General features: G+C 42.9%; 2 protein-coding genes across 2 annotated transcripts; one reads left to right on the plus strand and one right to left on the minus strand.

Moving 5' to 3' along the window:
• Nucleotides 1-4,075: 4,075 nt before the first annotated feature.
• Nucleotides 4,076-53,135, minus strand: CUNH4orf45 (chromosome unknown C4orf45 homolog). The gene is made up of 5 exons (XM_035451336.1): nucleotides 52,880-53,135; nucleotides 49,420-49,652; nucleotides 32,187-32,245; nucleotides 4,973-5,159; nucleotides 4,076-4,102 (listed from the first exon to the last, which is right to left on the minus strand). Exons 1-5 carry the CDS (start codon nucleotides 53,133-53,135, stop codon nucleotides 4,076-4,078), a joined length of 762 nt encoding a protein of 253 aa, XP_035307227.1.
• On the plus strand, nucleotides 17,862-21,117 carry LOC113833098 (60S ribosomal protein L31-like). The gene has a single exon (XM_035451842.1). It carries the CDS (start codon nucleotides 19,632-19,634, stop codon nucleotides 20,118-20,120), a length of 489 nt encoding a protein of 162 aa, XP_035307733.1. The 5' UTR covers nucleotides 17,862-19,631; the 3' UTR covers nucleotides 20,121-21,117.
• Nucleotides 53,136-72,089: the final 18,954 nt, after the last annotated feature.

The following is a 72,089-nucleotide window of genomic DNA, read 5'->3' on the forward strand; positions in this document are numbered from 1 at the left end:
CTGAGGGTGCAGCCTACCCCCCCCCCCCTCATTCCTGCAACAGCCTGAGAATTCCCCATGAAGGGGCCAGCTCCCCTTTTGGCAGCCATAACAGCTGAACACGTGCTTGCCATAAACTTGCCTTGGTCATTTAGAGGTCAGATGCCTGCCTTGTGACAAGGAACCAATCAGAAGTTAGCTGGTGGCGCTATGCTTTACGACCCTGGGTGTGCTTTACCGACAAGTGCATAGCAATGACGCACAAAGCATAGCAACCACCCTGGGAGGGCATATGGGCCATAACAACCAGTTGACCAATCAACACAGGACAAGCCCTCCAAGCCTGGAGGCACACCAATTGTGAGCCTGTGCATACCCCTAGACACTCCCCTTACGCTGTCCTATATATGGGAGGCCCTAGGAGCTGTCTTTTGCTAGCCATCAGCCATGGCGGGTGGGTGAAAGACCCGAGCTAACATGGGGTTAGCTCGTTAAATTACAATAAAGCTTCATGAAGTTTGCATCAAGCCCTCGAATCTGCCTGGTGATTGGGGTGACCGAAGTCGTGGCCTGGGATCCCGGATACCTGAGTTTTCCGGGGGTTTAACACCCACACCTGGAGTGTGCTGCTCTGATTGTGTCGCATCATCATTGTACCTCCTTTCTGCCTTACTTCAACCTTTCCCGGTTTTAGTTGTGTGCTCTAATGCTGTCCAAGCTCACCTCCATTTCATACCTAGGAGTTCTAATCATCCTCTTCTGTGCTGATTTCCAAACCTTTCTAAAATGCTTTTAGTCCTGTCTCTCCCCTCTGTTTAAACAGTAAACCCCAAGGGCTTTTAGCATTGTGGACTCAAATTGAGTTACACCCAGCATCACCAACAGGTAGTCTTTGTACATATAAATACCCCTTTTTACTGAGCTATATCCCCAGCCTCGGTTTTTATTTTGAAACTGTTAGACCCCCGAAAACTCAAGTTTCCGGGGTCCCAGGCCACGTTCTCGGTCACCCTAATCACCAGGTGGATTCGAGAGCTTGCTGCAAACTGCACGAGGCTTTATTGTAATTTAACGAGCTAACCCCATGTTAGCTCGGGTCTTTCACCCACCCGCCATGGCGGACGGCTAGCAAAGACGGTTTGAAGCCGCTATGTACAGATCTTTATAGGGCAGCGTAAAGGGGGGGTGTCTAGGGGTACGCACAGGCTCACGATTGGTGTGCCTCCAGGCTTGGAGGGCTTGCCCTGTGTTGATTGGTCAACTGGTTGTTATGGCCCATAGGCCCTCCCAGGGTGGTTGCTATGCTCTCTACGTCATTGCTGTGCGCTTGTCAGTAAAGCACACCCAGGGTCGTAAAGCATAGCGCCACCAGCTAACTTCTGATTAGTTCCCTGTCACGAGACAGGAATCTGACTTTCTAGTGTCTAGGGCAAGGTCATAGAAACACGTGTTCGGCCGTTATGGCTGCCAAAAGGGAAGTCGGTTCCTTCAAAACAGGGTTTTACTAAGTTTGCCAGGCTGGCCTTGAACTTCCTATAATCCAGGCAGGCTCCTGCCTCAGACTCCTGAGTAGCTGAGATTATTACCAAACCTCTAACACTGGGTTACTTTCTTAATTTAGGAAATAGGATCTCAATGTATCTCCAGCGCTGACCCCAGTTTCTTGAGTTTGAGTGATTTTCCCTGCTCAACTTCCTGAGCAGTTGAGACCACAGCACATGCTACAGTGCCCAGCTTCTTTTCACTCCAGTGTGCAGCCATAGTGAAGCGCTTACATTCTCCAGAAGACAGGCTTTGCCCTCCCAGTCTCCTCCTTCCCCTGGTCCAACCAATTCCCTTCTGTTCTGTCTCCAAATTCAATTCACGGTCAAATCCTCTGGCACCCTGGTACTCAAGGTCCCCAGACCATCAGCAACCAGTGTTGCCCAGGAACTGTGCAGAAATGCGGAATGGCAGACCTCTGCAGACCTACTGACCCATAATCTGCATCTGAATTCAGTCACCACAGGGTTTGCGGAGTTTGGGAGTTTGCGTTCCCATTAACATCCGAGAATCTATTCTTGAGCTCAAAGGCAGTGGGGGAGTGACAGAAAGAATGCATCAAGCAAAAGAAATAAATTCTGGGGAAAAAAAAAAAGAATACATTAGCCACTGAAGTTACACTGGTATATTGGAATTTAGAGGGCCTCAATACTGGCAAGCTAAGAATGAAGCAGAAATGAATGGCATTAAAAGTGGTCTATGCCCATGAGTTTTACAACATTTAGGTCACTACTACTTATTGGGAAGAAAAAAAAAATCACGATGGGAGAGTGACAAATGGGACAGAAGACAGAATGTGAGAGATGTTTGTAATGTTTAAAAAGAAAGGAACATGAAAATCACATTTGCCCAATTGAATTCCAGAAATATTTGTTATTGCATTCTAGGTAAATGTGTATAAGAATGGGATCCCGGATACCTGAGTTTTCCAGGGGTTTAACACCACACCTGGAGTGCTGCTCTGCTTGTGTCACATCACCATTTTTCCTCCTTTCTGCCTTACTTCAACCCTTCCCCGGTTTTAGTTGTGTGCTCTAATGCTGTCCAAGCTCACCTCCATTTCATACCAAGGAGTTCTAACATCTTCTGTGCTGATTTCCAAACCTTTCTAAAATGCTTTTAGTCCTGTCTCTCCCCTCTGTTTAAACAGTAATATTAAATATCATACTATTAAATATCATACTATTATATACTATTAAATATCCTAAATTTTACTTTTGAAAAATAATGTAATTAAGCTCTCAAGTTTCTAAGTACAGAAATACATCCAGTAGCACAAATAAATATCCCATTTCCAACTCTCTCCAGATGAGTTGTGTATAATACTGTGACAAGGACAGGTTTTGTTGTTGTTTTACTTCATAGTAGTTCTTGGTACAATTATGATTCTTATAGTGTAAGAATGGAAAATATGCCTTATGGAGGCACATGCTGTAATCCCATCACTCTGCAGATGAAGGCAGGGGAATTGGGAGTTCAAGGCCAGCCTGGGAGACATGGCAGACTCTCAGCCTCTCTAAAGCAATGATGACTGCCAGCATTCACCATTGCACAAGTGGGAGGAGCCATGTGGATGCTTTTCACATGTTGTATTCATTATTGGCTTTTGAATATGTAAGAACAATTGCTTGGAGTTATGTCCATGAAGAGGGGTTACACAAAAGAAGGCAGGAGCTTTCTCAACCATCCACAACTCTAAGATCCTCCAAAAACACAGATAAGGAGTTTCTAATATATTCTGGAATTTTGAGAGAAAAATTGCCTGAAGAAAAGTTTATGTTGAACGATAAAGTATTTTTTTAATCTTTTTTTTTTTTTTTTTTTAAGAAGGGATGTGACTGTACTCACTGGGGATGAGTTAACCTCACATCTGGTGGCACACCATTTGTCAGGGTTCCCTATGCACACCATGAGATCTGAGTCAGCCTGCACAGAGACAGCAGGCAAACCCACCTGGAGAAAACATCCTGACTTCCTACAGCCTTCGAAGAGACGGGTGCCTCGAAAGATGAAGACTGAGACACAAATGGAGAGAAACTTAGCAGATAACTAATTGGTGACTCTAGCATAAGTCTTGGCTCGGTAAAATTTGTTTATGAATTGTAGACCTAAATCTTAAAACTGTAACCATGGTAATACGAGAGAACATCTTTGTTCTTAGAAAATACACCCTGAAATGTCTAGAAGTAAAAAGGGCATTGTGTCTGCAATTGCCTTCAAATGGTACATAGGGCAGGGTATACATGCACATATTATACATACATTCAGAGTGAGGGAGAAAAATACATTAAAGCAAGAAACATTAATTGATGGGTCTGGGTGAAGAGAATATAAGGAGGTCTTTGTTCTGTTCTTGGAGAACTTCCTCTGTAAATTTTAAGTCATTTAAAAGTTAAAAAAACTTTTAAGCAAAAATTTTAATGCAAAACATAAAAGCTTCGTTTAGATTTAGTGGGTGATTGGAGGCATTTGGAACTAATGGGTGATCATACTCAGAATGAGTTCAATAACACAACTAACCCAGGGCTCCTTTGCACAGATGCCAGTCATTACCTCAATCATTGCCTTCCCGGGAGTCAGCCTACAACAGGAAGGTAGCACCTGAACTGTTCCCATTTTCAACACAGTGTCCCTGGGACTGGTGCCTTTCCAGAGGACAAATCCAGCCCTTCACTGAAAGATTCCAAATGTGATGGCTGATGAGCGGGATCTCTGGACACAGGGTGAGTTTTGTGCTAGTGAGTTCCAAAGGACTCTTTAAGGAAGCAAGATGACACTTGGTGCACGAAACAGGCATCTGAATGGACGGGAGCTATTCTGTTTTCCTTTTTATCATAGGAACTTTATGTCAAACTGTTTTCGACACTGGACAATGACAAAGTGCACCGTGCTGTAGGGTTGTGCAGAAGGCCAAGACAGGAGACAGATTTGTACTCAGACCTCTGAAAATGACTGTGGGATATATGCTTATGCACCCTTGATTCTCTCTGTTCGCTCTTCAGATTTTTCAGGAAAGTGCCTGCTGTCCCCCTCTTATTTATTCTTAAAAGCATATAGGGAAATTACACAACTTGCTAAAGATGCTTAGGGGAGAGGCAGGAGAGTGAGCTGGTTTAGTCTTAATGTTCTGAGCACGTTCAGAGTTTCCAGGTCTGCCTCCATCGTGCAGGCTGCTTTCTCCGCTTGTGGGGATTAGCGGCCTGACTGTCCTCTCTAGGTCAAGCCATGTGGTGGATAAACATTTCCAGGGATGGGACCACACACCCTCTTGTTTTCTTACACTATGAGACTCAACCCAGCTCCCCAACTCAGTAGACACTGACCCAGGGAAACTAATCTAGATTCCAATCTGGTTTGATAGGTTAAAGGGAACTATGAAACTGTTAGAATCAAATGATACTCTGGTCCATAGCCTGACTTCTCTATGGATAGTTGAAAAATGGCAGCTTACCTTCTCTTCCTTCCATGACAGCTTTGGCAGCCTGGGGGTCAAAGTAGTCCCTGGTGATTTACTCTGTTTAACAAGAATAGCCCTCTTGGAGTTTCTCTGTTGGGCGTCTTCAAAATCACTCATATTCCAGGCAAGAAAACCACGACTGTATCCTCCTAGCTTGTCCAGGACTGAAGGCTTTGGTTGCCTGCAATAGGAACAAGTTAGTTGGGTCATATGTAAAAAGATATAGAAACAACTGCTGGTCTTCAGTGAGTGACATTAGTTTGTTTCTCACTGAGGCAATTTCTAGTCACGGGGCCAAGGAGATCTGAAAACCTGGCCTGTGTATCCCCCATCGAGTAGGTTCTGGGGGTTTCCCCACTCTGCATCTCTAGATGTCCAGCTGTTGGACATACTAGGAACTTCCCACTCCACAGACACCTGATAGAAGTCATGAACATCAATTGATAAGTCATCTCCCCATTTCCCCTAGAGCCCAGTCAGAGCAATGTGTGGAAAATACTGGGAAGCAGAAGGGAGGGAGACCTAGGGAGACTGTTGGATGCATGACTGCTGATTTTAAGGCTTCCTGGACATCTAGAAAGATCTGGAAAGTGCAGCTCTGTAAAGTCCAGTTTTCAATGTTTCAGGAAGAAAATCTCCCAACCATGGGCCTGTGGAGCAAGCTTCAGTCCAACCAGAAGACAGTTGATCATCTTCATAAGTCATACTTTAGTGCCAGTGGCACGTCTTGCCTGACAGGCTGGTAGTGTAGCTTGTAGGTTCCACAGCTGGATAGATGATTGATGGCTCCTCTCCCCCAAGCACTTCTACATAGTACCTTCCAGCACTTGAAACCTAGCCAGCAGGGAGGAAGGCCTGGGCCAGTTACAGCTTGATTTCTCTGTGTGCCAGAACCAAACAGCATGGTATCTTCAGAAACAGGGTCTGATCATCTCATTCTGATAGACAACCAAGAGCATTGGCCTGTGACCTGTGCAGTTTTGGGTGCCTCTGGGACCTCCTAATGAATAACACAGGAGGTGTCCCACACTTTTCCATGGCCTTGGTGGCCATAGTTTCTGCTGAGAAGTCACTTTTTGAGTCTCTATACCTTATGTCTCTGTCCTTTAGCTGCTTTCCATATTCTAGCTTTGCTTTTGCCTTTCAAGTTTGACCCAATGTATATAGCTATGGATCTGTTGAGCTTCCTGAACATTTACTGTTTTGGGCAGTGGCAATGCTGTGGTCCACTGATGATTCTGACTGTATAAAAGTGCAATATGTGCCAGGAGGTGGTGGCACACACTTTTAATCCCAGCACTCAGGAGGCAGAGGCAGTTGGATCTCTGTGAGTTCCAGGACAGCCTGGTCTACAGAGTGAGTTCCAGGCCAGCCTGGACTACAGAGCAAGTTCCAGGACAACCCCAAAGCCACACAGAGAAACCCTTCCTGTCTTGAAAAACTGAAAAAGAAAAGTGCCATATGTATATGTCCCCAGAAGTTTCTGCTCTATTAATGTAATGGTCAGCCAATGATGACCATAGAGTTTCTGAAATGCCTTGAATTATTGGGGCTTCGGGTCTTCTGATATGTTAAGGTCTATGTCCATGTCCAGCAGGCAGGTTACAATGAAAGCTACTCTTTGCATACTGCTTTCCCAGGGTGATCTCAGGCCTTGCTGACCTATACACTGTCCATCACAGATATACAACCTTCTAGATTCCTAGAGATGTGTTGAGACTTCTCACACATCCTCTATGCGTATCCCATTCTTTGTTTTTCCTTTTAATATTTTTAGTCAACTGCTATTTGCCCCAACTTGTTACCCCACCATGATAGCCATGATATTGGGTGACTGCTGCTGATTGACTTTTGACAGATGCCCATGAGACAGAGCCGTTTATATGCAATATCAGCTCAAATAATTAAAAATGCTGAGAAAAGAGCTTTTCCTGCAATGTCAAAACAGGTTACATATGACATTTCTCTGTGTGTGGTTGTCCTAAGGTCTTCAAACCTGTGTTCCACCTCCAGGGATTGGTAGGCAGCTGTTCTCATGGCTATTGTCTTTTCAGGCAGTTGTTTTTCAAGCCTGACTGGAGGTATGAAGAAAAAGGGCTGACAGCTCAGCCTCACATATCTCGAGAATCCTGGCACCCCCATTTTTCTTAAGTGTGCTGAGAATTGCTGTGATGGTTTATTTTATATGTTGTTTTAAATGGTTATTTCTATGGGTTGATTTTGTTTGGTTGGGTGGTTGTTTTGTTGTTGTTTGTTTTGGGTTTTTGCCGGTGTTCTTTTCATTTGTTTGTTTTATTTGTTTTGCACAAGCATGTTTTGAAGGTCCTTCCTCCACCATTTCCAAAGTGCCCCAGTAGCTGAATTGCTATGAAACGAAATGGAGACTCATTTAAAGAAAATCAGCTGTGTCTTCAGTAGCCTTCCTCCACACACTGCACTTGGCCTTAAATTCCCATTAATGGTACATTTACACAATGGAGTACTACTCAGTGTATTAGACCCCCGGAAAACTCAGGTATCCGGGGTCCCAGGCCAATCACCAGGCAGATTCGAGAGCTTGCTGCAAACTGCACGAGGCTTTATTGTAATTTAACGAGCTAACCCCATGTTAGCTCAGGTCTTTCACCCACCCGCCATGGCGGATGGCTCGAAAAAGACAGCTCCTAGGGCCTCCCAAGAGATCTTATAGGACAGCGTAAGGGGAGTGTCTAGGGGTATGCACAGGCTCACGATTGGTATGCCTCCAGGCTTGGAGGGCTTGCCCTGTGTTGATTGGTCAACTGGTTGTTATGGCCCATAGGCCCTCCCAGGGTGGTTGTTATGCTTTGTGCGTCATTGCTATGCACTTGTCGGTAAAGCACACCCAGGGTCGTAAAGCATAGTGCCACCAGCTAACTTCTGATTGGTTCCTTGTCACAAGGCAGGCATCTGACCTCCTAGTGACCAAGGCAAGGTCAGGCAAGTACGTGTTCGGCTGTTATGGCTGCCAAAATGGGGAGCTGGTCCCTTCAAGTGGAAAAAAACAAAAACAATGGAATCTTGAAATTTGCAGACAAATGGATGGAACTAGAAGAAACCATTCTGAGCGAGGTAGCCCAGTCGCAAAGACAAACATGGTATGTACTCACTCATATGTGGATTTTAGACTAGAGTAATGGATTACCAGCCTACAATCCACACTGCCAGAGAAGCTAGTAAACAAGGAGGACCCTAAGAGAGACATACATGGTCCCCCAGAGAAGGGGAAAGGGACAAGATCTCCTAAGCAAATTAGGAGCATGGGGGAGGGGAGAGGGAACTAGGAGAATGAGAAGGGGAGAAGAGGAGTGGTGAGGAGGACATGATGGGACAGGGAGGTTGAGTTGGGGGAAGAACAGAAGAGAGCAAGATAAGAGATACTATAATAGAGGGAGACATTATAGGTTTAAAGAGAAATCAGGCGCTAGGGAAATGTCTGGAGAGCTACAAAGATGACACCAACTAACAATCTAAGCAACAAAGGAGAGGCTATGTTAAATGCCCTGCCCTGATAATGAGATTGATGACTAGCTTATATGCCATCCTATAGCCTTCATCCAGCAGCTGGTGGAAGTAGAAGCAGACACCCACAGTTAAACCTTGAACTGAACTGGAATCCAGTTGCAGAGAAGGAGGACTGATGAGCAAAGGGGTCCATACCAGGCTGGTGAAACCCACAGAAACAGCTGACCTGAATAAGGGAGAGATCTTGGTTCCCAGACTGATAGCTGGGAAACCAGCATGGGGCTGATCCAGACCCCCTGAATGTGGGTGTCAGTGAGGAGACCTCAGAAATCTATGGGGCCCCTTGTAGTGGATCAGTACTTAACCCTAGCATAGGAATGGACTTTGGGAGCCCATCCTACATGGAGGGATATCCCTAGCCTAGACACAAGGGGGTTGGCCTAGGCCCTATCCCAAAGAATATGACAGACTCTGAAGACCCCCTATAGAAGGCCTCACCCTGCCTTGGGAGCAGAAAGGGTATGTGATAGGTAGGGTGTTAGTTGGGGGGGGGGAGGAGCAGGGGAGGAGGGAAGGGAGAGGGACCTGGGATTGACTTGTAAAATAATCTTCTTTCTAATTAAAATTCAAGAAAAAGTTTTAAGTTCCCATTAATGCACTGTGGTGGCTCTTAGCATCACCTTCCTGTGTGCTGGACTGATTCCTCTAGTCTAATATCCCAGCTGGACTATGATGGTGAGCCTGGTCTCCCTCTGGGAGTCCTTACAGTTTGTGTTTCCAAATCTCTTCTCTCCAGCAGTTCTAACTTCTCAGATTATTTCATTTACACTCTTTTCAAGCACATGTATTTCTTTATATGCACATGTGTGCCATGGTGCATGTGTGGAGGCTGAAACACAGCTTGAAGAAGTCCGTTCCCTTCTTCTGCTATGTGGGCCCCAGAGATCAACCTCAGGCAGCCAGGCTTCACAGCAAATTCGTTACCTGCTGAGTCATCTCTTCAGCCTCATTTACATTCTTTTGGAATTGCTATTTTATTTTTAATTCTTTCTGCCCTGTTAACATTGGCACTACCTTGCATTTTACCTGTTTATTATTTTTCTTTTAAATATGAAAAACTCAGTGTGCATGAGTGTTTTACCTATGCATGTATGCAGGACCTGCAGATGCCAGAAGAGAGCATCAGATTTTTTTTTTGGAACTGGAGTTTCAGATGGTTGTGAGCTATCCTGTTGGTTCTGAGACCCAAACCCAGGTTCTCTGCAAAAGCACCAAGTGTTCTTAACTGCTGAGCCATATTTCTAGCCCGAGATTGAGTGCGTGCAAATGCATGTACGTGTTTGTGTGTGTTAGTGCCAGTATGAGTGTGCCATGTCACTGGTTTGTCAGTCAGAGGACAAGCTTGCATGTTGGTTCCTACCTTGTACCTTCCCAGTTTCTTGCTATTTGCTTCTATAGGTGCCAGGCTAGCTGTCCTGAGCTCCAGGAGTTCTCCTGTCTCCCCCTCCCACCTCACAGTATGAGCACTGATTACAGAAACACACCACACCTAGTTTAACATGTGTTCTAGAGACTGGAGTTATGGTACTCACACCTGCATAGTGGGTGCTTTACCCACTGGGCAATCTTGCCAACTCAGGTCTCATGTTTTCATTATACTTATCACCTACCTCCTAACCAGGAAGTAGTGTACATGACTATAATATCTTATGAAAGTCAACATCCTAATATGAAAAAGGTGCACTTCACAGTCTGTAATGCAGACACAAATGCCCGCTTCTCAATGCTAGCATATTTCAAAGATGATTATCACAATACTTTCTAGTGTTTATTGAGATGTGTCCAGACACTATGGAAGTTTATACCTGTCATCACTAATTTCACAGTAATCCTATATCATATACAGAAAAGCTGGAACTTAGAGCTGTCACTCCAAACTATGCTGTCATTCATAAAGCAGAAGTAGTAGTATACGGTACTTATTCTTTTTTTTTTTTAAAAAGATTTATTTATTATGTATACAATGTTCTGCCTGCAGCATGTATTCCTGCAGGTCAAAAGAAGGCACCAGATCTCATTACAGATGGTTTTGAGCCACCATGTGGTTGCTGGGAATCGAACTCAGGACCTCTGGAAGAGCAGCAAGTGCTCTTATCCTCAGAGCCATCTCTCCAACCCCTATGGCACTTATTCTTGATAAGCACTAAGTGAGTTAATACTTAACACTTAAACAGTTTCTAGCCTGTAGTAAAAATCCTTTGTCATTAGCTTAAGAACTCATACAATTATAGTAGAACCCCGTTTCACAACTCATCCTACTGTCATCCTCATTTTTCTCCCTACCACCCACCCTAAATTTTCCTCTTTCCTGTGATTACTATTTTGATGGGTGACACAACCCCATGCCCCAAATCATCAGAGTTACATTCTGCTCTCATTTCTCCTCCATCCTTCTACATATAGCTGCTGCTGTGTTTCGTTGAGTCCTCTTCAGCCTCCACTGCTCCAGATCAAGCTCCCATCACAGTCCTGTTGTGACATCTTCTGGATTTGACATCACTGCCTTACTCCCTATCGTGTGTGTCCAAGCATGTGTGTCACTGCACATGTGCAGGTAGGTCAGGGGATGACTTTTAGGAGTTGGTTCTTCTGCCATGTGGGTTCAGTGGATCCACCTCGAGTTGCCAGTCTTAGGGACAGGTACCTAGACCTGCTGGGCCACCTCACTAGCCCTCAACTTTAGCAGTGCTAATCTAGCCATACTAATAGCCAGTCATTCCTCAGCAGGTCACAAGGCCTGCTTTTCCTATGTGATCCCTATGGCTAGAATTCCCTTCTCTTCACTTATAGGATCCTGTTTTGGTCTCCCATGGGGCTTTGCAAAGGTAGCACAGTACCGTTTCTCCTAGAAAGCATCTCTCTATGTCTTCCCACAGTTATCTCCTCTTCCTTCCCCAACAGAATGCTGTGACCACCTATATGCCCGTTTTACCTGGTTTTGTCATGAGGATGCTTCTGCCTCATGACACTGTGAGTAAAGAAGGCAACTGTGTCTTAATGTGTCTTTGTGTATCTCCCTGTCCCCTAACTCTCCCTCCTCCCCGTGTGTGTGTGTGTGTGTGTGTGTGTGTGTGTGTGTGTTTTCAGAGATTCATCCCTGTTATTCAGGTTCTCTACTACTAAGCCACAGCCCTAGTCCTCTTCTTATGTTTCTGTGTCTTCAGTGTCCTCATAGTTATGTGCATCTTCAACGGTTTCTGACATGGAACTCATTTACAGTCTATTTTGCTTTCATCAACAAAAATACAAAAAAATTATTTTATTTTTCTGTCTCCAGTGAGGGCCTGTGATGCTGTATACAGTGAAGGGTTTGGCAAAAATGGTGGAACTGATTTTCAATGAACTGTTTCTTCTACTATTTAAATTAATTTTATTACACAATGTTTAAAATGTCCTCTATAACTGCCGGTTCAGAGATGGCCAATTTTTTTCCGAGCAGCCTTGAACATCAAGAAATGGGCTGAGGAGAGAAAATAGGCTTCGGTGCCCAGGAAAGACTGACTGGCCCTTGCTTATGTAAGTTTCTAAAACTGACAGGACAGACTGTCAAAGAAAACACTCCAGGTGTTGAAGAGGGGGCCTTGAGGATGGGCTGTGCTTGCTCTAGGTGTCTAACCTTCTGTGATGAGCTGGGACCACTGTGGACTCTGTGGCTGCTTTGATTCATGACCAAATAACCCAGCGACTTCTCGGTATGTTAGAGAAATAGCTGTCTTGAGTGAATGTTTTCCTAAGCTGATTAAAATAGCTAGTTATTCGGGAGCACTGAGTGCCCAGCACCAACGGTGCCTGAAGCCACCCTTTCTCTTCTGTCTGGTGCACTGCCCCACATCTTGCGAGTTCTGTCTGGGAAAGTAAAAATACTTCTAATAAGTGGTTAAATGGCTGAGTCTTGGATTCTGAGGTTCAATTTAAACAGTGACTATTTTAAGTCCCAGTGAGTCAGGCTCCTGCCTAATCATAGCACAGTAAGTTACTCACTTGAGTTTCAAATAGAGGCGCTCCCCTTTGGGGCTCTGTGTTTTCCGCATGTACCGTGAAGTGATGTACTTGTGTATCCGTGAATTTCTGGCTTTTGCTGAGGACCCTAAGGACCTGTTTTCTTGGGTTGCTGGCTCCTTCAGTGGTTGCTTCCTTGAGGAGTCATCAATGCTTACACTTTGTACTTCTGGAAGCAATAAAAGCCCTGCTGGCAAATAGGAAGTTTTGCTATCGGCATACAGAAGCATTTGGCAGGCCTGGTGCTGCCTAAGGGACAGGGCTTCCCTCTGTTCTCTGCTTGGAACACTTAGAAGGAGACCTTCATTTCCAAGGTTCTTTTTGCATCTATGGTGCAGCCCACAGTTTAACCATCAGATCCCCTCAGGGAGAGCTTTAAGATGAGTTTCTTCACCTCTTCCTTTTCCAGCTTAGCCTTCTGCATAGGTGGATGGGGCAAAGGTTGCTGTGATGAACAGCAACAAATGGAGTAAGATTTCAGAGACGCTGGCTGCTTGAGAAGGTCCTCCCTATCCTTAGTGCTATTTGTCCCACTACCAGAGACCAGGCTGGGGCTGAATACAGCCAGGCACCACCACTCAGCCCTTCCCAGGAGCAGGGGCTTTGAAGGGTGAAACAGGATTTCAGGATGTTCCACATTAGTGCTACACATATCGTAAGAGAGTTGAGTCTGACTTTTTTATTTTAGTTGACTCTCCATCTTGACTCACAACCCAGAAATCATTTATGATTATGCTGTACATGCTCCCTAAACATTTCATCTTTTCTCCCTGGGGTAACACTTGTCTGCCTTGATCAACAGCCTGTCATAGACACCATTTAAAAACATGAAGGAGATACACACACACACACACACACACACACACACACACACACACACACACACACAGCACACACAGAGAGAGAGAGCGAGAGAGAGAGAGAGAGAGAGAGAGAGAGAGAGAGAGAGAGAGAGCGCAAAAGTACACATATTCAAGTTACTGGTAGGGAAACTTTTAAATGCAAAGGGGTCATCCTAGGATAAATATTACCTATCAGAAAGAGAGGAGGGTTTATAGAAAGAAGCTATCCTCTTTTTTTAAAGGTAATTTATTTTATTTTCATTTAGGTGTCTATGTATGTCTGTATATATATGTGTGTGTGTGTGTGTGTGTGTGTGTGTGTGTGTGTGTGTGTGCATGTGGGTAATGTTGCCTTTGGAAGACAGAAGAGGGCACTGGAGCTAGAGTCACAGGTAATTGTGGGCTTCCTAACATGATGACTGGAATTGAACTCTGGTCCTTTTCAAGAATAGCAAGTGCTCTTAACCACCAAGCCATCTCTCCAAAGCCCCAAGAAGTGCCCCCTCATCCTCCCTATTCCTCCTCCAAGTGTGTGCATGTTTTACCTAAATATATGTGTATGTACCATGCACATGCCATGTACACAAGGAGCTAGAAGAGGATATCAGATTCCCTGGAACTGGAGTTAAAGATGACTGTGAGGCATTCATATGGGTGCTGGGAATTGGACCCAGGTCCTTTGTAGGTGCAGCAAATGTTTTTAACTGTTGAGCAATATTTCCAGTTCTGCTAGTCACGCCCCCCATGCCAAGTAGTTGCTTATAGTCAAAACCCTGAGTGGCTTACAGAGTTTTCTAGAAGGCATGTGCCATACTTGTTTTATGATTTGGCTTCAGGATGCTGGAAAAGCTAAGGGTCTATCTTTATCTAATATAAGCCCAAAAAGTAATATTGAATAAAAAATTAAGACATGATGAGACAATTGATAGCACCAAGGCCCCAGAAGACAAAATGAGACAACTGATGGCCCCAAGGTCCCAAGGTCCACTCATGCATTTGTAGCTTATGCAAAGGGTGACATGCATTTATACTGTGACCCTTGGGTGTGATAACCCTGCTTTCTCAGCAAGCTGTTTCCTCAGTTTTGTTTTGTTGTTGTTGGTTTCCTCAGTTCAGCAATGTTTTGTTGCTCCTGTCATTAAATAATAGATGCCTTAGCCAGATTTTACAGTATGAGCATACATCCACTATGTGCTCAGGGACTTACCAGATGTCTGTGTCATGTAGAAAAGACATACACAGGGATATGAATAGACATTTTTTTACTGCTGTAGAAGCAGGTGAAACGGGCACTAAGTATGTGAATGCTAAACTTATAATCATTTATGATGAAGCATGGAAGATCTGTGTTTATGTTACTAGGCATGTACATATTCATGAGTGTGCATGTGTTGTGTGGAGACCAGAGATGAGTGCGGAGTGTTTTCCTCAGTTGCTCTACACCTTAGTTTTTTAGACTGGGTCTCTGACTGAACTTAGAGACTAGCTGACAAGTGAGTCCCGGGGATTCTCCCATGTCTGACCTTCTGATCACCTCTATGCCCTCCCCTCCCCTGTGCTATGGTTTCAGATGTGCACTGCCACATCTGGCTTGTATGTGGGTGCTGGGGAGTGGCACTCAGTTCAGCTCTCATGTTTGCACAGCAAGCGTGTTATTTACTGAGCCATCTTCTCAGCCTGGGACTCTTTTGTTAGAAGTTTTCTCCATCCCACATAAAGAAAGTGTCTAAAGTTTTCATAGCATCAATAGTTCAAAAAATAGATTTATGAAATGGCTCATTATGACAGAAATCATTTTGAAAAAACAGGTTAGGGTAGAGATTATTTAAATGTAAACAAAATCGTGTCATCCCATATAGCGTGAAATCTATCCTGCTGAAAAGATAAAAAATGGAATTGTTCCCCCAAAGAACACATTTGGGAAAGTGCAAGAGGGTTCCCCGAGTTACCCGTCTGACTACAGCTGACATCCAAATGACTTGAATGCTGCTTGTCTAAAGGGGCAGAAAGGGCGGTGGATGTACAGATTTCATTTTCCCTCTTGAAACAAAGCACCCACTCTCTTGGACTCTGCTTGTTTGAAGAGATTGTTCAATCCTGAGCAGGTAAGTGTCAAATCTAGTGTTGTGATCATGTGAGTTTGATTTATTGCCTTTATTTCCCAGGAAGCATGACCACTTTATTTTAAAGGCTTGTTAAACGTTCTACCACTAGACTGGAGTAAAGAGTTGAAACAAGAATAGTCTCTGTGCCCTGAGTGAACACGTCTTCATTAATTTACCAGATTGGCTTCCTTCCCTGAGCTCCAGAATGTGAATAATGATGTCACCAGCACATTGCTGGGTGCCCTTCTGGACTCCAGCTGGGCTTCCCCTACGCAGGCTCTGCAATCTACTCCAACCAGTCCTCTAGCACAGAACAACATACTGCAAAAACGCCCACTGCCAAGAACTTGCTTGCAATGTAGAAATACACAGAGGTGTTGATTGCTTTTCATTCAGTATTTTAAAATGACATCTATGTGGTGACCGTTGCATCAAGAATTCTCATGCACATGGCCTCAGAACAGGTAGCCAAATACCTAATAAAATTAAACATATTAGATTGTCTTGGGTCCCCTATTAGGAATGCAGTGTCGCTCCTGACATTGGCACATAAGACATCCGGTAACTTCTGCCAGCTTCAGCAGCCTGGGCTTCCTTTATTTATGCTGTGGCTTCCTGGCCATCCCTTGCTTCTTTGTGAGCAGCAAGGGAAGAAAGGAAAGGCATGTTTTCTGGAGCTGCTTGCTGTCAGTTTGGAGCATGTTCCTCTCTCCAGATAGGAAATCTGCACCTTCATTCACTGCAGTGAAAGGTGGTGCAATCTGTTTTACTTACACAATGGACAAAATGACGGTACACTAGTGCTCATCATTCAACTCAGCAAGCATCAATTGACAGCCAATATTATTTTATCTCTCTCTTCATTACTAATACGTCTTGTATTTTATACACAACCCCCTCCTTAACAATTAATAATTTCACCAAATAGTCACCATCCAAAAGTCTAGTTGTCTTATAACTTTTAAACTGTCACAAAGTCCAAATTTGTTTCACACCTCTTTGACCTCTTGGAAGCTTTTTTTTTATTATTAATTATCAGCTTCTCTTTCATTAAAGAAACCGGGTGGTTCAGTGGTCAAGAGCAATGGCTGCTCTTCCAGAGGACCTGGGTTCAAGTCCCAGCACCCACATGGCAACTCACAACTGTCTGTAGCTCCAGTTCCAGATGATCTGACCCCTTCACATAGACATGCACACAGGCAAAACACCAATGCACATTAAATAAGTCTTAAAAAAAAAAGAAAGAAAGAAACTGGGTTGTTTGTCCTTCCATAACACATCTTCTGGTATTCTTTTCTGAGGCTGTTTGACATTTTCCAGTGCCATCTTATTTCTACACATTGTCAGTGGGAGTTGGAGTCTGATCTGAGTCATGCTGAATTCTGTGGCAAGGTTGCTCTGTGGCTCTGCTAGGGCTGCTGTAACAAAGCACCAAAAGCTGGTGACCTAAACAACAGCAAAGTGGATGTATCTTTCCATGTGTCTCATGTGGTTCTTCTGGACCTGTGTCCCAACGGCCTCTTCCCAACAGAAAGCAGGCACTCCCCTTTTGGTTGTTGTTACTTTTGTCTTGTGATGTTAGAAGCTTCATGCATGCTAGGCAAGGGCTCCAACCCAATTTCTTCCTAAAATCCCATCATTAGAAGTTGGGTAGATGGCTCCATGGGTAAAGTGCTTGGTATGCAAGCATGGGGGAGGACCAGAGTTTAGATGCCCACATGCACATAAAAGCTGGACATGGTGGCACATGCCTGCAACCCCAGTGCTAAGAGGGGAGGCTAGCTCACTAGCTCTACAGTGGTTTCGACAACTGTCTTGCTCTCAGGTCTTGCTGCATGGCCTGTTGAGATGCTGCAGGCTCATCTTTTTTATTTCCTTTTCCAGAACCATAGTCAGCTGTTTCTCCATGGTGCTCTGGTTCTTTTTGGTGAGAAGGTATTTAAAGAATCAAAGCACTAAGCTTGGTCGAGGGTTTCTGCTTCTTACCTCAGCACTCAGAAGACTAAGGCAAGAGCATACCAAGTTTGAGGTACATAGAGAGTTCAAGGCTAGCCTGAGCTACATAGTGTGTTCAGTCCCCCCCCCCAATACACTAAAAAAGTCTGAGCACTCATGGAGCTACAGCTACTGAATTGGCCCCTTATGTCTAGGTCTTTACAGAGAAGAGAGTGTGAGGGAATATAAACATATACAATCCATATAGTAGTAGTAATAGTAGTGTGTGTGTGTGTGTGTGTGTGTGTGTGTGTGTGTGTGTGTGTATGCATGCAGTCATATGCCTATGCAATGTTTTAATAAAATTCAGGAATTTTCATCTCTTTTCCCATCTGTAATGCCCCCCCCCCCCCCGCGCACTGGAATCCTGGTACTCATTCATAACATGAATGACTTAGAATGACTTAATGAGAATCTCGCATTGTTGTTTGTTTGTCCTAACCCATAATAATCCACAACAGGGTCAGAGTAAAAATACCATGATTCCCACCAAGCTTTGGAATGCTCTTTTTGCTCTAATAGTACAACCCACTCAAGATTTTAAAACCATCTGTATGTCCAGTCCACATGTCCCAATGCCCTGGCAGTGCTTTAAGTCCCTTGGAGGGACAGGGAACATTTCCCTAGAACACAGGAGGCCTTGGGTTCTTGCCCTTGGGTTAAACCATAAACTGGAAATACCCTTGGGTTTCATTTTTTCATATTTAAAATGACTCATTTTGGAATAAGGAATGATATAACCATGGATGCACGCCATGAGGACTTCCTGTTTTTGTTCTTGATGTTGTCATGACCATATGTGTTGAGGTGGATGGAGGGGGAGGTACCACCTCGGCAGTGTCTTACTGAACAGCTGCAAAGAGCAACTTAGCTTCTGGGAGAAATGTCTCCAAGGCCTCAGCTCTGCTGGGTGAAGAAGACATTTGTTCTGCCACCCACCATGTAATCCATCCTTGAATTTTAATGAGTTAGCCTTTGGGCTGCTAGACAGAAACAAGCCACGGCATCCTGCATCAATCCTGCTGACTTCGCACGCTGCCTCTGAGACTTAAAAAATGAACTGTTTTTATTGTCAAATACATGATAATTGTGCTCAAAGGGAATTTGCTTGCACATGAAAATTGCCTCTGTAAGTAGCAGCACTTTGGACTCTAAATCCAGCGGCTCTCAAGGCTGACCCTACCTGACTGAGTATCTAGACTATGATTCCTGCCCGAGGTTAAACTTTCACATGTGGGCTTCCACTGTCTTTAAAAGTCCTGTGTAACTGATACTGAACTGTTAGGTTGTTACTATCTGAACCAGCACCAAGTATACTATCTGTCCACAAACACTGGTTGTTTCAATATTCCTATCACTGCATGCTGTTGTCAACTGTAGTGTCATTTCATCTGTGTCTGCTCTCCTGCCCCTAACCAGTCCTCTGAGAGGTAATAAGTTCTTCGAAGGCATAAATGCACCATACTCCCTTGTTTCTCTGTGTATTCATAAAAAAGCATGAGAGATGCTGGACAAAATTGCATCTGGATTATAGTGGATGAACACAAGGTGCTGTTGACGCTCATACATGCACAAAAGCCACCATTTAAAGACAAGATGCCGATGGCATGCAAACCCTCACACTAACACCCAGTCTCACGTTGACCTCCTCAGACTCTATAAACATTTGTGTATATATTTTATTCATCTTTCTTTGAAAGCTGTTTTAGCTGGAGTTTGTTGGACTATGTGCTGTAAGGAGTATCTATAATATTAATTTTGCTAAAAGATTATACCCCATGGCTCCCAGTTCAGTTTTTCAATTCTCCATCAAGGCAGCTTATCTTTTCTTAGAGCAAGTGGAAAACCTTGTTATATGAGCACAGGGCCTGTGGCCTCCAGCCTCCCTCTAGCCTCCAGCCTCCAGCGGTCCTTTGGGAGAAGACACAACAGTGGGCCTCTGGCTGGTCACACTCTCTTTAGTAGCTATCTCAGCCTTGCCTTGAATCCTCAAGACCTCTCCTCCCTTAGGCTGCCAGGCCTCTCATCAGTCCTTGATAGGACAGTCTTGAGACTTCACTTACTGTTGCATTGGACTCTTAAGATTATCATTAAAAGCCTGAGTTTTCTGTTATACCTATTTTACCACCACTTAAAAAAAAAAAAAAAAAGGCAACTTGGCCCAGCAAAATGGCTCCTTCAAAGAAGGGAGGCAAGAAGAAGGGCCGTTCTGCCGTCAACGAGGTGGTGACCCGAGAATACACCATCTACACTCACAAGCACATCCATGGCGTGGGCTTCAAGAAGCATGCTCCTCAGGCACTCAAAAAAATCCGGAAATTTTCCATGAAGGAGATGGGGACTCCAGATGTGTGCATTGATACCAGGCCCAATAAAGCCGTCTGGGCCAAAGGAATAAGGAATGTTCCATACCATATCCGTGTACGTTTGTCCAGAAAACGTAACAAGGATGAGGAATCACCAAACAAGCTGTACACATTGGTAATCTACTTGCCTGTTACCACATTCAAAAATCTACAGACAGTCAATGTGGATGAGAACTACCCTGCTGAGTGTCAAATAAAGTTGGAGAACTGCCAAAAAAAAAAAAAAAAAAAAAAAGCACAAATACACACATATACAAAACTTCATGGAGAACTCCAAGGCCATCAAACCTAAGGGCTATCAGTCCCTACCTCACACATGTACCAGCACACTGGCTCCTTCCAGTCTGAGAATGAGGCACTTTCTTCTATCCAAGGCCACTTCTACCTGTGTTTTTTAATCTGCAAATCCCTCCCTCCCTCCTTCCTTCCCTCCCACAAAGCATCATTCTACAGCCTTCATCTCTGATGAAAGGCCTCACACCCCAAGCAGCTGTGGTCCTTCATCTGTTTACATCTTCTTCCCTCATTCAGAATTTTCAAAACAGTGGGGTGTGTGTGTGTGTGTGTGTGTGTGTGTGTGTGTGTTCCACTTTGCCACCTCCCTGAACTCCTCTTTGTGTTTCTGTCCCTCCAGATTCCCCCCCCCCCAAATTGTTCTATTCTTGTTTAGACCATTTTCAACTTCCTTTCTACTTTCTTCAGTGGACACTGTTCAATTCATAGCTCATGTTAATTTTGAATAATAGTCTTCCAGATTTCTCTGGTTTTCTTTTTCTTTTTTTCATTTCATTTCTTTCTCTTTCTTTTTTTTTGTAAACCAGAATTTTGATTCCCTGCAAACATGCTTTCTTTTCCTCTGATCTTATCACATATTTTCAAATGTGATTCAGTCTGACAAGCACAGAGCTTCACACCACCTGGACACACCTGAACTCATCATCCCATGCCTCTTCCTCCAGTAAAGGAGATGCTCCTGTACCCAGCCTGAGTTGATACAACTGTCCGGTCATTCAATTACAGGCAGGGTTTTCATCGCCCAACCTGTGCCTTTGTCATCTATATTTAATACTGAACTCTTGCTAATTTTATTTGTTATTTTCTCTTGTTGCCTTTAATTTTAATGTTTTTATTTTTGTTTTTGTGTATGTGTGTATAGACCTACTTCTCTGTAATATACCACATGTATGTAGTGCCCATGCAGGCCAGAAGGTGTTGGATTCCCTGGAACTATAGTCACTGGCAATTGTAAACCACCTGATGCTGCTGAATATAAGAATATCTAAAGCAACCATGACTGTGCCATTTTCATGTCTTTAAAAAACTGAATGGATGATAATGAAATGAAAACCTGAACATGCTGTCCTAGATCACTTTAACTGTCAACTCAACCTGAAAAAGGGGTCTCAACTGAGAGATTGAACAGATCAAATGAAGATGTCTGTGGAAGACTGTCTTGGTTGTTAATTGATATAGGAGGGTCAAGTTCACCATGGATGCCACCATTCCCTAGGTGGGCGGTCCTGGGCTGTCTAAGAAGCATGAACCTGAATGAATGAGCCAGCAAGGAACATTCCTCCATGGTTTCTGCTTCAGGTTCTTTCAGTGATTTCTGCCTTGACTTTCCTGGCGATACCTAGGAGTGTAAGCCAAATAAATCCTTTCCTCTGCAAGTTGCTTTTGGTCAGTGCTTAAAACAGCAACAAAAACTAGAATCCAGCCATACCATATTGTCTCCTTTTTTCTTTTTCTTTTTCTTTCTCTGAGCTCTTTTCTATCATAATCTGTTTGGCTGGGACTAACATTTTAGTTCAGCTATTTTTTTGTAGAGTGCACTCCATGCTTTGATTGCCACAAACCATCCAGCATCTGCTCCTTGGGCAGTCCGGCAAGTGCTCTCAGTGCAACAGTTCTGGTGTCTGGGATGCTGCAGGATGTAGATGACAGGCCAGGTAACAGACAGTCCCTTTTTCCTAGCACCTAGAATAGATAGACAGGTTTAACTCCCACTGTCTGTGCTACCAGGAACTGGCAGGGAAAGACCATGTTCTGAAATGAACTGGATTTTTCCTCATTTAGGCGACCACTAATAGATTGTTTTCTTAAGAGTAACATTGTCTTATTCCTTAGCTGCCTTTATTTTTAATGAGTCACTTGCATCTTGTCCTTTTGCTTAAATGCTCTGTGATGATGAGGACATTCATTCATTCATTCAACACACACACCATTAGTTCCTCATGGCATGCCCTGGGATTGCAATGAAATCATCAGTCATGTATCTGACTGCTCCTGTCCTGTGAAATATAGGAAGGTGGAAGCTACAGCTTTCTCCTGGGTCCTTAGGCCTAGTAGGTGCCTGGTGCCATAATCAACACTTGACTGTTTTGTTTTTTTTTTAATTCTGAAGCTTCTTTTTAAAATTGTTATTACGTGTGTGTGTGTGTGTGTGTGTGTGTGTGTGTGTGTGTGTGTGTGTGTGTGTGTGTAAAATATGTGTGTGAGAATACATGACATGGCTTATGTGTGAGACCAGAAAACAACATGAGGAGATAGTTTTCTCCTTCCTATATGTGGGTCCCAGAGATTGAAGCCAATTCCTGAGGGTTGGCTGCAAGCACATTTTCTTATTGATCCATCTTGCTGGCCTCTTGGTCAATTTTTGGCTGTATAATCAGTACCATCAATCTGCATGGCTCTGCAACAAGGACTTCCTTCCTCAAGAGTCCGGGATGGGCCTGCTAACAGATGAGCTTCCTGGGAAAACTCCATCCCTCCACACACACTTCTCTGGACAGAGGTAAGTAAGGATGGGAGATGGGGGCACAGAAGAACATGAAGAAAGTTTTTAGGTGAGAGACCCAAAGCACCAATGTAAAACTGGCTGATGATGTCCTCAAAACAACTGCAGAATTTATTTTAGTAAACTGGCATGCTGTCAAAGTGCCTTTGACATTTGCATTTGCTCCCACAGGCCTGACTGCTCACAACACTATTAGGGGAAGCATCGGATAGCACAGCAGTCGAGAGAGAGATGCAGAGCTCCTCACAGAGCAGAGAGTGAGAGCCCGAGCTCAGCTCTGAAAGGGACATCTATACCATACATAAACCCCTGCACCACTACCCAGGCTCGGGGCACATCACAGAAGAGGAGGTGGACAGAATGTGAAAGCCAGAGGATGGGAAAGCATTGGGTGCTGTCTTCCGGACATGGCATGGCTATTACAATCAGGAACTCATAGAAGCTGTGATTGCTTACACAAGACCAGGGCCATCAAAATCCCAGCACAGACCGGGTAGATGATCTCCAGGCCCCACCCCTCACTGAGGAGCTACTGTAGTAGCTCCCACTAGTAGTTTTCCCATGCTGCAGCAGATGGCCCCATGCCATGCACATATGGGCAGCACTGGACTTCACGGGTTATTGAAAAAAGAGAGAGAGAGAGGAAAGACAAAGTTGAAAAGGGCTGTGTTGGAGAGCATGTAGGAAGAGCTGGGGGTGAGAATTCAGAGTGCATATGATTGGATTTCATTGTATACATTATGAAATTCTCAAAAGTAAAGAGCAATTTTTTAAAAGAGAATAAGTTGTTGTATAAGGGGGAAAATGGCAGAATTTTGCTACTTTCTGCTTCTGAAAAATCTCTCCAGTGCTGCAGACACTGACAGCCTTAAAAATAGAAAGCTGTCAAAATTTATGGATGTTTTGAGGAATATAACTGCAAGAAACAAGCACACATTTATCTACCAATACATTTTTAAATAGTGGCTGTCATTAAGTCTGCTAGCTTAGCAACTGGTTTTGGCAGGGTTTCTTTAGAATAACAGGCACTTTTCTACACGGCACCCAGCTAAGGCTAAATAAGGGAATACCGTACACCTGTCTGGAGAAACAGAAAGCTTTCCTTATTCCAGCCCAAGAATGTTTCCTTGGCACCAAAAATCCTGGTTTTAGCTGGAAATTTCCTTCAATTTAGAAGCCCCAATGACTATAATTCTATTGCTGTTTTCCTATACTATGATTAATTATTTTTTTACCAAGCAAAATATTTGTATATGTGCTTAAAATGGTGCCTTTTGTCATTTTTTTTCAAAGGAATTTAAATACAGAATGCATCTAAGTAGCACTAGAACCCTCCCTCCTTTCTCTGCTACCCTTCCCAGCATTCTTCGCTCCAAAGCTGCTATGAGCCTCTTGTTGGCAGCACCCCACTTTGCCTTGCTCTGTCTGCACGGATGCTCCTCTAGGCCCTGGGCTGGCCACATTCCAGGTTCTTCCTTTCATGCCATCTTAGTAAACACTTTGCCCATCATGTTTGTTGGTACCTCGTCTCCTGGTGAGAGTCCTTTGTCTTTGTGTCTCTTGTTGGATAGATAACACTGTCCCCTCACTTTCTGAGGGAAATGCTTGATGGTACAGCCTTTAGTTTTACAATTTTGAAATGCCCATATTCTCTCTCCTCACATGCTCACTGACTGAACGTGGAATTCTACACCACAGGTCTTGTCTACTTCTGGGGGCTGCATTGCAGCAGATGGCATGGCTAAGGTGCTGCTAATGGCTCCTGCTTTCCCCTGGGTGTTTCCTGAACTCTCTTCATCCTCATGAAGTTTCTCATTGACACCTCGGCACCATGTGTTTCTTTTTAGTCACATTTGATGAATGGTTTCAATCTGGAAATAATTTCATTCCCTTGTGGGACATTTTCTTAAATTACTGTTTTTCTCATTTCTATTTCCCTGGGTCTCTTTCTGGATCTTTTATTCATCAAGTATTAGAAACTCTAATGTCTATATGTTTTCATCATTTCTTTTCCATCTCTTGGAGGTTTTTTGTTGTACCTTTTGGGGGAATCAACTCAGCTAGCTACATAGTGTGAATTTTTTAACACTGCATCTAATCTTTATATTGATTTACCTAATCATAAGGATTTTAAAATAGCATTCACCTATTATTTAACAATTTCATATATGCACACAATGTATTTTGATCCCATCAATCTCATTTCCCCTCTCCCACTTCCTCAAGAACCCCAAACATCTCCTCCCAACCAGTTTCATGTCCTACTGTGCTACTCCTTTTTTTTTTTTTTTTTGTAACTCACTAAATCAAACTAGTGCTGCCTGCTAAAATGTTAACTTGTTGATTTGCTCTTATGCAGGTAACCATAGTTTTAGTGAGTTCATGAGTTCAGCAGCCATGTCAGGTCCAAAAGACAGCATTTCACAGCACCCTCCTGGTCTCCCTACTGTTAACATTCTTTCTGATTCTTCTTCATTGAAATGACCTGATCGTTGAGGGGGAGAGTTGATATAGATGTCCTATGTAGGGCTAAGAGCATTCTATGGTCACTTATTCCCAGTCTTTTGACTAGCTGTGAGTTGCCGCATTAACTGCTGCCCACTACATAAAGGAGTTGAGAGTGGCATTAGTCTGTGGGTAATAATATTTAGACGGCAGTTTGGCAAGATGTCCATTTAGCAACAGATGTAGTTTTGCCCTACCCCAAGGTCTATGACCTCCTGAGCCTTGGTCTTTTAACTAGGTTTACAGTACCAGGTATGAATTCCTTTCTATGGAATAGACCTCAAATCCAATAAGAAAGTGGGTATTATCCCATAAGCTTCATGTCACTGTTGTACCAGTGTGTGCATCTGACATACCAGGTCAGTATGATAGTATGTAATACACACTGCTGTGTAGTAAACACTTTCTAACACTACAAAAGCTAGCCAGCAGGCAGGAAGTTTTGAGGTCAGTTTCAGCTTGATTTCTTTCTGTCTTGCAACAAAATGTATTGTATTTTTAGCATTAGAATCTTAAGAGTCTAACTACTTAGTAATGGTGGACAAAGAAGAGCAATGGTAATAGCCTGCATTGTTTGGGGAGCTTCCGGGGCCAGTATCCCACAATGAGGACTTTCATAGATGCATTTTCTTTATTTCAAAACATTTCATTAACTGAGAAATAATATTCATAAATTAAGTGCCTAGTTTGCTAATCATAGTTTCAGTTTATCTGTTGTCTTAGAGACCCATTCATTGGCTTCCTCTTACACCCTCGAGACAGTTTTGGGTGACAAATTTATGATTTTATTACCCATTGAGTCCTTGATGTATATGAAACACTGTCCTAAGTACTTTGCAACAATGCAGTGTATACTGTAACCCTGCATAGGAGGTTCTGTTGCCATCACTTTAAAGATTGGGAGCGTGAGGTCTTACTTAAATAACATGTCTGAAGTGTCACAGCCAGTAGATGGTATATACCAAGAACTGGTTAAATGTAAGAGAAATAATGAAAAATCAAAATATTTCTATGTTTCACAGAGAGGGTGAACATGAAACAAAGCTGAGTCCATCTCAAAAACAGCAGTCCATCTCAAAAACCAATGGGCACAAACATTCAGTGCTGCTGATTCAAATCATCCTACTTCCCACGCTGCTTTTTCTGAGGCCACTGATAGATAACTCCAAGTGTCTACCTACTGTTGTTTCCCTTGCTTTCTCTGTTTCCTGGTGTTGAATATCCCAATTAGATTCTTTACCCACTGCTATTACCCTCCATGGTCTCAAGGGGCCTTCTGCAAGGCTCCCTTGCTTGCTTCATTGTCTTCCATGTAGCTGGCCCTTGTGTGAGAAACCCTGCTCACAGGGCTTCTTTCCCCTGTCTAATCTTGGGGTTCTTTTTGCTGGCTGCTCAACATAGGCAGTAAGGAAGATCTATTTAAAACACCCAAGCCCAGATCCCAGCCTAAATCAATGGAATCAATGAACTTAGACTAAAATATCAGCTTGGTGATTCAGTTTCTTCACCAGCAACCTACTGGTTACACTAACCATGCTTTATGAATTTATGTTATGTATGTGTCTACCCATCATTACAGAAGACATTGTCTCCCGTCTTCATCTATCTACAATCCACTTTCTTTAAAAGCTCAATTGAGTACCAGCGCTCTATAATAACACTCTAGTTTGCCTTGTCTAAAGCCCCAGCATGGGTCTGTACAAGTGAAATGTCTCCTAACTGATCTTGTCACAACTGTTCCTGTTCCCAGCACCTCTCACCCATTTTCTACACAACATTCCAACTTTGTAAGAGTGACCTTAGCAAAAGGATATGGATCATGTTCCTTCTGACTTAAACCCTCCTAATGCGCTTTCTTTGTTCTCAGATTAAAATCCAAATTCTCCAAACAGGCCCACAACTTTCCAGCAAGTCTATCAATCCCCTGCCTTTCCACTCTACTGGGAGTTTCTGTGATCCAGGTGTGGATCCTAGTTCAACGTGCTTTCCCTGCCTGGTTCAAGTAGCTCCTGGTGCCAGGATGAACTCGTGCTCATACTTTCAATATCAGCTTGATAACAGACTAGATTCATATTGTACATAAACTTATGAATGAGACAAGATAAATTGTAACAAGATAAGTGTACTGAAAAGCATTCCTGGAATAACCAACACGGACTTTATTCAAAGCAGTGTCAGTTCACTTCTTCAGGAAGCCTTTAACTCTTTGACTCTTAGCCCAGATTTTTTTTTTTTACATTTTAAAATTTTAATTTATTTATTTTACATCCTGACCTCAGTCTCCCTTCCCTCCTCACATCCTACTCCCTCCTTCTATCTCCCCTCTGCCTCCCTCCATGCCTCCCCACAATCTACCTCTCTGTATTCACTCTGAAACGGACAGGCCATCCATGGGTATCAGCAAAGCATGGCATATCAAGCTGCACCTCCCCTTGGTTCAATGTTTGGCTGTGGGCCTCTGAATCTGCCTCTGTCAGTCACTGGATGAAGGCTCTCCAATGACAACCTGGGTAGGTCACCAATTGAATCATAGGGGAGGCCAGTTCAGGCTCTGCATCCACTACTACAAGGAGTCTTAGCTGGTGCCATCCTTGTAGACTCCTGGGAGTTTCCCTTGCATCAGGCTTCTACCCAACCCCCAAAAGCCCCCTTTCCAGTCATCTATCTCAGTACTTTCCCCCTCCACCCATCCACAACCTTATCTGTCAGGTTCTCATATCCCCCTGCCCTCAGTCCATCTAGGAATCTCCTCTATTTCCCCTTCCTAGGGAGATCCATGCATCCCCCTCTTGGACCCTCCTTGTTAACTAGCCTTTCTGGGTCTGTGGACTGTAGCATGGTTATCCTTTACAGCTAATATCCACTTATGAGTGAGTATATTCCATGTTTATCTTTCTAGGTCTGAGTTACCTCCTCAAATGATCTTTTCTCGTTCCATCCATTTGCCTTCAAATTTCCTAATGTCGTTGTTTTTAACAGCTGAGTAATACTTCATTGTGTAAATGTGCCACATTTTCTTTATTCATTCTTCAGTTGAGGAGCATCTAGGTTGTTTCCAGTTTCTGGCTATTATGAATAAAGCTGCTATGAACACAGTTGAACAAGTATCCTTGTGGTATGATTGAGCATCCTTTGGGTATATGCCCAGGAGTGGTATTGCTGAGTCTTGAGGTAGATTGATTCCTAATTTTTTGAGAAACCACCGTATTGATTTTTCCAAAGTGGTTGTACACGTTTATACTCCCACAAGCAAGGGAGGAGTGTTTTCCTTGCTCCACATCCTCTCTAGCACAAACTATCATTTGTGTTTTTGATCTTAGCCATTCTGACAGGTGTAAGATGGAATCTCAGGGTCCTTTTGATTTGCATTTCCCTGATGGCAAAGGATGATGAAGATTTCTTTTAAGTGTTTCCGCTGTCATTTGAGATTCTTCTGTTAAGAATTCTCTGTTTAGGTCTGTAACCCCATTTTTTAATTGGATTACTTGGTGTTTTGGTGACTAGCTTCTTGAGTTGCTTGTATATTTTAGAGATCAGCCCTCTGTCAGATATGGGGTTGGTGAAGATCATTTCACATTCTGTAGGCTGTCATTTTGTCCTGTTGACTGTGCCCTTTGACTTACAGAAACTTTTCAGTTTCGTGAGGTACTATTAATTGTCAGTCTTAGTGTCTGCACTATTGGTGTTCTATTCAGTAAGTTGTGTTCTGTGCTAATGCATTCAATAGCCCAGGTTCTTGCCGAAAGGTCCTCGTAAATACTTTTTGGAGTGAGATTTTATATCACAAACTAGGATTATAATGTTTTTTGAGACAGGCTTTTCTGTCACCCAAACTGGCTTCAAACTAGCTATGTATCAAAGAGTGACCTTGACATGACCTCCACTTCTCAGATATGCCAGATATAACAGAAATGCCCTGCTACGCCTTTTAACTTTTTCTCTCCCTAACCCACTTGATTGTATTTAAAACAGTATCTTGCTACATTGCCTTGGTTGTCTTGACACTCACTAGATAACTCGAGCTGAACAAACTTACAGTGGTCTCAGACTGAAATGATGGCTCAGTGATTAAGAGCTGACTACTCTTCGAGAGGACCCAAGTTCAATTCTCAGCACCCACATAACAGCTCACAACTCTCAGTAACTCCAGTTCTGTATCAGTTGCCCTGTTCTGGCTTTGTCATGTACCAGGCATGTGCATGGTGCACCAAACATACATACAGGCAGGACACCCATACATATAAAATAAAAATTAAGGTTAAAAAATGTTTTAAGAAAACTTAAAAGTATGTTTGTTCCCCAGCACCAGAAACACCAAAAAACCAAAAAGCATGAATGTTGCGTTTGTTTTTTTTAAGCCATATAGTTCTTTTAATGCTCCCTCATCCTCTAGAATTCACATTACAAGGAAAGTATACACTAACCCTCGCTTGTTCACTGCTGTGATTATGGACTCTAGTGGACTTTCAACAGAGTAAGTGCTGAATCTGGGTACTACTGCTGTCCTAGAAAAACAGAGCATGGAAACTGGCTGGAGGCAGAAATGTTTCTAAGCAGGGCATGTGTTTCATGTCACACAGGACAGAAGCATCTTCTAAGGCACTTGTTAGAATCAGGACATCCCCTACAGGTCATAGAAGAATCTAGAAACTACCAACATTTAAAGCAATTTCAACTTCTCTATAATTCTCTGGTTCTGGTCCTATTTATTAATTCGCACTTGCTATGGTTTAAATGAGCATCCCCAAGGCCCCAGTCTGTGAGGTGCCTGAGCCTTTAAGGGTCTGGGTAAATATATAACTCAGTGGTACAAAGTGAGGTCATGGTTAAGACCCTGGACTTGGTTTCTAGGATCCCAAAAATAGAGGAGGAGGAGAAGGAGGAGGAGGAGGAGGAGGAGGAGGAGGAGGAGGAGGAGGAGAGAGAAGAGGAAGAAGAAAGGGAAAGAAGTGAGAGAAAGAGAAAAGCAGAAAAACAGTAACATCTAGAATCTCATAAGTCATCTTCTGGCCATGGGATGTATGCCCTAACCTGGATCTTGGGACCCTAGTTCTTTTTTTCTCTCTTTCATTGGGTAAATGCCTTTGCTCTACCACAAAATTTTCCACCATGTTATATAGCTTTGCCTAAAGGCCACAAGTCTAACTGACCATGTACTAGAACCTTTAAAACTCTGAGCCAGAAAGAATATTTTCTATCCATAATTTGAATTTGAGTATCTCTAAGGTGTTTGTCATAGTAACAGAAAACTGACTAACAGTGGTCACACTGGCAGATTGATTTTGGTATTTTCCTTCTTAAGTTTATGCTCAGTTTCCCAACTTAATTCATAATCCCCTAAGGACAAGGACTTTTTCCATAAACATTTTGCATCCTTATGACTTGTTACTATCCATTGAATAGTCCCTAGAAATAAAGGTAACCTTTTCTCTCTAGGAAAAACATTCACAGCTTCAATGTTTCTCGGATACTTTCTAAGAAGGTGTTTATAAAGAGTATAGCACATTCACACTTTTATCATCAAGAGTTGTTAAAGGTGTCCTAATTTCCACTAGCCTCTCTCTGTTTTTGTTGCTGAGAAGGAGTTGATAAAGTATTTACAGTAGATGTAAGCAATGCTGTTCAAACAAAGGAATTTTTCATATAGAACATGTGCTTTTCATGCAATGCAGTGTAACTCTTTCTATGTGGCTTTACATAGGAGCAGGAGCTGTGCCTAGCAAGTCACAGATGTTACCCAGTGAGATCTTCTGGACAGTACCTGATAGGCTTTTGAAAATATTTGATTCTATTTTATGTATATGCATACTTTGCCAGCATGTATGTATGAGAACCATGCTCATGCTTAGTGCCTGTGGAGGTCAGAGAGGGCCTCAAATCTTCTGGAACTGAAGTTATGGATGGTTGTGAGCCACCATGTAGGTGCTAGGGACCAAACCCAGGTCCTCTACAAGAGCAGGAAGCCATATTTCCAGCTGCCACCCAGTGAGCTTTAGACAATGGGGCTTGAAGTTGCTTTTTATGTGATATATATTGGTTTTTTGAGACAGGGTTTCTCTGTGGCTTTGGAGGCTGTCCTGGAACTAGTTCTTGTAGACCAGGCTGGCCTCGAACTCACAGAGATCCGCCTGCCTCTGCCATGTGATATATTTTATGTTAGTAGAAGAGACAAAGTCTAATATTTTTGTATATGGTAATAAGCTGTATCCTTCAAGAATGAAAACTGGAAAAAAAGCAGTGCCCCTTTCCCAAGCCCCACCCCCACAAATCCATAGAGATAATACTATTACATCTCTAGTCTGACCTGCTCCTTCCAGCATCTGGATTGTGTTCCATTTAAATAAGAGCCCAGTGTTGGCTCTTTCCCCATAATTTAATCCACCTGGAGCTACAGCGTTTAACTTTTGTTAGTGGTTACTTTAAGGCAACATGAATTCAAGCCATTATGTAACTTTGTCAGGATTATGTTTATTAATCAAGGCTACATATTATCGTGGTGTCTAGGCCAACAGCATGAAATAAAGTCTTTTTAACTAATAGGTAGATATAGATACATATTCCTAAAGAAAGAATATCTACAAAGTTAAAATGAATGTGCTCATCATAATCTTTTTTGACTTTTTAATTAATTTTTTTACATTCCAATCCCAGTTCCCCTTCCCTTCTTTCCTTCCACTCCCTCCACCCTGCCTCCTCCCATCTGCTCCACAGAGAGGTAAGGCCTCCCCTAGGAAGTCTACTAAGTCTGTCCTATCATCTAGTGGAGGCTGGAATGTCCAGTCCTAATAGCTGCAGGTTGACATCTCTTTACCTCACTGTCATCTAGCATGTTCTTTACTATGCTACTTTGTTCTGTCCCTTTCCCTAATTAGACTGGCAGAAAGTAAAATTTATTCTTAATTAGAAATAAAAATTTGTGGTTTTACCTCCCACACAAATCAATATGAAGCAATAAAAATAAAATGATAGTGTAATTTTCAAAACTGGAAAATAAGCTGTCTCTAACTTATAAAAGAAGCCTATTAACTAATTTAAAACACATTCATGGGTACTTACCATGGGTTTTGATAACGATGGCTTATCTTTCCAATCGCAAGAACAGCTACGTCTTCAAGCTGCAAAAGGAGAAAAACTAATTCAGTGTTATTCCTTGGTAGATAGGGACCACATGTCTAAACATCTATAGTTCTCCTGTAAGGGAAATCAGGTTGAAAAATGGAGTAGGAGTGATAAATCCAGCTAAAAGAAAATCAATGGATACCACGCACCCGGGGTTGCTTGCCCTGGACAAGTCAGAAGAATCTATGGACTGACTGGGCAGTCACCATTATGGTGAGCCACTATGTGGTTGTGTGTGGGAGTTAAAGAGAGGCAGAATGGCTCATCTGAAGAGGTGAAGAAGGTAAGAACCAGGCTAATGTGGGTGTCCTGCTTGTCACCCTGGGCCATGATGACATACAGGCCTGCGCTGCTGTCAAAGGCCATGGAGGTGTCTGGACCTGAGGGCCAGTCTGGGTCCATGGTTCTACCACAGCCAGGGTACAAGTTGATGTTCGTGGCTTCTGTTACCACTAAAGGCTGTTTAGATGCCCAGGGTCTGGGCTCACACCTGAGGCCATTTTGGTGCCTAAGAGTCAGGCTGCCTCCAGGGCCAAACAGATCAGAGTGGCCTGCACTACCTGTGGCCATAGTGACAGGAACTAATTCGTAGCTGGGGGTCGTGCCTGGGTCTGCTGTCCTGCCACAGCCAGGGTCTTTATTGATGTCTGTGGCTCTGCTCCTGTTGCCATTGAGGGCTATGTGGCTGCTCAGGGTCTGGGCCAACCCCTGGGGCCAATTTGGAGTCCAGGGACCATGTTGTTGCTGAGCCCATTTGGATCTGAGAGGCCTGAGCTGCCACTCAGAGCCATGGAGACAACTGGGCCCAAGCTGCTGCTGCTGGTCATGTCTAGTTCCGTGGTCCTGATGCACCTGGGGTCTGTGTTGATGTCCGTTGTCCATGTTGCCACTGGGACCCATGCAAACCAAGTGTTGAACAATGTGTTGAAGTACTAGGACCTTGCTGAGCTGGCCCCACCCCCTACCATGGGTGTGAGAGAGCTGGCTCTGCCCCCTTAGCGGAGGGGGGTGGTTCCAACACTCCAGGCTAACCAACTCTGCTACCATCTAGACACACATCCAGGGCTTTGAATTGGCACACCATCTATGACCTCCTAGACAAAGCACACGAAGGGACTGATCCTGTGGAACCATAGCTACAGGATCTCTGTGACTGGGGCAATGGAAGGATATCTGAGGCAATTCAGTGAGGGTCTAAGTGTTGTTGGTAGACCAGAAGCCAAAGGCCTTGAACCAGACCAACAACATATTACACAATGAACATTTCCAAGTAAAGCTATTTGGACAAAAGGGAATACTGCATGATACACAGCAGCTCCCAATGCAACCAAACACGGAAAGGCAATGGAAAGGCAGGAAAGATGGAGGAGCAAAGTGTTTGGTTGGTTGGTTTTGGTTTTTTGTTTAATATTCTTATTTGTATTTGTACTTTTTAATTTTTATTATTTCTTTTTAAATTTTCCTTGGGGGGTGGGTATGCTACAAGAGTGATTGGCAGATAGGGAGAGACTTGAAAATGAGTGGGATTTGGGTGCATGATGTGAAATTTCAAAGAATGAATAAAAATGTTTAAAACTTATAAAAAGAAAATGAGTGGAGATGATCACTGTTGCTTTCTAACCTGAGAGGAAGCTGTCACTAAGAACTCCACTCTCTCTGTGTGAATGGAAAGAGCTGCCCAAAGGCTGGGGGACTGGCCAGGGTCCCATGTCTTTATGACTCTGTAAGGAAGCAGCATTGTGGACTGTCAGTCATCATTTATGTGGGCAGCTGAAGGCTCTTCAGAGTTAGCAAATGTGACAATGCAGTCGGAAAGAGCTGGCTTTAGATTCCTGCAACAGATCTGAAAACTCAGATAGTTGAGAAATATCAGTTTCACATTTAAAAAAAAAAGCATGAAATCCCACACCCTCCCGTGTACACTTGAATGATGTATTATTCCTGAATGAATGATCACTATGTTCTAACTCCTTTTCCCCATCTTATAAAGAAGCTGGGAAACAAGGGTGTCATGTTCATTTTCAGAGGGGTTTAGAGCTACAATCATTTCTCAGTTTTCTGTATTATGGTTGAAAAACTACAACATGAAATATCAAAAAGTATTTCACTTCTGCTTTGAAATGCATTTAAAAAAATTTTATTGACAGGGTGTGCCAAGTTCATAACAGCTCAAAAATTAGCACCAACCAAGATACTTCAGCAGCAATTGGCAACCCTGGTGTTCTCACATTGTCCCTCTTCCTCTTTCCCAAACTTTGGATTGGGACAACTTTGCTACCAGCCTGCCTATTAGTTGTTTGTGTTCTAGTTCCTTAATGTGCAAGCTTGCTCAGGTGACCCCCACACACAGAAAGCAAGTGTATAAAGGAAGAGATCAGATAAGAGTTTAGTGCAGAGTTGCCCATTAGTCAACAGACAATGTGGAAGTAGTGATCTGCAAACGATGGAAAGGTCATGGTATCCATTGATTCCTAGTTCATAATTCCCTGGAAACCAAATTTACACACCAATTCTTAAGTAATTTTATTACTTCTTTGAGTGATCATCTTTGATATTTTGCTACTCAGTGTTTAATAACAAAAACATGACATTTGGTCAGTCAATACTAAGAAGATATCTTCACTTCTCTTAGAGCTACAAGTTTTCATGTCAAAAATGTTATGTTATATTAAATATGCTCACCCTTTTGTATTTTAATTTATTAACAAAGCATACCTGTAGACGGATGTTTCTGTCCCACCTGGTCCCTCAGTCCCTTAGTCTCAAATAAACACACGGAGGCTTATATTAATTATAAACTGTTTGGCTGATGGCTCAGGCTTCTTATTGGCTAGCTCTCTCTTAATTATTAACCCATTTCTACTAAACTATGCATTGCCATGAGGCTATGGCTTACCTGTAATGCTCTCACATGTTACTCCGTTGGCGACTACATGGCATCTCCCCAGTGGCTCCTCTCTCCCTTCTTCCCTGCATTCTCCTAGTCTGGTAGCCCTACCTATACTTCCTGCATAGCTACAGGCCAATCAGCATTTATTCATCAACAAATAAAAGAAACATATAGTCACAGCATAAAGAAGGACATCCCCCATCACACACCAAGATTTGAATAGTCATGCTCACTGAGGTGTTAAACTTAAAAAGAAGTCACAATCATATAAAACATTTATATTGGTCCATTATTCATAATAAGGAAAATATTGATCTACAGATTAGTTGCTGGGACTGTTAGTCAAGGGTAGAATACTTGCCTGATTGGCACAAGGTCCTACATTTCATCCCAGAACTACAGATAAGTAACTAAAAATCTAACATTTTTATACAATCCACTAATAAATATTATTTTTATATATTCTTTGAAATTTTTCAATTAATAAATGTAGTCTAAATTAAACATGTACTATGAAACCATGTTTAAATAAGTCTAGGTATGGTAGACCTAATAAAAAAGAAATGGAAATGCCTGCTAATAACAGCTAACCACTGTAAGCTAGACACATTCTCTGAAGGAATAAATCTGCTACATTTGAGTTTAATTAATTGTATACATTGCCATTGTTTCCACCTCCCCCTTTATTTTCAATCCACTTCTAGTATAGCCCTGCCATACTCAGGCGATCTTTGGGATTGGTTTTTTACCGGTGCTTTTTCGAGGGTATCTATTTAGCTTTCCTTACTGGAAAGGACCACATTACCACATTTTCCATTTCTGCAACTATGGGCTTTTTTTTTTTTTTTAAATCAGTAGAATGGATACAATGTGATCTTGAAAGACCCCTGGTGGCTCAGGCCCCCAGGATTTTGGCCCAGGACTGTGGCGACCCCAATCACCAGGTGGAGGCGAAAGCTTGATGCAAACAGCAAGAGGCTTTATTGGCAGTTGTTTAACGCGCTGGTTAGCTCGGGCCTTTCATCCATCTAGGATGTGTCTAGGGGTATACACAGGCTAAAGATTGGTGTGCCTCCAGGCTTGGAGGATTTGCCCTGTGTTAATTGGTCAACTGGTTGTTATGGCCCATAGGCCCTCCCAGGGTGGTTGCTATGTTCTGAACCGCTCTGCTGTGCACTTGTCCGTAAAGCACACCCAGAGCCATAAAGCATAGCCCTACTAGCTAACTTCTGATTGGTTCCTTGCCACGAGGCAGGCATCTGACCTCCTAGTGACCAAGGCAAGTTCAGGCAAGTACATGTTCGGCTATTATGGCTGCCAAAATGGGGAGCTGGTCCCTTCAATGCATTTCAAGAATGTGTACACATTAAGGTTTTCTCCTCTAGCCTCCTTCCTTGGTAACACTGGGCTCTCAGTACCAAACAGTGGAGTGGAAAAATTCCCTTTGGCTACCTTTTGTTATGCTAATGTGTTTGTTCTCTACTTGCCTCAATTTGCAAAATATTACTGTTAACCCTTTCAATGTCTTTCTTCCCACAGCCAATGATAAGGACCCTCATTGTTGTGACTGAGCTACTCAACTGCATAATGTTGCCCATTTTAGACTGGAATTATTGAATCAAGAAAGGCATAAAGGTCTCTTTGCAAGAATGGGGCATCTGAAATATTCATTCTGTATATTCATTCTGTATATTCAGTGCAAGGTTTGAAACAAAACAATTCTTTCTGGAAAATGTCAGTGTTTAAGGCTTAGATTCTGTGATGCATTTTTCTTGTCAAAAAAAAGAGAGCAATACAGAAACACGAATTTCGTTTTATGCCCTGTTACAGATGAACATGAATGTTTTTGTCATTGTTGTTTGACTGTAATGTTTCAAATAATTTGAAGCAATTAATCAACTTTAAGCAAGCAATAAACACTGGCCTTTGTGAGTTTATTAAGGATAGAGCCGGAATTGCTACTTCCTGTTGTGTAATCAAGTGGTGTGCAAATTCTATCATGTTGCTACAGTACTTATAACACTACAGTTTTAAAAGATGGGCAAATAGAAACATAAGTGCCCATAGATGTCATTTGTTGAGCCCTGCAGTGTGGAATATTGTGCCAGCACCATACACACATAACTCATGTAATCCAGAGAACAATGTTCTGAGGGATTGCCATTAGCCCTGTGGGAGGCAGAGTTCCAGTGGTCCCCAAAATTCTCATTTCCTGGTAAACACACTTTGTTCCAGATATTCAATCAAATACTCACCCAGGGTGTCGATGTTGAGGGATTTTGTAAGTATAATCAAGACCCTAAATCCTTTGAATTTAAGAAAAGGAAATTTGTCCAGTGTGGTGGCATAAGCCTGTAATCCCAGTTACTTGGGAGGCTGAGGCAGGAGAATCATAATTTTTACTTCTGTGTAGGCTACAGAGTGAGTCTGTAGAGTTTAGGACAGTCCAAACAACTTAGAGAGACCCTGTCCCCAAACAAAAAGTTGGAAAGAGACTGGAATGTAGCTCTGTTATGGAACACTTGGCCTAGCATTATGCTTAAGGCTGTAGGCTTAATCTCCGAATACTACACAGGTTGGGCAAGAGAGGGAGGGAGGGAGGGAGGGAGGAGGGAGGGAGGGGACAGAGAGAGATTTAGCTTTAGTGAGCCTAACCTAATCAACTAAACTCTTAGAAGAACCCAAAGTTCTTGACAAAGGGGCTGCAGCCCTGAGGGGTATATGGCTTGAGGAAGATTTCCTTAGTAGCCTTAAACGTTAAAGAGTCATGTGGTTAAGAGTCTGGGCCTTCTCCAGTTGAGAATGGCTCCTGGCTAACACCCATCCCTACAGCCACAAGGAAGTAGAGTCTGCCACAACCATATGAACTTGAAAGAGATGACAGAGATACTCTGCTTTGGGAGACATGAGCCACAAGGCAGTCATGCCATCCTTAGACTTCTGTAAGCAGATGCATGGTACTCCATTTAAATTTCAAAATTTGTGAATATTTACTATGTGGCAATAGAAAACAAATATAATCTCCATTTTATAGGTGAGAAAATTAAGGTGTTATGAAAATGCTAGTAAATAAATCTGACAGAAAAAAGAATATAAAAATACTGTCCATTTAGCAGAATAATAATAGTAGGGGTTTTCCCTTAGAGCCAGCCTATGACCTATCTTGACAAAAGGTCTTGGTCTCAACATGAGTTCCATCTTTCGTAGCAGGTCTTAACTCTAACCAGAAAGTGGTTGGTTATTCTCATAACAGTGCCACTGTGCACCAGTAGCATATCTTGCCAGCTTGGTTGTTACTACAGCTTGCAGGTTTTATAGCTGTAAGACTGATGATTTTCTCTTCCAGTGGCATACACAGCACTTTCAACACTATGAAAGCTATCCAATAGGTATGAAGCTTCCTCATCGGTACCAACTTGATTTCTTCATGTTCTGTGACTCAATTATGTTTTGCCTTAGCGTTAGTGTCTTATTGTCAAGTTCTGGAAGGTAACCAAGAGCAATGGTGTTGCTGGAGTTTTTCTTGTTTCACCAGGTCCTGCTGTTCTTCTCAGCCCCAAATAAACAGACAATATATTATTAAACTGTTGGCTGATGGCTAGGACTTTTTATTGGCTAGCTCTGTTTTAATTATTAACCCATTTCTATAAATCTATATATTTCCACCTGGTCTTGGCTTAGCAGAGAATGCCTGGACCTCTTACTCCTTTTGCAGCTACATGGCATCTCTCTCTGCCTACCTTTCTCAGAATTCTCATCTCCTAGTTCCACCTATCTTCCTACCTCCATTGGCCAAACATCATTTTATTCATCAACCAATAGGAAATATATACATATATTTATATATATGTATATATTTCCCATCACAATGGCAATAGCCTGTAAAGTTTTGAGGTCTATGGGACCACTCTTAATAAACAACTCCTGGTCTGGGCTTTGTATTTAATAGATTTTTGGTGTCTAGATACACTTGAACTTTCTTTTAGAGAAAGACAAATCCCATCTTTGTTGGAGTGGTTCTGATAACTGGCCTTCTAAGTCAGCTCTGTAGGCTAGCCCACTGGTGATTCTCATCAGGGCCTGAACCTGAGCAGACTCTACTCTTTAAACTGTCAGGAGCTTCCCAAATCTCCAAGGGCATTCATTGTAATTTCTAAAATATAACCAAGTGCCTTGTTTGCAATTGTATCCCTTCTTAGATTATGTAATATGTTTGTTACTGCTGTTGATTCTGAAGTTAAAAAGTAAGTTTTCCCCCATTTAATTGTCCACTTATCTCTACAGCTAGGAGCAGAGGCTTTCTCATTGTGAAAAATATTTCCAAGGTAGGAAAAAAAGTAAAAAGTTTTCAAACTGGGAGTAGAATTGATTACTAATCAAATGCAACACTTAAAAATTATTTTCTCTGTGTGAATAGCAAAGAGCTCTGCATGAGAACAAATGCAATTTTAGTTTTCATGTATCACCATTTCTGGATCAGTATCTATCCCATGCTAAGCACCAGGATGGAGAAGTGAGAGGTATTGGTATTGTCGGTAGAAAGTCAAATCCAAAGAAGTTATTGAAAGCCCTTTGGAGTGTGGCTTGGAACTATAGTGCCTGGCAATAATCATTTTATAAACTTCAACAAAAATAACTGTTAAACCCTAGATTTGTGAGAGACAGACCAGTTCCACAATTTTTGAGCCTAATTTGAAGCAAACTTTAATAACTGGCCAAGACGATAGGTTCTGGCCAGGACCATTCTGGGGTTCCCAGGAAGTGGCAATGTGTCATATTTTGCAGAAGCTAATAAAGGCAAATCCATCAGGCCTCTGTATTTCCCATCAGGTCCAATCAGTGACAAGCATATTCCTGATGTACTTCCTGCCTGCAAACCTCCCTCTTACATCCAATCAGGGGCAAGCATACATCCTGACTTGTTTCCTGTCTGCATGTGATCAAGCACACCGGGTGCAATTTGCTTGTTAAACAAGCTTGTTTTAGGGGAATAAAAATACCAGCAATAGGCTCCAGCATTTCAGGAAGTATCTGTCCTTGGGCAAGGGACTTACAGGTTAGAGGCATTTTTGTTTCATTTTTTTCTTAAACACAGTAATTAAAACAACTTTGGCTCTCACACAACACAACAGAGCAAAGCCCCTCCCCCTATGAATTCTTCCCTACTTGAGGGAGGTTCTGAAACATTCATTTGCAGCAGTGTTTTCAGGGGCCACATGCATGAGTCCCTCTATGTACTTAATGAGTTCTCTCTAACCTGCTTGGCTGAGGTCCCTTGGTTTGCCAGATTCAATAGTGGGAATACATAGAGAATGCCACATGTCTGATCTCATTTGCTCCACATTCTATGCATTTTTGTCAACATAGATGAGGCACTCTGCAAGTGTTGTGTATGAATAATAGAGGAAAAGATCATTGCAAACTTATAGTGCTTTAAGGATTTCCCTCCAGTGACCTTAGGAAGAGAGCATCAAAGCCAGATTTAGAAAACAGATGTCCAGCTATTTGATCCATCTGTGCTTGTGATATTAGATCATGTACAAATTGCAGAATTCTTCAGCTGTAAACTTTTAAAATCTTCGCTGTGGAGTCAGACCACTTTACCAGAGCATCCTCTGAGCTCATCAATCCTTTCTTAGCTTCCGGTGCTCTTGTCATCATCCAATCATAGTAGTGGAAAGTCTATGGAATGAGCTTAATTTCTGACTTTAAGAACTTTAGTTTTATTGATTGGTGGAAAAGCCAATGCTTACCTGAGAAATATACTTGAGATTTTATAGCAGGCCCTATGTAGTCCAGGTACTTTAAGCTGTCCTTATAACCAAGGGATAAAACCAGGTTCATTTGACACAGAGTTCTTTTCCTTTCCTTTTTTTTCTTCCCATATTTCCACATCATAATAAAAAATGATAGAAAACAGGGATGCATTTATTTTTCAATTGACCAGCAGCTGTCTGCAAAAGTCACATCACTAAAGTGAGGAAATGTACTAGTTTAGTTGAGAGACCAGGCCGCTGGCTGCTATGATACCCAGAGAGCCATGCTTGTTTCCAAATTAACTACTTTTTTTTTTAAATTCTTTTACTTAGCTTTTAATAAATGAGAAGAAACACAGTAGTTTTGTCTCATATAGAACATTCATAATACATAACAATCCATAAAGCCTCATGGTGAGGTAGGAACAGCTTTGGAAATAACACAGTCATAAAATACACAGCAATTAGGGAAAATGTTGTTTCACCTGAGTTCTGTCTGCACTGGTGCTCAACAGGATGAGAGCCGTGTCAACGGCACTGTTGACCCAGAGAACAGGTGGCAGTGGATGAAACCAACACGAGAAAAGTCTCAAAGAGTCACAGACACACTGACACTCCATTGTGCTGTCAAATTAACTACTTTTTAAAACTACCAGTTATATTTTTGTTTTAACTGAAATTTGAAAATGCCAAGATGGCACACGGTTCTTTAGTACATGGATATACTGCACAGAAGAGTTAAGTCAGTTGCTTACTGCTATTTAACTCCAACTCACTATCAATCCACCCCAACCCCCTCTCCCTGGGCCTCCAGTAGCCACACTGCATCAGCTGCCATGAGATCAACACTTGGGGATTCTGGATGTGAGTGAGATTCTGTGTCTTTCTGTGCCTGACTGACACTGATGTTTTTTGTCACATGCCTTGGACACAGGATGGGGCATGTACACCATGTCCACAGGATCAGACATAATTTATTTTTCTGGAGGTTCAGATTCAGTTAAGATTTTATAAGAAAATAACTTTCTTCTGTTTATTTGAGGAGTTCCATTAATTCAAACTTTGTAAAAATGGCAGAAGACAAAACATCAGGGCTGAAGAAAGTAAATGGTGTTACTATATTATTTTCAAAGCAAGGAGAGGGTTTCTCCTTCCTTAAAGCCAGTCAACATGAAGCACAGTCACTAAGAGCTTCCTGGGGTATATGAAATGTGTTACTGTATCCAGCACTTGGGAATGGAAGGTGTTAATGTAATCATTTTTATATTAAACCACAAACTGTTAGGTGCAAATAACAGTAAGACGTCAAGTTGAGAACTGAACATTAAATGCATCCATCTCAGAAAGAACAAAGTACTACAAAGGCATAGCTGTTTTAAGGTCTATTTTTTTAAATTAGAAACAAGCTTGTTTTACATGTCAATCCCAGTTCCCTCTCCCTCCCCTCCTCCCCTGCTCCCCACCAACTCCCTATCCTATCCCCCTTTCTGCTTCCCAGGAGAGTGAGGCCTTCCATGGGGGATCTTCAATGTCTGTCATATCAGTTGGAGCAGGGCCTAGGCCCTCCCCTGTGAATCTAGGCTGAGAGACTATCCCTCTATGTGGAGTGGGCTCCCAAAGTCTATTCATATACTAGGGATAAATACTGATCCACTGTCAGAGATCCCAGACCTCCTACTTGACACTCAGGATTAGGGGGTCTAGGTTGGTCCTATGCTGGTTTCCCAGCTATCAGTCTGGGGTCCATGAACTCCCCTTGTTCAGGTCAGCTGTTTCTGTGGGTTTCTCAAGTTAAGGCCTATTTTTTATTACTTACACTTGTGTGAGTGCAAAGGCAGGTGTCCATGGAGGATGGAGGGTCAGATGTCCTGGAACTGGGGTACAGACAGTTGTAATCTGCCTTCTGTGGGCATTGGGAACCCCAACAGCAGTGTGTAGTCTTAACTGCTGAGCCATTTCTTCAGCCCATGCATAGAAAGTCCATTTTCTATTTTTCTTTCATGACTTGGTTGAAGAGGGGGCAGAAGTTTTATCATGCTTTTAAAATCTCCAACATTGGGCCTGCAGGTGTGTGCTTGCCTAGCATTCGTGAAGCCTTAGGTCCAGTTCTCAGTACCACCAAACAACATTATTTTAAATGAACCCAAAGAAAAATGAGAATTTTTGGAGTGAGGAGAATACCCCCAAGTTCTGAAATATGTGTTCTATATATTTGGCAGCTCCACACTGGCAACATTTTTTGGAGTTGGGTTTGAGAAAGGAAAGAATGATGTTTTTACATAACAGGGACAGTGACAGACTGTGTAGTCTGCTGAGAGGCCCTTTCTAGTCGCTATAATACTACTGGTAATATTTGATTTGTTTTGAAGGGCTGTAAAATGCCCTTAAATTAAAATTTCAAAGAAAAGTGTGACCAAATGATTATCTCTGCCTAGTCCCTATGAACAGCTCCATATCACAGATGAGGGGTGTTTTCTGTGTAAACGGTGCTGAGTGGGAAGCTGGAAGAACACTGACAGGATTATCATGAAAATGCTACATGCTGTAGCCACCCAGGCAACTAGAACTGACCCAGCAGAACGATGGCAACAGAGATGTGCATGTGACCAGGCGGCTGGAGCCCCGCCTTTCATTCCTGCGTCGTATGCTCTCACTGTGTGCTTCACATGCCTGGGTTGAAATCTGGGATCTGTCAGAACCTGTGACCTAAGGTATAGAGTCCACACCACAGTCTCCTTATCTGTCAAATGTTAATAGAGAGGACCGCAGTGTGTTATCATTAAACTGTCTGGTGTAGCTCCTTTCTCATTTATCTTCCCTGAATTATTCACTAGCGAGGAAAATGCCCAACAAACCTACCAATTCAGGATAAACTGAACCCACCAGCCATGAAGGAGTTCAGTGCCTTATCAAAGATCCATTCAAATGTCATTAAAGTGTCCAAAGAAGCCCCACCTAGAGCATGCTAATAGAATTCATGGTGGCTAAAAGTGGCAGAACTATCAAAGTCTGTAAAAAGAAACTTCATTAACCACTTCACATGAGTATACAGGTAGATTTCTATATTGTAAAACACAATGGTTTTAATAGATATTGTGATGAACTGATTTAATGTTGTCTTGGGGATCATACCAGTGAAGAATGCCTGACCAAGCCCAATATGACATCATTGCTGTGGGGAAAGTGATGGTCTTAAATCAATTTGCTATGAGGTCAGAGTGCAAGAGCAGAAAAGGGGCAACGGGAAGCCAGCTGACATTGCTGAGGTCTGGGTTAAAGCAAGGCCAGGGGTGAGGAGGAAGACCACTGGAGAGGCAGTTAGAATACCACAGGCATTATTTCATTTGGCTCCATATAGTCTTGTAGAAATGAAATATATAGTTTGGCAGAGGCCAAATCCATTTAAACAAGAAGAATGCACTGCTCTTAAATCTGAGATTTAAAAGAAATGGGCTTTGCTGGTTGATATATACAAGCACCATGGCACTGTAACACACAGTTAGAAATAGCTAAACACACATACACACACACACACACACACACACACACACACACACACACACACACACACACACACACACGGAGGGGGCGGATCTTGTGAGCTCATTTCACTGACCTCTACAGTGTGGTTAAGTGTTCAGGGTGTCATTCGGCATGGAAGTTGTTATCTGACTGCTCCAGCCAGATAATTTATCACATGATCTGTGGAGCCCTCCTTTTGCTCTAAATAAGAGGTTCCAGGTAGAAGGCAGCTAACCCAGCACTTTTTCAGGAGCCCCTTGGAGGTGCCTGAGCATCCGGGCTGCTGGGCTCAAGCAGACCTGGAGCTTAAATTAGGATGCTCAGCTGCTGGAACTGGAACCATCTAGCAAAGGCCTGTGTTAAAATGCAGTCCTGAGCTATCACATAGTACACTTGCAGTTCTGAGCTATTACACACTACACTGGCAGTTCTGAGCTATCACACACTATACTGGCAGTTCTGAGCTATCACACACTACACTGACAGTTCTGAGCTATCACATACTAACTACACTGGCAGTTCTGAGCTATCACACACTACACTGACAGTTGTGAGCTATCACACACTACACTGGCAGTCCCGAGCTATCACACACTACACTGGCAGTTCTGAGCTATCACACACTACACTGGCAGTTCTGAGCTATCACACATTACACTGACAGTTCTGAGCTATCACACACTACACTGGTAGTTCTGAGTTATAACACACTCACTAGCAGTTCTGAGCTATCACACACTACACTGGCAGTCCTGAGCTACCACATACTACACTGGCAGTTCTGAGCTATCACACACTACACTGACAGTTCTGAGCTATCACACACTACACTGACAGTTCTGAGCTATCACACACTACACTGGCAGTCCTGAGCTACCACATACTACACTGGCAGTTCTGAGCTATCACACACTACACTGGCAGTTCTGAGCTATCACACACTACACTGGCAGTCCTGAGCTACCACATACTACACTGGCAGTTCTGAGCTATCACACACTACACTGACAGTTGTGAGCTATCACACACTACACTGGCAGTCCCGAGCTATCACACACTACACTGGCAGTTCTGAGCTATCACACACTACACTGGCAGTTCTGAGCTATCACACACTACACTGTCAGTTCTGAGCTATCACACACTACACTGGCAGTTCTGAGCTATCACACACTACACTGGCAGTTCTGAGCTATCACACACTACACTGGCAGTTCTGAGCTATCACACACTACACTGACAGTTCTGAGCTATCACACACTACACTGGTAGTTCTGAGTTATAACACACTCACTGACAGTTCTGAGCTATCACACACTAAACTGGCAGTTCTGAGCTATCACACACTACACTGGCAGTCCTGAGCTACCACATACTACACTGGCAGTTCTGAGCTATCACACACTACACTGGCAGTTCTGAGCTATCACACACTACACTGGCAGTCCTGAGCTACCACATACTACACTGGCAGTTCTGAGCTATCACACACTACACTTGCCGTTCTGAGCTATCACACACTACACTGGCAGTTCTGAGCTATCACACACTACACTGACAGTTCTGAGCTATCACATACTACACTGGCAGTTCTGAGCTATCACACACTACACTGGCAGTTCTGAGCTATCACACACTACACTGACAGTTCTGAGCTATCATACACTACACTGGCAGTTCTGAGCTATCACACACTACACTGACAGTTCTGAGCTATCACATACTACACTGGCAGTTCTGAGCTATCACACACTACACTGGCAGTTCTGAGCTATCACACACTACACTGACAGTTCTGAGCTATCACACACTACACTGGCAGTCCCGAGCTATCACACACTACACTGGCAGTCCTGAGCTATCACATACTACACTGGCAGTTCTGAGCTATCACACACTACACTGGTAGTTCTGAGTTTTCAAACACTACACTGGCAGTTCTGAGCTATCACACATTACACTGGCAGTTCTGAGCTATCACACACTACACTGGCAGTTCTGAGCTATCATACACTACACTGGCAGTTCTGAGCTATCACACACTACACTGGCAGTTCTGAGCTATCACACACTACACTGGCAGTTCTGAGCTATCACACACTACACTGGCAGTTCTGAGCTATCACATGCTACATGATGAGTGTCTGCAGTCAGAAAAGTGTCCATTTTGATGTGGAATAGGAAGGGGAAGGAATGGCTACAGATGTGGAAGAAGTCTCAGAAAAAAAAAAAAAAGAAGAAGGCATTGGAGAAATGATGGGCAGTAGACTGAGACAGCACCTAAGTGATACTTTCTGTGCTCTCTAAGGTGACCTTAGTTGACACCACCACTCTCCTCTCTTCACATTTCCTGTGCCTCCGATCTCTTTCCCACCTCTACTACACCCTTCCTTCCCCTCTGCCATCGTTCTCTCCTCCCCGCCTTCCCCCCTCCTGTCCTTGCCTCTCCCTCTCCCAATCCCCTCTTTTTCTCTGCCCTCTCCTTTTTTTTTTTTGTTTCTTTTTTGAGACAAGGTCTCTCTCTATGTGGCCCAGGTTGGCCTTGATCTTGTGATTCCCCTGCCTCAGCCTCCCCAACACTGGGATTACAGGCCTGTACTATTGGATCTAATTCCTTTTACCTTGTGTACTTTGTAACAGGTTTGTGTATGTGGAACTGGTGTATTTATCTCCAAATGCAAACTCATGTGCTGGATGTGGGTGGATGAAAGTAAATGAGTTCCCAAGGAAATGACATCTAAATCTAGACTTAGTTTTTCCCTGGATGCACAGGAAATCAGGGTCCAGGATTTGGAAGGGAAGATGAGCAACCCCAGTAAAGGGCTCAGTGGGTAGGTCGGTTGCAGGTGGTTCTTTGCTAATAGGTGTGATCCATTTCAGTAACCACAAGCCATCGTTCTCCGGAGCTCTTCTTACTATAAAGCTCCCAGTCCTGGGCTTCCTTTAGGGAAGTGTCTAAGACTAAAGAGGAGGAGGCCAGGAATCTGAGAATGAGCTGGGGGTGGGCACATGGGAGGAGTAGGATGAAGGAAAGGGAAGGCAGAAACATCATATAGTTACATTGTAATTAAAAGAAAAGAAAAAATTGACAGAAACCATTAAAAATAAGTTGTTTTAAAGTTAGTATTGCTTTTTAGTTAGCAGATCTAGAGAACATGTGTGGAGAAAATTGTTACTAAATATTCATTTTATAATTTTTATCCATTCCCTATATAAAGTTGTATCTTGAAGTTTTTACCTTAGATTTAGAAACACAAGTTAAGAAGACAAAAGGAGAGAGAGAGAGAGAGAGAGAGAGAGAGAGAGGAGAGAGAGAGAGAGAGAGAGAGAGAAGCCCGACCTCAACTGTCTAGACTGTTTACAGCACAGCAGTGGAAGGCATCAGCCTTCCTTTGGGTGGAAATGTGTGTGAAGGGGAGGGTGCTGGTCCGGGCTTTTATAGGAATCGCAGGGCCTTAGGTGTAGGGAAGTTGATCCAGCTGGGGATGGTATTTGCAGGGCAAAACATTCTTCAGAAATTTACGGCCTCCTTATCCTGAAACTGCTAGCCCTAACAAAGTGGGCTAACTTATGAAAGTGTCTGCCTGCCTCAGGAAACAGTCCTTCCTGGGATTCAGATGTGGCTCACTGGCGACAGTTGAGCAGTAACAGCAAGCCAGTTTCATCAAGACTGCTTTCTGCGCCTGGGGTATTTCATCAGTTACAATGTATTTTGTTCATGTTCACCATGCTTGAAAGTGTAGTTGGTAACTCTTTATATTATGTGTCGTTATAAGACTGTTTTATTTAAGTTGGATAGTTTTGATATTGGTGGGTTTTGTTTGTTTCATAGTTTCTCACAAGCCCTAGTAGCAGCTGTGTGGACTCCTCATGCACATCTGCTTTTCCCTGTCCCCCACCGCACTGCTGGGTTGGTTGATACCTAAGGCACTCACTTCTCTTGCTTAAGAATTGTATTAACTACTCATTTCCTGACCTTTTAAAAATATAAAATATAAAGACAAAATATGAAAAGGAAGAAGCTGTCTAAGATTGTTATGGGAGACAGGTGGATCTATGAAAAGAATTACTGTTAACATGACAGGACCAAGAAAGTGAACAGAAAGCACCATGGCTTAAAGCCTCTGTCAAGCAAAACCAGTCTCTGTGCAACACACACACACACACACACACACACACACCCATCATACACACACACCACACACACACACTACACATCACATATCCCTACACAGATACCACATCCATACATACACACCTATATACACACATACCACATACACACCACATACCCATACATACACCACACACCACAGATGCACACACACACCACACAAATTGCAAAAAACAATTTGAGGAAATATGGAAGTTCAGCCATTGTGTGATGATTGATATATATATGTACATACATATTATATATCCGTTTATAAAGGATGCTAAAGCCTTTCTGTAAACACATTGGCATTCTCAAACACTTCATTTAAAATCACTTCCACTTCTTTCTGTTTTTGAAATGACTATGTGGGCACCTGCTTTGGTCCACACCATCCAAAGTAAACAAGACAAGTGTCCTAGACTGTAGTACCCTGGACGCCGACACAGCATGCTCAACAGGTAACATTCAAGTTCTGACACTCGGTGTTTTTTGCTTTGCAGATTGAAATTCAGCGCCACTTTCTTCCCTGACACGCCCACTCACAGAACAGTGCTAGCGCAGGGACCATGTGCAAATGCCACCACATACATGTGACTCTGGGTACATTCCCTAGCCCAGCACATAGCTTCACTCTGTTGGCTGCACTTTCTTTGGACCTCCCCTCTCAACTATTAAAAGGTCTAAAAGGGTGTGTTGTTAGTAAGTACTTTTATTGCCACCAGTTATCTTCCTGCAAAACTTAAATGTTACTTCTCAGTGTGACTAAGTACCTGACATTGCCTACAATGCAAGCTCACAGTGAAACGTCACAGGAGCCTATGAAGAGTGGGCAGTTAGCGTCAGTACCTTGGCTTGAAAGCCACTCTTCCATCTTGATTTGTTGATGCAGGCGAACTCTGGTATCCCCCATCCAATGCCACATACGTACTGGTGTTTATATTTTGCTGGCAGGCTTCGGTTTGGGGCAGATCTGCATAAATATCTGAGGTCTCCAGTTTTCTCTCGTACTGGACGCTTTTCTCCTATATAGGCGGTATGCTGGTGAACTTTAAGCGAATGGTCTTTTATGTAGTCTGGACCTAAAGAGACAGAAAGAAAAGCATGTTTAAAACCTTCTTCACATTATTTTCTCTCTGTGTCTCTCTATGTCTGTCTGTTTATCTCTCTTCCACGTGTCAGGGGGAGGGTCTCAGGAATCTCAGACAAGTTTACAAGGTGGTGGGGATTAAACCCCTTCACATTCTTTTCTAAGATGCCTTTATTTCAATTGTGGAGTCAATAATATGGCACTTCTTAATGTCCCTATGTATGATTAAAAGCCTTTTAAACAGGTTAATCCAATGAATCCTTATTAACAGCTGTAGAAGATAGACTCTAGCCTCCCACCTCAGTTTAATATGGGGAAAGGGAAGCAAATAAAGATTGGTTCTTTGTTCAAAGTCAAAGCAAACAAGCTCTCCACACTGGCCTGGCTGCCTTCAAAGCTGGGCTCTCAATGGCCCCACTAAACTGCCTTGTTTGTAATTAATTCAACAGACACATTTCAATTTAAAAGTTTCTTATCCAAGCCATAATGGCAAGGGCTAGCCTTTCAGACACTGGGGGGTTTGTTTCACATATATGACTTCTTAAATGACAGTGAAAACTCCCCAAATGCATTAGAAGCAATTAGAAAATTGATAAAATGACTAGATAGGAGAGTTACAACAGATGTTTGAAGACTCAAGGCAGGGGTAGCTAGCATTAGCATTTTAAACGTAAAACAATAGAAATATTCAATGAAGCCGGGCGTTGGTGGTGCACACCTTTAATCCCAGTATTCGGGAGGCAGAGGCAGGCAGATCGCTGTGAGTTTGAGGCCAGCCTGGTCTCCAGAGCGAGTGCCAGGATAGGCTCCAAAGCTACACAGAGAAACCCTCTCTCGAAAAACTGGAAGAGAGAGAGAGAGAGAGAGAGAGAGAGAGAGAGAGAGAGAGAGAGAGAGAGAGAGAGAACAAATGGGCTTAGTTACCCAGGGAGGAGCTTTAAAGCTCCAGAGCCAAAATGGGTTTTAGATTGGTGAAGGGGGCCATTAGGAGCAGGCCAGTGGAGATAAACACACACACACACACACACACACACACACACACACACACACACACACACACACAGCCTGTTTCCCCTAGGCAGAGAGAAGAAACCATAGCCCACCCAGCTCCAGGCACCATTATGGTGAGCAAACATATGGTGGGGAATGGGAGAGAGAGAGAGAATGGCTCATGTCCTATGGAGAGAGGCAGATCGGAAGAGGCAAAGGCCAGGAATGGGATGATGTGGGATGCCTGCTTGCCACCTGGTGCCTTGGTGACATCTGGGCCTTGGACCGTTCCCAAGGGCAATGTCTGGGTCCAAGGCCCTGGCTCAACCCCAGTCTGTGCTGAGGGCCATGGCTTCTGTTACCACCAAAGACCATGAGGATGCCTGGAGTCTGGGTCACCACCTATGGCCATGTTAGTGTCCCAGGGCCTGAGCTGCCACCCAGGGCCATGGAGACATCTGGGCTTGACCTGCTGCCAAGGGCCATGTCTGAGTTTGTGGCTCTATTGCAGCCACTACTGTTTTGATGTCTGGAGCTCCTGTAACCTCCAAAGACTGTACAGATGCCCAGGGTCTGAGCCAACACCTGAGGCCATATTGGTGCCTGAGGGTCATGCTGCCACTGGGACAATATAGATCTGAGTGTCCTGCGTTGCCACCAGGACCATGGTAACATCTGGCTGAGCTGCTGCTGTTAGCTATGTCTGGGTCTGTGGTCCTGACACAGTTGGGGTCTGTGTTGATGTCCATTGCTCGTGTTACCACAGGGATCCCATCTAAACCATTTGTTGAAGTACAAGGGTTGTGCTGAGCTGACGAAGCCCCTCCCCAGACCTAAGAGATGGTCCTGCCCCTAAGAAGAGAAGTGCTCTCCTCTTGGGAAAGTTGGCCCTGCCCATCACCATTGGTGTGGGAGAGCTGGCTCTGTCCCTTACTGAGGGGGGGGGGGTGCTGTAGAACATCTTTATATACTGCAAATATGTATTACTCTCATTGGTTAATAAAGAGCTGACTGGCCTATACCTGTGCAGGAAGAGACTGGGCAGAAGAGCCAAACTAGGAGGGTGCTGGGAAGAAAGAGGGCAGAGTCTGAGGATTCTCAGGCCAGATGCTGAGGAAGCAGAATGTGTAGAAAATGAGGTGACAAGCCGTGAGCTATGTGGTAGAACTTAGATAAGAAATATGGGTTTGTTTAAGTTGTAAGAGCTAGTTAGTAACAAGTCGAAACATTTATAATATATATTAAGTCTCTTTGTGGTTATTTGGGAACAGCTTCAGGACACAGAAAATTCCACCTACAGGGCCAAGTCATACCAATTCAGCTACCACCCAGACACACATCCAAGGCTTTGAGTTGGCACTCCCTAACATCTACCCATCTATGACCTGCCAGATAGAGCACATGAAGGGACTGATCCTGTACAAATATAGCTACAGGATCTCCATAACTGAGGCAACAGCAGGATATCCAAGAGGAGCTTCAGTGAGCATCTAGTATTGTTGGTGTTCCAGAAGCTTTGAACCTGAACAACAATACATCACACAATGAACATTTGTAAGTAAAGCTGTTTGGACAAAAGAGAATACTGCATGGTACATTGCAGCTCCCAGTGCCACTGAGATGGAGAAGTGACGGAGAGGTAGGAAGGATGGAGGAGCAAAGTTGTTCTTTGTTTGCTTTTGTTTGTTTGGTTAGTTTTTTGTTTTGTTTTGTTTGTTTTTTATTTTTTATCTTATTTTTATTACTTCTTTTTTTAGTTTTCCTTTGGGGGACATACTACAAGGGTGAAGGGCAGATATGGAGAGACTAGGAAATGAGTGGGATTGGGATGTGTGAGGTGGAATTCCCAAAGAATCAATAAAAAAATTATGTTTAAAACAAAAAGATTGATGAAGGGCTAACAGGCCCAACTTGGCAAAGAGGCCCACCCCACTACCTCCCTCCCCTCCACAGATTTTGTCTGACCCCCTTCCTCACCCTTGTTAAAGCCTTCAATTACATTCTTAAAGCTAGCCCCCAAGGTCTATTATCTTATTTGTCCTCTGACTCATTCCTGGAGACTAGACACCAGTCCAGCAATCGAAATTCATGCTACACAGCTAACCTGTCCAATCAGGATTTACTGACTCATCCTAGCTCAGACTTCTACTTTTCTCTTTAAAATCCACTTCTGCAGACAGCTGCTGCTGCCTTTGATGGGTCCAGAGGCAGCCCCCTCCTACCCCACACCCGCCTCCCCCTTCACCTTTGCCCCTCCGAGGTAATAAATCTCCTTTGGGCTGAGAATTTGGTGTCTGGGTGTGTTCTTTGCTGACTCCAAGGGCCTGCCTCCTACAGTTAGGGGTGCATTTGGAGATACAAAGAGCTTCATTTCTGTTAGCATGGGCAACAGTTCATGGTAGACATTGCTGTCTAAGCCTGCGGCCCTGCTCATCAAGAGCATGGTATTTGGGGAGTCTGCGGAAGACAAGGCCTTGGGCTCCATGTGCCTGTTACTGTGGTTCGAATTTGGAACATCCCCCACAGGCTCGTGTGTTGGAACACGTGGTCCTCAGGTAGTAAGGCTATTTTGGAACTTTCAGGAGGTGGAGACTCACTGGAGGAAGTACTTCACGCAAGGCAGAGCCTTGGTTTTATGGCCACGCTGCACTTGCCGGCTCTCTGCCCCTGGACTGCAGAGGACACACTGTAACCAGATTTGGTAGTCATGCCTTCTCTGCCAAGATGAGTGATGTCTTTCCTTAAACTGTGGTCAAAAGAACCCCTCCTCCCTTCTGTTGCTTTCACCAAGTGTTTGGTCACCGCAATGAGAAACAATCATCCACGGAAGGACTGGGGTTCTTAAGAGCCTCTCGAGAAGTTCCCATGCTGCTCAAGAAGATTTGAGGAGAACTCTTCAGAGCCTCCCTTTGGCACGTGTTTCCCAGTTTCCCTGCCACCATCACTCCACGTGAGGCACTAGTACTCACCCAGGAACAAACATTTCCCTAGTGAATACATTGTAGCCTCAATCTTTGTTTGTGTGTGTGGAGGGGGGGTGGGGGGTATTTCAAGACAGGGTATTTGTTTTTTGTTTTTTTTTTGTTTTTTTTTTGAGACAGGGTTTCTCTGTGTAGCTTTTGGAGCCTATCCTGGCACTTGCTCTGGAGACCAGGCTGGCCTCGAACTCACAGAGGATCCACCTGCCTCTGCCTCCCAAGTGCTGGGATTAAAGGCGTGCACCACCAACGCCCCAGCAAGCCAGGGTTTTTCTGTGTGGCTTTGGAGCCTGTCTTGGAACCCGCTCTCTAGACCAGGCCTCTAACTCATTGAGATCCACCTTCCTCTGCCTCCCAGGTGCTGGATTAAAGGCATGCACCACCACCACCACCCAGTGTAGCCTCAATCTTACTAGCTTTGGGTTTTTACTGGTAAAATACAGACTCATGAGAGCCTAAGAAACCAGTCCCTTCTTCCATCTGACAGCGGCTGGTCTCCTCTGTGTAGCTGTCACAGGGAAGTGTTTGCCATCGCTTCTGAAGAGGGTCAAATACTGAAGTACCGAGTCATTCTCTCTGGGTTTCAGGCCAGTCTTTCCCAAGTGTTTTAGTAAATGCTGCTCTCATGGCTGGACTACAAAGGCATGTTGTGCCAGGCGGAGGCCGTGGTCAAGTGTACTTGGGAACAGTGCCTGCCTGCAGCATTTGCCTGGCAGATAGTCAACAAAGGTAGAATGTGATTCTGGGTAGCTCAGCGGCAAGCAAAAAAAAAAAAAAAGTTTGTAATTGCGGAATCAGAGTTGGTTTTCTTGGTTGTTATTGTTGTTTTGTAGAGCTCACTTGAATGCATCCCACAATCGCTGGGAGGATTAGGGAAATAATAAGCCTCTACCAGTTTCAGTTATGGCTAATGAAGGGGGACTTCAGGTGTACCTGAGGGGCAGGGCACTTGACTAACACACAAGACCCAGGCTTCATCCCCAGGACCATAAAAAAAAAAAGTATGGTTGTGAGGGTTTTTTGTTTTCCTGGGCGTGGGGGGGTGGGACACAGGACTCAACCCAGGGTCATTCACACTCTACCACAAAGCAATACCCAGTCAAGATCACAGTGTTGAGCTTAACTGCAGTAGTTAGAAACCCTGGTTTTGTCCAGGGCTGGCTGTGTGAGCCAGGGAAGGTCACCCAACTTGTGCATCACAGTCCACATCTGCAGTGTGGCCACCTCCCAGGAGAATGACTTTTACTTAACACCATGTTTAGCTGGAAATCTGACCCATTTGTGCCTAATCTTCTCTCTGGTTTGTAGGCCTTTTAATGTTGAGGCTTTGTCTTACCTACTGCCCGTCTTTGTTTATTTGTACCTTGGGAACTGATGGATTTACTAATGGATAATTATTTTTTTCTTATTGTGAACAAATTTCAAATCCTTCAGAACTCTTTGAGATTAAAGGTCATCAAATATTTTCTGCAAAGGCTATAAAGGAAATTGTTTTGGTTTTGCTGGCCATTAAATCTGTTTCACCAATTCAATTTTGCCCTTGTAAGTCGAAAGCAGCCATGGGAAAATAGGTAAACAATAGCTATTCATATATTTCAATAAAAATTATGGGAAGGACTAAGGAGAGAGCCCAGTTGGTTGAATGCTTGTCTATCATGCATGCAGCCTAGTTTCTACACACAGCCCTGCAAAAGCTGGGTGTGAGGAAAAATGCACATAAAATCCCAGGTACCAGAGGTGGAGGCAGGAGGAACAGAGGTTCAGTCATCTTTGGCTGTACTGGGGATTGGAAGTTAGCTTGGAGTACATGAGAAAGGCACTGTAAATCTCTCTCTCTCTCTCTCTCTCTCTCTCTCTCTCTCTCTCTCTCTCTCTCTGTGTGTGTGTGTGTCTGGTGCTGTCAGCTTTCACAGTAGAATCTGGAGGTGACTAGAGCTATACAATGTACAACTTGTTCACCCATCCAGGCTAAATGGATTGTGGAGAAGGTGGTTGGGACAACAATGCAAAAAATTGCTTAAGTACAAGCAACCTGGCTTTTTTTCTTATTGTTTTGGATTCCAAAATAGGTTTTGGAATCCAAAATAGGTTTTGGATTCCTATTCACCAAAGTATTTTAATAAGAAAAACCCTGCTTTGCTCATGGTGCCCTTAGCAGTGTGCCAAGTGCACCAGCAGAGAGGGTTCATACCTCACAAGCTGTCCACTCCGTCATAAGCATGTGAAATGGGAACAGCTGAGGCCAGTTCCTGGTAACAAAGTCTCAGAGCTATGATAGGACAGTCCCTTCAAGGACCTCTTACCTGGAGTGTCCAATCAAAATCTACTCACCCAACCCAAATTCCAGGAAGTCAACACAGGAAGGGTTGGAAGAGGAACCAAAAGGAAATAATCATTTTCTTTTATTATTTTTCCTACCTTGGTGGCTTTAATACATTTGAATTTATTCTGAATTAAACCAGTGATGCTCTATTATGTATTGCATTATTATTCATTTTATTTCTATTTGTGTGTGTGTGTGTGTGTGTGTGTGTGTGTGTGTGTGTGTTTGCCATCCATGTTCAGGCACTCACTGAGTCCACAAGAGGATGTTGGATCCCTTAGGGCTCTAGTTACAGGGGTGGGTGCAGGGAACCAAACTCAGGCACTCTGGGAGGGTAGCAAACACTCTCAACCACTGAGCCAGCCCTACTCCTGTTTTCCTTTAAAAAAAAAAAAAAGTGTCTTTGCAAAGTGTCTGAATTTTCTTGTGACATTTTTGAAATAGCCAAAGGTAAATTAAGTAAAGGGATTGCTATAGTATTTCATAAAGGGTTATCACCTTTCTGAGTTGTTTTTTTTTTCTCATTGAACATACATTTATAGTACACTTTGCACTCTTCTACATTGTTTTGTAAACTTATTATTTTAGGAGATATGTTGTTTTTTTTAGTTACATAAATCTTAAATTTATTTAGCACCTTTTTTTGAAGATTCAAGTTTATTTTTCTAAAGTTTTATTTATTTTTATTTTATGTGTATAAGTGTCTTGCCTGCACATATGCATGTGCAGCGAGTGTAAGCTGGATGCACTGGAAGGCAGAAGGAAGATGCCCTGGACTGAAGTTATAGAGCTGGTTGGGAATCATCACGTGGGTTTGGGGAGCTGAGCCCAGGGCCTCTGTAAGGGCTCCTAACTGCTGAGCTATCTCAGCATCCAGAAGAAACTTTTTGATATAAAAAGTATACTCATTAAATGGTTTTGGTGAAATATTATTTTCTCTCTCCAATTTCACCAACTTCCTAAGGAAATAGTCAACATGATTATTGTCACACTCTATCACATTAAGCTGTTATAAAAAGCATGTTGACATGTGGAAATTTAAATAAATTTATTCAGTGTCATTTATATCCTAGGCTAGATTAAAAAGCCATGGGATCTAAATTTTTTTTTAGGGCAACAAGATTGCAGTTGTATATAAATTTCATTTGCTATGAAATGTTATTTTCCATTTTTCTCACAACCATTTAAAGGAAAGCAAAACTGTTCTTGACTTCTGGGTAAATTTTCAGACTAGAAGTTGGCTTCTGTGACTTGGTGAAGGAAGAGTGTCAAGCTAAATAAAAATAGACACTGTTTCAGAGCAAGAGAGCGCTTTAGAAATTCCCAAAAGGAGGGAATGGGACAGCTGGGAAATGCAAAGTGACAGAAGGGTGCTGCACTGAAAAGAAGAAAGCTACCAAGAGGAGGCATCCATCAGGGGACCCAGAGCAGAAGCTTATGCAAAAGATAAATTGGGTGGCCCCTGTGAAGAGACTGGCTCTTCTAGCCAGAGGACAAGCTACTGGCTTCCCCCAGCCTCAATTTCAGTAACAAATTATAGTGGTTTGAATAGGTATGGCCCCCATAGACTCATGTGTTTGAATGCTTGGCCCATAGGGAATGGCACTATTAGGCGGTGTGGTCTTGTTGGAGTAGGTGTGGCCTTGTTGAAGGAAGTATGCCACTGTGGAGGCAGACTTTAAGGTCTTATATCCTTAAGTTATGTCCAGTGTGGCACACAGTCTCCTTCTGAACCTGTGGATCAAGATGTAGAACTCTCAGCTCCTTCTCCAGCACCATGTCTGTCTGCATGTCACCTGTCTGTCTGCATGTCACCATGCTTCCCACCATGACATCTATGGATTAAACTTCTGCGCTATAAGCCAGCCCTCCATTAAATGTTTTCCTTTGTAAGAGTTGCCATGGCCATGGTGTCTCTTCACAGCAATAGAAACCCTAACTAAGACATAAATCTCGAAGAAACAGTGACTTCTTCTGTTTCATCAGCAGAGACGTTCCACAGGCTCTGTTGACTGTGGCCAGGTGCTATCTTTAGGGACCAGGACTACAATAAAGACCTGAGAGCAGGAAACAGTCACAAGTCAGGGAGCCTGTGTTCACCCTACCACGGTGGCAGGATAGAAGCCAGTCCTGGGGGAGCAGTTATGCAGGATGGAGAAGACCCAAGGCTGTCAAGCCCCAAAGTATAGGAAGCAGGAAGCTTGGCTCAGATACTGAAATGCATAGGAATAGGTCGCCTTTCCATTGGTGGCCAGGGGTAGATGTCAGCAACTGAGAATAACACTTTTGTTGGTAAGCATGAGCCTGAGGTCAGCCAGTGGACCAGCCTCTGCAGGCTCCTATCTGTGTTGCTGTAGGTACAGGCTGACAGCTGCTGATCCACCAGGCATTTCCTGAAGCAGAGTGCTTGATGCTTAGACTCTGAAGACGTGAAGACGGGGCACATGTATAAATCCCACCATGCTGGTTGCTTCCCTTGCTTTCAATCCATTTGGGAGACACCGTCTTGCTGGAACATTCATTACCCCAGAGTCTTCAACTATGTGTTTCAGGAAGGTTAGAGAACCTGCCTAGCCCACAGACTATGGAAATAACTGGTCAGCAGGGGCTCCAGATACACAAATGAGGGAGACCATAAAGTGGAGATGGCTCTGAGAATCCACTGACACTTGTTTAGTATGGGCTCAGCATAAATCATAGGAGAGACAGATGCCATCAGTTTAAATGACTGCCACTCACACACCTGGAAGTTTCCAATTTTCAAGGCCTCAGAAGGAAACTTCTGTAGCACTGCATTCATTTGTTTTTCTTTTCTTTTTTGCCCTTTCTTGTTCTTTGGCTACATTTCAGAAGTAGTTTTATTTTATATTTTTAAAAAAAAGGAAGGAAGGAAGGAAGATGGAGCCTCATGGGAGGAAGTCAGGCCACTGGGGATTGTAGTCCCTTGACTTCCTTTGCTTCAGAGCCAGCAAGATGTGAGTATCCCACTCTGGTATATACTCCCACCATGAGTGTACCGTGACACAGCGCTCAAAGCTTCTTGCACTAGCACTTCTATGAGCAAGACAAAGTTTCTCTGTCTCTCTTCTCCCCCCACCCCACCCCCAATCTCACTATATAGCCCATGTTGACCTTGAACTTATAACCCTCCTTTCTCAGACTTTGAAGTATGATTTACTTTCCGATCTTTAATTGACTTATCTCAAGTATTTGTGATAGCAACAGAAATCTTCCTTTTTCTGTAAAAGCTCTCCAATCTTCCAAAGTACAAGTTGTATTCCGCAGATGATCGTCACATATAAGCACCTGAGGTAACAGCTACATCTTGTTTATCTCTGTTAATTTATTTCCCATAGGTCAAGGCCATGCTAGGCCTTCAGGCTGACTTCAAATTTTTGGGTTCATGTGATTGTTTAGAGTCAACCTCTTAACTAACTGGGACCATAGGCAGGTTACCATATCCAGCTATATCTCTAATCATTCTTAATGGTCAGCACAGTTTTTTGAATTCCATTGAGATAGGATAGAAACTCCTGTCACAAGAAAATAAGCACTTCTTTAAGTGTATGATGAATACTCTAATTTCAAGAACTGCCTTAAGCTTTCCTATTCTGGACTCGTGATAAGGAATGGAGGAGTAAGGTCAAAAGAATGTTTTTAATTAGATGCGTTTATGTATCTGTATATTTATAATCATAGCTTTTGAGAGATATCCTTAATATCTACACACTATTCACACTTTAAAAATACACAAACTTCTTCCTCTCTCCCCCTTGTATTTGAGACATGGTCTCATTATGTAGCCCTGGCTTACTTAGAATTCTGTGGACCAGGCTGGTGTTGAACTCACTGAGATTTGCCCGCCTCTGCCTCCAAAGCACTGGGATTAAAGGCGTGGGCTACCAGGCCCAGCTCACATAGCTTTAGATATTGAAATTGTGTTCTGAAATGTATGCAAACAAGTTATGTGCAATGAATCTCTGATGGGAGATATCCTTCTGTATATGTGTTTCTCTTATTGGTTGATGAATAAAACACTGTTTGGCCAATAGAGGCATGAGGATAGATGGGACTAGGAGACTAGGAGAATTCTTATGTTTTCCATAAGTCTAGATTTAGGATTATCAAGTGGAGTGAAATAGTCCTTTAAGGGAGTCCAATAACATCTGGAAACATTTTGGAACTGTTACAAGTGAGTCAGGGATCTGCTGTGGTCCAATGTGTAGAGACCAGGAGTCTGCAGAATGCACTACAGTGCATAGGCAGTCCTCCCCCCGCAGAGAATCAGCTGACCCCAAGTGGCAGCAGCCATGGCTGAGAGATCCTACCTGAAACTAATGCACAAGGCAACATGAGGTGCTATCCAAGGAGGAAGTTGTTGGTTAGAGATACTTCTATCACAGCTGGTTGGGGATTGTAGTGCTTTCCTAAAGCAAGAAGACAGGGTGCCTTAGTATTCAACACATTCAGAGAACTGGCTTTGGAGTCACAAAGACAAAAAAATGCAATCCAATCAGTTCTAACAAGTCAGAGCTTAGGCTGTTAAGTGTAAAATCAACACCTGTAGAATTGTAGTGCAGCTGGGTGTTGGTGGCATATACCTTTAATCCCAACACTCGGAAGGCACAGGCAGGAGGATCTCTGTGAGTTCGAGACTAGCCTGGTCTACAAGAGCTAGTTCCAGCACAGCCTCCAAAGCCACAGAGAAACCCTGTCTGAAAAACCAAAAAAAAAAAAAAAAAAAAAAAAAAAAATGTAGTGCAGAGATAGAGTCGTTATCTACCTGTTTCAGCATCTGGCTTCAAAGCTGAAAAAAGTATCACACTCATATCACTGAAAAAAGTATCACACTCATAATTCACACTCTCACACATTCACACTCACACACGTTCACACCCACACATACACACACTCTCTCACCCTTACACAGAGGCACATGTGCACACACAACTAGAAATGTCCTCAAAGTGTTTTGAGAAATATTAAATGAGGTGCTGTTCCTAAAGTCTTAGAACAGTAGCTGGTATCCAAGGAAATCATAGTCAATAGTAACTATTAGAAGTGGATGAACGTTTCCTTTTCCAAAGCATTTTATCTACACTCCTGGACTACCCAAGTCCCGGACATTTTCCTGCTATGAAACCTGCCTGCCCTTGAGCCATGTCCTCTCTCCCTCTCCCTCTCCCTCCCCGCCCCTCTCTCTCTGGGATTCTGAGTTCTTTAGCTCCAGCTCACAGTCAGATTGTGAGATCGCTGAGAGGAGGCTGTTGTTTCTCCCACTAAGGAGACAAGTCAGGATGCTTTTCTGTACTAGTCTCCTTTTCAGTTGTTAAGACAGAGTCTTAGACATGACTTGAAATCCTTTTCCATACTAAGCTGCACTTAGGGAGGCAGTCAATGTCCCCTGTTGTGTGCACGACTGTTCTCCCAGTGATGGGAGGATCCCCATGCAGAGGACGGGCCTGCTATGTGCCAGTTCTGTTATATGTGAAGAACTGTAGTTCAAAAGACAAGATTCTCATCTGCAACCACAGGCCTGAAGGACGTGGGACAATTTTTCCTTTTATTCTCTGAAGGAAAGAACTATTCTATACCCAGCTATACTGCTTTTGACAGATTAAGGAAAATAAAAGGTGTTTTCAGATAAAAGAAAAGCTAGACAAAAGAATTTTTCATGTAGCAGCCACCTTCATAAAGACTGGTTGTTGTAAGTCCTGAAACAGGGAATGTTAAGAAAATCTGTGACAACAAAGAAGACGTTTGTCTTCAAAAGAAGAGGGAAGGACGAGAGCTCAGGGGAAAATGCCTGTCATTGTATCATGTTGCCTCAGGAGGCCAGTCTTTTACTTCAGGACCAAAATGAAACAAACATACCATAGAAATAAATGAAAAGGAACTCGAAGGAATGTGGAAACAGAATTCTAGTAAGTCCTGTGATAATCAAATGACGAAGTGGGCATAAATTGGAATTACAAATGTGTATCCAGCCAAAGCAAGGGACAGAAGGTGGTGGTGGAATGTAAAAAAACGAACCCTACTGGACACAATGATGCATGCTAACAGGGACCAGCTTATGAAAGCAGGCAAGCAGACACTGGAGTTCTCTCAAATGATCCTCCTTGATGATACCAAAGTGCTTCGGTAACCTCATGTGCTCGTAGGAGAGCCAGTGTGGTAAGCAGTCACAGAACTGCAGGTTGGAACTTGGAGTAGAGAGTCAGAGATGCCATGGCACACTTTTGTGTCTTCCATTGAGAAGACTATGTGCCTGGTCCTGGTCAATACCTGATATGGTATGACTGTTTTTCTGGCTTTCCAGTAAAAGATTTTGTACATGCTATTGGACATGCTTTTTGCTCTTCAGAAGAGGTGAAAGTAGCCTAGATAACAGGCTACATTCAGGACAGAGCCTCTCACTATCATAAGGACATCACATACTATTGTTAACCTGAAAGATGGGAGGAGAAATACCACTGACTCAAATCATCATGGCTAAATTCATTGAAGTAAGCTTTTTTATTCATGTATATGGGCTGTCTCCCCCTAAGATGGGGTATAGAGATCAGCATTGGATGTGAGGAAGACAAGGCTTTTATAGCTCAGGGGTAGGGAGTTTCCAAATGGGGAATTTGGAGAGCAAAATAGGTGGGGCTACTGAAACAGAACCAACAAGTCAGTGCTGCTGACCTCTGGAGACAAAGATGTGGCTGCAAGGTGGGCATAACATGGTAGTCACCTAACCTTTTGAAACAAATATAGGATTGCAAGATGACTATTAATAACTTTATGAAGCAAAGACAAGATTGCCATTCCTAAAAAAAAAAAAAAAAAAGATTGCCATTCCTGAAGCAGGCAGTACAGAACCAATTGTAGTTAAGGCTACATGTAGTTCACAGCCTAGTCCTTGAGAAACAAAGAGTTAATTATAAACAGGAATAAACCTAGTTTATCTTTTTTTTTCTTTTTTTTCTTTTTTTCTTTTTTTTTTTTTGGTTTTTTTTGAGACAGGGTTTCTCTTCTGTATAGCTTTGGTGCCTATCCTGGCACTTGCTCTGGAGACGTCTGGCCTTGAACTCACAGAGATCCAACTGCCTCTGCCTCCCGAGTGCTGGTATTAAAGGCATGCACCACCAACACCCAGCTGAACCTAGTTTATATTTATTATAAAATGGCTTTTAAGCCTATTTAAGCCTATATGGAGGCAGGCTGGTTTTTCATTATGCAAATACTCTACCAAGCCACACCCTAGTCCTGTGTGTCTGTTCTTAATCAGCAAGGACATTCTTTCTTTAAAAATTCCAGATAAATTCTTCCCCCATGGTTGAGTTATTCATTTCTTTCTAAAATCAAGCACAGGCAAGAACATTCGAAACTTGATGACTGGCCTCGTGTGAATCAGAATTAACCCTGAGGCCTGTGAGGTAAAGGCAGACATTCAACTACAATGAGGTTATCTAACAATGGGGGAGAGGGCACTGGCCTCTAGACTGTCACCCGACCGACGCACATGAGCAGACTTTGCTGCCTCTTTTACCATCGCCTTCTACAAATGCACAAAGTTGGATGACGTCAGTGGTCTGGCCTGCAAGCCAGACCACTCCTATGAATCTGTAGGTCCAGAGCAGTCATGTATGACAAAGTGATCAGAACACTTACAACCTGATGCTGGAGATGGAAGTCAGGGCTTCATACATGTCACTTACAGACTTTGCCACTGAGCCCCAGTCCCAGCCCTGAATCAGAATTGTTTCTATGTACCACGGATCTTCTTTTAGGTATCACCAAATATTATTTAGTTTCTCAAATTACAAAGTAAGATCATTCTTTGGCAATTCTATTCATGTACAAAGTATATTTTATTGTATTCTCCTTTTCTGTTGTCCCCAATCTGTTTCACTTAATCCCTTCTTTTTCCCAACTAGCCAGGCTCCTTTCCTATAGTGTGTGTGTGTGTGTGTGTGTGTGTGTGTGTGTGTGTGTGTGTGTGAGAGAGAGAGAGAGAGAGAGAGAGAGAGAGAGAGAGAGAGAGAGACTTGCTGATGTAATTAGGCTGCTCAAATGAGCATGGTATAGGATTATTTACTGAACAACTCACTCACAGTTACACCACTGAAAAAAATGTTCCATCTCCCCCAACAATCAACTACTAGTAGCTGCTCCAGGAGGGGTGGGGCCTCACAAGCCACTCTCCCATCCATGATGGAATGCTGAAGGGCCCAAACTTGTGCAGGTCTTGTGAGGTAATCATAGTTTCTGTGAGTCATGCATGTAATGTCAATGTCATGTCTGGAAGACATCATTTCCCAGCACTCATTCTTACATTGCTTCTGTCACCTCCTCCTTAGTGTTCCCTGAACCTTAGGGAGGGTAATATACATTAAGCACTCAACTAGCCCTTGTTTTCAGTACTTTCCACTGCGAACAGAAACCTCTCTGTCCATGGCTGGGGTCTGCAGGAGCAACTGTAGCTGTCAACGTTGGGGACATGGACTCTCAGACTAGAGGGGGAACCTCTATTAAGAAAATGTTTCCTTTAGATCATGTGGTAGGCAAGCCTGTAGGGCATTTTCTTAATTAGTGATTGATCAAGGAGGGCTCTGTCCATTGTTTGTGGGGGCATCCCTGGCTGGTGGTCCTGGGTGCTATAGGAAAGCAGACTAACCTAGCCATGAGAAGAAAGAAAGTAAGCAGTACCCCTCCAGGGCCTCTGCATCAGCTGCTGCCTCCAGGATTTTGCCCTGCTTGACTTCCTGTCCTGACTACTTTAAATGATGAACTATGCTGTGGAAGCATAAGCCAAATAAACCCTTTCCTCCCCAAGTTCTTTGGTCACAGTGTTCATCACAGCAATAGTAACCCAAACTAAGGCAATCATAATGTGTTTCATTGTGTCATTTTATATATACATAATGTTGTATACATAATGAATTTGGATCATATTCTTTCTTCCCTCCCGTCATTACCCTCCCATTCTTGCTAACCCCCTTCCTCTTCTGGGCTAGTCCCTTCCACTTTCACTGCTTTTTTTTTTTTTTTTTTTTTTTTTTTTTTTTTTTTTTTTTTTGTGTGTGTGTGTGTGTGTGTGTGTGACCCCAATGGGTTCTACTAGGGTGCTTACCCTCATATGTGGGAGGGGTTATTTAAAGAGTAGGGCCACCTTATCAGAGGCCACACCACTGAAGAAAATGCCTCTCTTTTCCTATCAACCATCAGTTGCATATGCGTCTACAGGGAGGGCTGGAGCCCCATGATTCCTCAGTCTCAAGATAAGATGTCAATGGACCCAATCTTATTCAGGTCTTGTGCATTTAATCGCAGCTGCTGGGAGTTCAAGAGTGCAGTGGTTATCTCATGCCTGGACACTAAATTCCCATACCACTCTCTGTCTCCCTCAGGCTCTTGTGTTCTTTCTGTCCTTTCTTCTACAATGGTCCCTGAATGGGAAGATCATCTTTAGCTACACAAAAGCATCTTTAGCTATACAAAAGCTATACAAAAGCAGTAAGCTAGATTTGGCCCACAAACCATCACTTACTAACTCTGATCTAAAGGATTCATTATGTTTACTTTTACTTCCTGCCTCCTCTATGCATATTTTAGTTAGCAAGATTTTTTAAATTGGTCAATTCTGTCACTGCAAAAATAGGTATTTCATTTAAATGAGAAGTTTTCCAGCCTGCCAAACCAGTATATTTGTACAAATCTATTTTTAAATCATTTTGCTGTTTGTTGTTATGAAAATTAAACCTCAGATATACACTAAGAACTCATTCTACCATGGAGCTATACATCTAGCTGAAGACTACATTTTTTCACTTGCTAATAATGAGAATAAGGAGTCCGATTGGAGAAGGTTTCTGTCTTTTACCTTGCTTTCAAGTTAGGACCCATCTCATTTGACTTTGTGGGGGGTTTTGTTTTGTTTTGTTTTGTTTTAGATTTAATATCTTTTTTATTATTTGTTTGTTTTATTTGGTTGTTTTTGAGACCAGGTCTCTCTACATATCCCTAATTGTCCTTGGAACTCAATATGTAGATCAGGCTGGCCTTGAACTCACAGAGCCCCATCTGCCTCTGCCTCCTGAGTTCTAGGATTGAGTGCCCAGCAGATCTATTTTATTTTTATTTATATGTGTATGTGTCTGTGTGTCTGTGTATGGGCCGGTGCATGTGAGTGCTGGTACCCTTGGAGGATGATGAGGGCATTAGATCCCCTAGAGCTGGTGTATGGGAGTTTATGAGTCAGCTGATATAGGAGCTGACATCTGGACTTGGGTCCTCTGCAAGGACTGCTGATCCCACTCTCCAGCTTTCATTTGACTCTGTGATCATTGGTTTTAATTTTTTATATGTGAATTGTGTATATGACCAATGAGAAAATGCAAATTGGAAATAAATTTGCCTGTGGGGAAAAAATGAAAAATAAAAGGGGGTATGTGACAAATTGTCCATTGGAAATAATGCCATCAGGTAAGAACTGGAAACCATGGAGACAGTGGGTGTGTGATGCTCCTTTGGACTCGGAGGAAGACCTGCAATTACCACCTAGTCAAAGAGAAGACAGCTCAGGCTGTGCGTATGCAAATGGCCTTCCATGCTCTTCACTCTGTGCTACAGGAGCAGTGAGAGGAGTGCTGACTTAATACAAGCTTGGCTTCAATAAGAAAAAAGAAATGTACCACTGTAAATGTAGGTTTTGACCTAAAGAGGATCACTGGCAAGTTAAAAGTATAATTTATTAAAATGGCACTAATTAGCCTGGAAAAAAAATAATATGGCAATTCTCTCCTTGAATCCTAGGATAAACAATGCTGGTGGAAAGAAAGGCTTGTCAGCTTCTAAATGGCGGTGAGTGATTTCAGAGAGGGTAATTTAGACAATAAGTGGCATTTCTCAGTCTTTTGAATTATGGAATAAACAAAGTAAATGGCCAAAAGTACCCTGCAAGAAAAACAGGCGGAATTGCTGTTTGCATTACTGAGAAGCAGCTAAGGGCAGAGAGCAAGTGAGTGGACTTCACAGAGCTGATCTTTCCATTGTCCCTTTGTGATACTTTCACCTTCTGTGCCTGCAGAAGATGGAGGCTGGCTGAGCTTCCATAGCAGTAAGAAGAATGAGGTAGGGTGGCCCAAGGTTTGCCCCAAGGTAGATTCCTCTATGTTACAGCTTTTCAACCAAGAGTTCTGGGAGTTCCTAATAAACCCAGAATGCTAGTTTTTCACCAGGTACTTTGAAAGTGGTTTCTTCTATTCTATACTTTTAATTACTTCCTTTCAACACTCTTATGAAGAAAAGGAATTTTAATTTTAATTTTACCAAGTCCCAGTGTATGAATATTTGTTTAATGAATCATATTAGATGCTACATCTTAAAAACCTTTGCCTAATCCAAGGTTACAAAGATTTCCTCCTAGAAATTTCATAATTTCAGAGTTTAATGTCTGTTGTTGTTTTTGAGGCAGTTATGTAGCCTTCTGATTCTCTTGCCTTGACTTCCAGAGTGCTGGAATTGCAGGCATATGCTACCACACCTGGCCTTAGTTGTAGGTTTTATGTATAGGGCAATACACAAGTCAGTTCTTTTGCATCTGACACATTCCAAGTAATTTTTTTTTTACATATAACGAAGGACACTAATTTAAGTTCAGTTTTTAATTGTATGTAGGTTTATCATCATTTTTAAAAGACTCTACTTTCTCCACAGAACATTGTATATTTGCATCAGATATGTGTGTGTGTGTGTGTGTGTGTGTGTGTGTGTGTGTACACACTCGCACACACACACACACACACACACACACACACACACACACACACACACACACACAGTCTGCTGGCTGGATCCCTGCATAGAGTGTTTCTGACTGTGGATATATCACTCCCCTAATGGCCACCTGCATTATGGAACGTCCCTGTCCTCTGTTCTCAATCATTCTCATCTGTCACATCTACACATTTGCTCTTTCCCAGTTTGTCAATTTCCACTGTTCTTTTAAAATTTCACCTTCTGCAGAATCACATATTTATGGTCACTGCAGGGGACCATTGCTTTTGATGGTTCTTCAATTTTCCTCTCGTCTGTGCGAGAGAAGGAAATTGTAAGGCATTTGATTTCTGCCTGCATTTATATCACTCTCAATGTGTAATTCACACTCTGCCCTTTCGCCCAGTGTCTCTTGTGGTTTGCAGCAAACCATTTCCCTTTTCATTTGCTTTGGTTCACTGATGGCATCATGATGTGGAGAAAAGTGGGCCACAACTCATCTGAACTCTGCTTCATAATAGGCTTATAACCTGCTTCAAATGCAGTCATTGGGGCTTAGTCTCTGCATCTGAAAAACAAAACTATACTAACAACTTTCCATGTTTGCTATCGACGTTAAGCAAGATATCAGTGCTAATATATGCACTTTGTCTACTCCTGTCCCTGGCATGCAGTGGATGCCTAATGCCACTAATGTCCTATTATGTATCTTCCAACCATTCTAAAATAGAATGCAGGTATCAGAAATGCTAGTCATCCAGTCTCAGTGGTCAGAGATATCATCTAATCTGCCATCCCACAGGACCAGCTAGCAAAAAAATACATTTAAGACTGCTAGTAGTGCAGAAATATTTTACCTTAGAATAAAATAGAAGGTGCTAGGTATCGAAAGAGGATTCAGAGATTATCTGAATCTACTCTAGATTTGTTTTGCTTTTAATGCTTTAAATACTGAAATAACCAAGAGCTCCATTCAGAATCCCAGGATTCCTACCCCAGCAAACATTACAGAAATTGAGACCATTGAAATTCTACCTCTAACTTCTAGCTGCTGCTTTGTATACCTTGAATAATTTGTTTTGTTTTTGCAGTCCTGGGGATGGAACCCGGGCCTTTCCACATGCTGCACCAGTGCTCCACCCCTGAACTATGTATATCCAAATTTATTTTTATCTATGCACAGCAAACTTCTAACATGGGTCTAGTGGGTCAGGCCTGTAATTCCAGATACTCAGGAGAGGGAGGTAGGAAGACCAAGTTCCAAGTCTGACAAAGGTTTAGAGTGCTGGACCAGCCTGGGAAAGTTAGTGAGACTTTTTCAAGATAAAATGGGAAAAGAGGCTGGCGATATACTTCAGTGGTAGAGTTCTTGTCCAGTGTGCACAAAGGCCTAAATCTATACCCAGTACAGTGAAAGGAAAAAACTTAAAAAGCTTATAGGCAATCTATCATAGCTAATTGAAGCTACTAGGTCAAGAATGTTTAATTAATGCTTGTAGAAACTTGCTTAAAAACCCATCAGCTGGGTTGTTTGGATCTTCGGATGCTCCAAGCTAGCATTAACCCAAGCTTTATTTAACAAATGTTTAGCTGCATTTGCCAATGAAGGAGCCACTAGCCATGTGTGACATGCTATGTGTGACAGATAAGCTGTAAGCAAAAGGGTGTCCCATTTTAAAGAGTTCCAAAGAAAGACTATAAAGTATCTGTTACTAGATTCACAATTAATGAAATGATAACAGTTTGGAAATACAGGATTAAATACATTATTATAGTTATTCTTAATTGCTTTAAAAAAAAAAAAGTAGGTCATGGAGCTAGAGAGATGGTTTGGTGGTTAAAGCACTGGCTGTTTGATTCCCAGAACACTGGGGTCTGAGTCCCAGCATCCACAAGGTAGCTCCCAACCATCTTCAACTCCATTCCCAGGGGATCCAACTGCTTCTTCTGGACTCCATGGGCACCAGATATGCACGTGGTACATGGACATACATAAAAATACATAAATAACTTTTAAAATGTGGTTTGTTAAATTTCTTATTGTCTGCACATTGTTCTCACTATATTTCTATTGAACAGTGAAAGTCTGCAGTTTGGAAATGTGTGAAATACTGTGATACATGAAGCTAGTGGATAATTATAACTGTGGTTCATTAGGATTTAGCAAACATGTTGCAAAGTCGTTAGCGAGGATATGCTAGGTGCAGTTGCCTAAGCAATCAGACAGGGCAGTACAGAAGGTTCATTCACAAGACACAAAATGAGCATGAGCCCCCACATTTCTGCAGAGGAAAAGTTAGTGGCTTAAGCTACGGAACTATGTGCCACATGCCACACCCTGCCAACACCATATTCAGGTCCTTACTCTCCCGGAGACCTGCCCACCCCCCCCATCCCATCCCTACCCCATCCCCACCCCTGTTCTGCCACTAATTGCTCACAGTCAGATCCCTTTTAAAGTGAGATTACACTCCCTCCAGGATATGCTTTCACATGCTGATTTCTTGAGGGTTCCCAGTTTTTCATTCAACCCTATACCCATTTTTACTCCTGCCTTGGTTCCAACAGTGAGTTATGGACAATGCTATGAGGTGATCCGTAGAATCATCAGGATCTTTTCTAGTTGTGATAAAATATAACTGTACAAAAAAAAAAAAAACACTCAAAGACAGAAACTTCTTCCATTATGAAAACCATAATAGTGGGCCTTCAAAAAAATTAAAATAACTGGGCAATACTGGCACACACCTTTAATCCCAACACTCGGGAGGCAGAGACAGGTAGATTTCTGTGATTTCGAGACCAGCCTGGTCTACTAGAGCTAGTTCCAGCACAGCCTCCAAAGCTACAGAGAAACCCTGTCTCGAAAACAAAACGAAACAAAACAAAATTAAAATAAAGCTACCATATAGAAAAGAGAACACCAGATGGGCCACTCCTAGGAATGAATACACCTGAAGGATTCTAAGGCCACACACCTCAGGGGTGTTTGCACATCCACTGCAGCTCCATCCACAAAAGCTAAGTTACAGAATCAGCCTAGGTGCACACTAACAAAAATAGACAAAGAAAACCGTGGAGCACATACACTGTGGAGTTTTCTTCGGCTATACATAAATGATGTCATTTGCAGGAAATTGGTTGGAGGTCACCATGCTAATTGAAATAAGCAAGACTCAAAGACAAATATCACATTTCCTTTCAGATGCAGAATCTAGATTTAAATATATATTTCTTTTCATATATATAATCTAGAATATATATATATATATATATATATATATATATATATATGGGGTTTTTGATTTGAGGGAGAGGAAGTTGGGGGTATGATGGGAATGGAAGGGGTAAATATGAGCAAAGTACAATGATGTGTGTATGTGAAATATTGTAATGGAGTCCATCATTTTTAGATGCTAATTAAGAAAAAGGGGACGTTTCAAGGGCTAGAGCCATCATACTGACAACATAATAACAGATAAATGAAAATATGTTGAGCATAGGGAGGTAAACCTCATGGAAGTACAGAAACTGGAGGTCAGAGAGACAAGTCCTGGCAGTGTCCACCTACTCTGGAAGAGTAGGTGGGGATTTGCAGTTCCAGACACAAACATTAGTACTGGTCAGCGTAGCATGACTTACTGAGGCTAACTCAGGATTCAATGTTTCCCCAGATGCCTGTGTTGACCTAGTCCCATTCCAGGAAGGTGCTGATGCCAGCAGGGTTTGCCCTTAAAATTTACTTAAAATGTATCTACGACTATAGTGACTCTACAATAGTAATGCAGTGTTATCAGTACATGCACATAAGAAGTCTATTGACATTTTAGGACTTGTGAGAGGTCACATAGCAGGTGATCACCTGATATTCTATACTCACATTGGTACTGAGGGTCAGATAACTGGTACTGTGACTCAGTATTTTTATCTATAAAATGGAGATAAAAATGCCCATCTTACAGAGTTTTGTAGGCTCTAAATGACATAATGTAAGACCCCCGGAAGCTCAGGCCTCCAGGATCTCAGCCCAGAACCTCGGTCACCCCAATCACCAGGCAGAGTAGAAAACTTGATGCAAACTGCACGAGGCTTTATTATAGTTGTTTAATGAGCTAACCCCAACCCCATGTTAGCTCGGGTCTTTCATCCACCCACCAAGGAGGATGGTTAGGAAAGACTGCTCGAAGCATCTGCATAGAGATCTTATAGGGCAGCGTAAGGGGAGTGTCTAGGGGTATGCACAGGCTAAGGATTGGTGTGGCTCCAGGCTTGGAAGTTTTGCCCTGTGTTGATTGGTCAACTGGTTGTTATGGCCCATAGGCCCTCCCAGGGTGGTTGCTATGCTCTGTGCATCATTGCTGTGCACTTGTCTGTA

This window comes from Cricetulus griseus (assembly GCF_003668045.3).
Source record: "Cricetulus griseus strain 17A/GY chromosome 1 unlocalized genomic scaffold, alternate assembly CriGri-PICRH-1.0 chr1_0, whole genome shotgun sequence".
Taxonomy (NCBI): Eukaryota; Metazoa; Chordata; class Mammalia; order Rodentia; family Cricetidae; genus Cricetulus; species Cricetulus griseus.

Coding starts and splice junctions, on each gene's coding strand:
- LOC113833098 (XM_035451842.1), top strand. CDS start 19,632: ATGGCTCCTTCAAAGAAGGGAGGCAAGAAGAAGGGCCGTTCTGCCGTC.
- CUNH4orf45 (XM_035451336.1), bottom strand. CDS start 53,135: ATGGAGCCCAAGGCCTTGTCTTCCGCAGACTCCCCAAATACCATGCTC. Junction 49,653..52,879: donor AAAGGTGAAGGGGGAGGCGG/GTGTGGGGTAGG, acceptor CTGTCTCTTTAG/GTCCAGACTACATAAAAGAC. Junction 32,246..49,419: donor AGAGTGGCTTTCAAGCCAAG/GTACTGACGCTA, acceptor CTCCTTTTGCAG/CTTGAAGACGTAGCTGTTCT.